Here is a 72,089-nt window from a genome sequence, read left to right on the forward strand (position 1 = left end):
CCGTCAGCCTAAGGCAGCAGGGCAGCAAGTCTACAATGCACACTGTGCGGCGAAGACCTTAGTTTATTGACCCTATCGGGAGCTGGGGGTGTGACAGGGGCGTTCTCCCTGTCAAACGTCTAGCTTCCAGTGGCATCAAGATAAACTAATACCTATGATCTGTATCTATAATATATGGGATAAGTTACACAGTCAATTACTTGATTCTGTAGGGTTATATTAACACAAGCATAACAATACTGTACATATTAAATTGGCCTGAACTTCATTTCTGTTATTTTATAGGAATACTTCTGTCCTTTCCCAGTTTTCCAATTAACTCCATCTGCATCCGTGCTGTGTGATCCTCTCAGATACTGTCCATTCAGATTGGAGTAATGACAGTCTCCATACCACCAGGCACCCTTATACGATGTTGCACAATTACCTGAAGAAGCATCGTTATCTCTGTCTTTGGTTGTGAAAGGTCGATTCTTGTGATAACCGAGAGAATCACCTGTAATAAAAGAAGGAACAATTACCAGAATTTACCTCTAAGGCTGCCTTCACATATGTAGGATCTGCTAGCAGAATTGCTGCTGTGAGAGAAGCCCTAATGTTCTGTTAATGTTCTCTTATATGCCATCTGGCCTTTGTATCTTTTTTCTACATTGCTTTCTCTAAGGGCTCATGCAGATGAGCGTAGTTGTCAATACTGCTAGCCTCGAGAAAAGCTCGCTGCTAACCGCGCTGTGAAGATAGCATGAACGGGCTACTTAAAGCTCCATGAAGCAGCCCGTTCACATACTACTATGGAAAGCACGCAGCAAAGATAGGACGTCTAAGAGCCAACATGGGAGTTTGCACACGCATGTCATCGTTGTTAGATACGTGGAGTTTTGCGCACCTAACAATCCTCCATGTGAACGCTTCTATAGGAACCTATTGGTTCCTATTAGAAGCGTGTTCTGTAGAAAACTACGCTCGGCTGCAAGAGCCCTAATATATATATATATATATATATATATATATATATATATATATATATACACATACATACATATTTATATAATTCCTGTGTGTATGTATTTATACGTTTATGTGTAGGTATACCTCTATTTGACGCATAGACGAATGTGTAAAGAACACACAAAATTTATATCTGTCATGTAGGTCTTAACTGACTGATTGCTAAACACTGCCAATTATAAGTTTGAAATTATATATATATAATAATTACTTCCAAGGAGAGAGAGTACGCACCCCGGCTGATCCCGCCTCTGTCACCGGTTTGTCATGGATTGACTATTTCGAGCAAACTTGGCACTATGACCACGTGTCATGGCAGAGCCTTAATCGATAACTCTAGTGGATTTGCAAATGCGGAGTCATTAGAATACAGGCGGATTTGTATCCAGCTTTCCTAGGCTTCTGCATGCATGCAAAACAAAAGCTCAAATCACCCCTGGGTCGGTCTAACATCTGTAGCGCTCTACAATTCCCGCATACACTCACTAGCTTTTATATTACAGGTGACTGGGGCCCCGACTATGAATTATGAACACTATTTTTGAAGTATGATTCATTTTAAAACAGACAAGGCTTGACTAATAAATTGCAGATTTATTCTAAAAAAGACTAATGGTACTAAATATCTATATGTATACAAAAATATACAGAAAAGGATGTTACAATGGAGATAAGGTTTACAGGCATACACAACAGGCAGTATTATAAAGTAAGGAGAAAATAAAGAAAGATACCAGATTTGGGATAAGCAGCCCAGGGTTCTGTTCGTACGGAGTCACTGAAGCAAATGGGAAAGCCTTACACAGTAGTGTATCTCTGAAATCTGACAACTTTGTCTCTCCAAAAAAATATATGATAACTAGGTCTCTGTGAGCCCCTGGTTTTTAAAGATTTCCCCAGAACATCCCTACCGCCCTCTCTGAGGTAATTCAGGGAGGGGTGACGGGCATAGGCGTAATTACCTGGAAAAACCATAATTCCCTATTTTGACAAAATCTCCACAGTAGGTACTCCAATCAGGAACATCTGCCTGGCATATTTTTGGTCATGATTTTATCTATTCCGCAATATAAACACGTATATTATAACCAGGTATGTGGATACTCTGTTTTGGGGTGATATGGGGCCTGTATCTCATTGTGTATAGATGTGTTTTAATTGGCTGGCCTGCTCGATTCCAAATATATAATTGATATTGGGCTAGGACTTTCACACGCCTAATAACCCTTGTTAAGAGATTTTCCCTTAATGAAAATATTTGAAGCCAGGGAGTCTGTAGAAACCATCTGAGGTGTCACACATCCCTGGCAGGGTGTAATTAACTTCCCCCTGTCACTGTCTTAACTTTATGGTCATTCGAACAAAGCACTTCTTAAGGCCACATGGTCATCAAAGGCCTGGCAGTTGTGAAGAAGGAGGGAGACAAGGGGGAGGATGCCAGTTCAACGTTCCCAGTGTCCTGAACAGCAGCTGGTCAATACGGCATCACCCCTTATACCACACACCCCATAATAGTAGATAAAAGCTCTGGCTTCCACTAAAAAAAACAAATCCTCACACAGTGCACCAAGGAAAAGAAAATTCTGTATGTCAGAATATGAAGAGAAAAAGCAACAAATTTTTTTTCTGAAAAAAGTTTTTTTTTTAAAGGGATAAAAATATTTTTAAAAAATACATATAGATTGGTTATTGCCGTAATTACACTTATTTGCAGAAGAACGTTAGCAACCCATTTTTACTCTACCATAAATGGAATTAACAAATGAGACAATTGTATTTTTTTGCATTTCACCTCACTTAAAATTTTGTAAAAGTGTTTCAATACATTACATGGTACATGAAATGACAACATTAAAAACTACACTTTGTTCTTCAAAAACTAAACTCTAGTATAGCTATGGATACACAAATATGTAAAAAAAATAAACTATGGCTCTTGCAAAACAAGGGTGAAAAAAAAATGGGGAAAAATTAAAAATAGCTGTGACTCCAAGGGGTTAACAGATGTAGTGCAATGCCTCATGTGTCCTGCCACTAGCAGTCACTGACAATAGCAGGTGATTGTGATGGGTCCTGCTGTTGGGGGACCAGTCCCATTGTCTAGAACATTGATCTCCAAACTGTGGTTCTCCAGTTGTAGCAAAGCTACAGGTCCCAGCATGCCCTGACAGCATCACTGCTCTAGAAGCTATAAGATATTGGGCCCCATAATAGAACATTACATGAAAAGCTCTATTACCAGAGTAGACATTACCTGCACTGCCTTCAGAGAATCCGCCAAGGTGCAGCTTATAATTGTCAGCTTCTGTTGATAGGGAAAATGAAGCATAAGCAGCAAAACTGTGTTGATTTTCAAAATCCATCAGATCAACTCGAAGTTTATGGGTTCCTAGAAGGTTAAATATATACACACTCATTGCATGAAGGAAGATTCCAGAATCCAAGCTGTAGAGTTCCACAATTTCATTCATACTCTAATGGGGGGGAGGGGGGGGGGGCAATAGGAACAATTTTATCTCTCATTGGCCCCAGTAGCAATTGCACCTTCTTTCAATAGCCCCAATAATCATAGTAGGACCCTTTATTGGTCCCAATAGAACACATTTGGAAATCACATAACCATGTTTTATTCACAGTAGAACATAGAACACATGTCAGAAGGTGAAAGTGAGACATTTTTCCATTTCATTAAAAAAAAACACATTTAGAAATTAATTGCAATAATAGATCTTTAAAAAGTTGAGCCAGGGCCATGTCGACTATTGTGTAACATCCCCTCTTCTCTTTTTGCAAAGTAAAAGTCTGGGATGTGAGGAGACCAATTGCTTGAGTTTAGGGAGAGGAATGTTTTCCCTTTCTTGTCTAATGTAGGATTCTAGCTGCTCAGCAGTCCTGGGTCTTCTTTACCAGATTTTTAATTTCATAATGTGCCTGATGTTTTCTATTTGTAAAAGGTCTGGACTGCAGGTAGGCCAGATCGGCACCCGACTCTTCTTCTGCATACAGCTGTGATGGATGTAGTATGTAACTTAGCATTGTCTTGCTGAAACAGGTGAGGCCTAACCTGAAAAACATTTTCTGGATGGAAGCATGATCTTTGGATAATATTATGTACTGTACATGGTGGGATATTCAAAGTATTTGCAATTTTACATTCAGGAACATTTTTCTAAAATTGTTGCAGACCTTTTACACACAGTTTTTCCCAGATTGGTAAAACCTCTGACCATCTTCGCTTCTGAGAGACTCTGCCTCTCTAACGTGCTCTTTTTATACACAGTCATGCGACTCAGTAGAAAATTGACCCTCCAGGTATTTTTCATTAGTAACTTCTACTTTTTTAGCCTTTTGCTATCCTTGTCCCAACTTTTTTGAAATGTGTTGCTGACATCAATTTCTAAATTAGTTAAGTTTTTAAATGGTCAGACCAGAGCTGCTTTGGGGAGTAAACTACTTGCGGCCATGGTTGCTGGTAAAAATAATTATAATACCGGCACCGCTATTGGAACCCAATTTAATGGATATCTATTAAGAGAAGGGAGTGCAGTGATCTGCAGTTCCACAATAACAACCAGTAGTACGTCATAATATGAACAAACTTCAGTAATGACAGAGGATTCTGGTAGATGCCATAGTTACCTGAAGATGTGAGGTGGTGAATATTATCGTTTCCCAGCCAGAACTCACTTAGTTGGTTACCAAACCCTCGCTTGTAATCATTCCAGTCTCTGAAAAAGTTGACACTGCCATCATATCGTCGCTGGAAAACCTACAGATAAGGACAAGGTAAGTATAAATTTGGGGGTGGAGGGGGAGTTTTTGTTTAGAGAGTCACTTTAAGGAAAAGCAAAATTTATTTTATTACTTACAATCCATCCTCCTCCATCAGTATCCATGTCACACAAGACTGTAAGTGGATTCTCTCCATCTGGGTATATTTTGTACCATCCAGTGAGAATTGTCCCTTGGCCCTGCAGTTCCTTGCAATTTTGGGGTGCTGGAAGAAATAGAAGGTTTGTTGGTTTATGCTAGTGGAGATATAGTAAGTAAAATGATATTAGTAGATTTTTACTGCCAAGAACTGGGTTCTGTGGCCAAGGAAATAAAATGACATGTTAACTATATAGTGAACCAGTATGTAGAGTAACCACCAAAGTACAATCATATAACAGCCAACACAAGTTAAGCAATGACCATGAAACAGAAAAAAAAATCCTAAAAACATAAAGATATAAAGGCATATCAAGATGTCACACACATATACATTCACATATATATATATAAAATCCATTTTCTCTTTGCTTGGTGTGGATTACTCTCGCCCTCCATCCCAATAATATGTGAAGCTGTTGGGCATGATCAATATCTGCGCTAAGGGATGGGGTTTGAGAGTTACCCCTTTATAAATGTCTGTTTTTTAGTAAGTTATATCCAACCAACTCTCTAGTATAAGAATACATATGTGTTTTAATTTCAGCAATGATAATTTATCCATTGATCGGTTGATATCTCTTCTCTTATCCTATAGATACATTTCAGCTGTTGGTAGTGTTTGCATTTTTTTAGAGCTTATTTGCACATTCGTAATTGCAGTGGACATCTTCTTGTGTCCTGCTGTCAACTTGAACAAGTTGATATATCCCTTAAAGATGGTGGCAATTTTTTTTAAGTCCACTAATTAGAGCTTGTGGGGACACAGTTAGTCATGTGACTACTTGTCAGTCAACAGAGCAGTCATTTTGTTGTAGTTCGTTAGCAATTGAAAATTATGGGTATATGACTAATAGAGATGAGCGAACGTACTCGGTAAAGCACTACTCGTCTGAGTAATGTGCTTTATCCGAGTATGTCTCCGCTCGTCCTGAAAGATTCGGGGCGCGCCGTGGAGCGGGGAGCTGCAGGGGAGAGCGGGGAAGAACGGAGGGGAGATCTTTCTCTCCCTCTCTCCCGCCTGCTCTCCCCTGCTCCTCGCCGCAACTCCCCTGTCAGCAGCGGCGCGCCCCGAATCTTTCAGGACGAGCAGAGACATACTCGGATAAAGCACATTACTCGGATGAGTAGTGCTTATCCGAGTACGTTCGCTCATCTCTAATGACTAACCATCTGACTGCTTGTCAGTACACATGGCAGCCATTTTTATGAAACTCCATATAGTATGCATGTTGTTAATGGCAGTGGCCATGCTTTTGTTGCCCACTCTTGACTTGAGCATGCCTGTATATGTTTTTTTGGTAGCGGCCATTTTCTTGTAGTCTGCTGATAATTAGCGCTCGTAGGGACATGGCTAGTCATGTGACTGTTTGTCAACTAATACAGGAGCCATTTTTTTTGTGGTTCCACATATTATTTCCATGCTGGAGCATACACTGATGTAAGCATGACATAGCTTTCACATGATAAATAGGAACACAGGCTCTCTTGGGGGAGGGAGGGGGATATTGACAGTATGATAGGACTGAACTCCATGATATGGTCATTAACTACTCCAATGGAAATGCTCCCTTCCCCCTGCCCATCTGTCACAGACAGTGATGCAATCAGTGATGTTTCTCCATTTTGTTTGTGGGCTGTTGTATTGACACATGATAAGATCAGACCACCCAAAGGAGTGTTTTGTCACTTTCATGATGTAATACTGGGGGGGTGTCTGTATACCATGTGATCTAATTAGCTGCTTAATCTGGGTACTATTTAAGAGGAAGTATTCCAATTGAGAACTGTACCCCCTGAGGAATCTTGAGCGAAATGCACGTTGGAGTGCAGGTGATAAGGCTGGCATTATTGATATGTTCATGCTCGTACTAGTGTTCTGTGCATGTGAATATGTAGTATTTAATATGTTTGTTTTCTAAATGTCATTACTATAAACATGATTGTGATAGCATTGGATTAGAGATGAGCGAGCACCAAAATGCTGGGGTGCTCGTTGCTCGAGTTGAGCTTTTTTGAATGCTTGAGAGCTCGTTTTGAGTAACGCACCCTATTGAAGTCAATGGGAGACTCAAACATTTTTCAAGCTGACCCATGCTCCGCACAGGGGAGGTTGTGTGAATCACCTGAAAACATCAGAAAGTGATGGAAACACCACAGAAACGGATAGGGAACATCAGGGGCAGCATGCATTGGGTGCATCTGAGGCTCCCAGGTCACACTATTAAGCCAAATTGTGGGCAAGAGCCTGGCGGTTACCCCCCTAACAATTTAGTTGGGACAGACCATAATCAGCAAGGCACACGTGCTGGCACATTCTAGCTAAGCACCACACTAGGTGGAACGAAGGCCAATCACAGCCTGCAAGTGACACCACTGCCTCTTCTCCTGTGTTACATGCTGGTATTGCTGTAAATTCCCCCCAGGACGCAGGCACGAGCCTGCATCCACAGCATACTCAAATTTTTCCCAGCACAGCGTTCAGCTGTCCTCATGCCACATGGTCGCTTGATAGCCACACCACCCTCATGTCTATTTATAAGTGCGTATTGGATGAGGAGGCAAGTTGTTATTTGGAAGGCAGCACTGGACCAGTGCTGCCTTCCAAATAACAACTTGCTTCCAGTTTACTTTGGCTCCTCAGTGTCCGGGACCTGGCAGGCGTGCACGGCGAGTATCTATTATCTTCCTCCACACCTATTTTATGGTGCATATTGCTTTGGTGCTGCTGTTTGGTTACTATTCATATTGGATGAGGAGGAACAGGAGACACACACTGCAGAGAGTTGGCAGGGCCTGGCAGTTACCCTCTTTGAAATTGGGGGCGACAGCCCACAATTCTGATGAGAATTGCTGATAAATTAACGTATGATCATAATTCCAATCCCATGCCACCTCTGTCACAAAATTTTATGGGCATAAAGGGAACTCAGATGCCAGTACTTCTACCGATCTCCACAATTCAGCAGCGCATTCTAAAACCAAAGATTGGTTCGAAACAGGAGGTGTTGCAAAAGCAGCCACCACAGCTACACAGTGAACCTGTGAAAGTCTCATTAAATCAGTTACGCTTCCTGTGAACACCCCAATCCACTATCTTGGATAACTGTGGTAAAACGAGAGCTAATACATGCTGACCAGCGCTGACCCCCAGGGATGCGTGAGTTTATCAGACCCAAACCAAATCGGCTGTTTACCTCTCAGGGTATTTTATGTCTGCTTAAATCCAAAAATAGACAGTATACAATGAGTTCTGTCTTGCTATACAGTGCTGATAAGAATTCCAATGCCCATGCCACCTCTGTCACAAAATTGTCAGGAGCCACAAACGTGGCCATAAAAGGGACTCAGATGCCAGTACTTCTAACCATCTGCACAATTCAACAATGCATTCTAAAACAAAAGATTTGTTTTAAGCAGGAGATGTCACAAAAGTTGCCACCACAGGTATACAGTGAAACTGTCAATGTCTCATGAAATCAGTTACGCTTCTTTTGATCGCTACAAGGACAGTGGGTCACATGAAGAAATTTGAGTGACCAAAGCAGGACAATTCATTCTGTCTAGGTGTCAGATAGCTGGACACTGCACTGAGATACATCTGAGGACTCTGTGGGCATATGATACTGCAACCAGTATGTTTGCTGAACTGTAGTGGTGAACCTCTTCGAAATTGGTGGCAAGAACCTGGAAGCAGCCCTCTGAAAAAAATATTTTGACAGAGGCTGGGGACAGCCCCGATAAAAAAAAAATGTTTTTAAAGAGCCTATGGGGCCCTCTGGAGAATTGGCTGTTCAGCATGCTGACATGCTGGTTTAGGAGGAGGAGGAAGATCAGAGAAGAATAGACCAAGCTACTTCTATCAACAGGACACACACTTGGGCCTATTATGCAGATGCTTTCAGCAAAAAACAAATAAAAGAATGAAAAATTAGAGGAGTTTTGTTAGTTCCTATATAGTCTGTGTACACCAGTAGCAGTATACTGTATAGAACTGGTAACAGTATGCAGTATACAGCTGGGATGGTTGTGAATGCTTTGTGCGCACTACTGGTCCCAGGCAGCCAAACTGATGATGCACAAAAGTGGAGTTGTAGTCCTAAAAAGGACTGTTGGGTTCCAATAATTCCAATCCCATGCTACCTCCGTCACAAAATTTCATGAGCCACAAACGTGGGCATAAAGGGGACTCAGATGCTAGTACTTCTACACATCTGCACTATTCAACAACCCATTCTACAACCAAAGATTTTTGTACCCAGAGTGCAGGTGAACCTGTGAAACATTTGTTTACCAAGAGTATACGTGAACCCTTGAAAGATTTGTGTACCAAGAGTGTAGGCGAACCCCTGACACATTTGTGTACCAAGTCTATATAGGCGAACCCCTGAAACATTTGTTGACCAAGAGTATAGGCGAACCCCTGAAACATTTGTTGACCAATAGTATAGGCGAACCCATGATAGATTTGTTGACCAAGAGTATAGGCAAACCCCTGAAAAATTTGTATACCAAGATTATAGGTGAACCCCTAAAGATTTGTGCATCAAGAGTATAGGTGAACCCCTGAAAAATCAGTTTACTAAGAGTATAGGCGAACCCCGGAAAAATTTCTGTGTACCAAGAGTATAGGTGTACCCCTGAAAAATTTGTTTACCCAGAGTGCAGGTGAAACTCTGACATTTTTTTTTAACATAGAGCTCGTACTTGCTTAATTTGTAACAGAGCCTGGAGGCAGCCCTCCGAAAAAAATCGTTTTTTGGCCCTCTGAAGAATTGGCTGTTCTGCGTGCTGACATGCTGGTTTAGGAGGAGGAAGATCAGAGAAGTATAGACCAAGCTACTTCTCCCCTTTTTTGGGGTGATCTTTATGTTACGTTTCTTTCCACCGGTGGAGAAGAGAAGTCAGGGGAAATCCAGGCTTTGTTCATCTTAATGAGTGTAAGCCTGTCGGCACTGTCAGTTGACAGGCGGGTACGCTTATCCGTGATAATCCCCACAGCAGCACTTAACACCCTCTCTGATAAGACACTAGCGGCAGAGCAGGCCAGCACCTCCAAGGCATACAGTGCAAGTTCGTGCCACGTGTCCATGAAGTCAGCCATGTGTGCCAGAGTCCCAACACGCAACACATCGCTTTCCTCACTAGAAGGATGACTCTCAGTCTCCTCCTCCTCTTCTTCAGCCCATACATGCTGAACAGATGTAAAGGAAGTAGCATGGGTACCCTCTGAAGGGGGGGGGGGGCAGCAGTCTCTTCCTCCCCCTCTTCCTCCTCTAATATGCGCTGAGAAACAGACGTGAGGGTGGTCTGGCTATCAAACAACGTATTGTCACCCCTCATCTCCTTTTCTATCCGCAATGTGTCGGCCTTAAAGGGGTTGTCCCGCGCCGAAACGGTTTTTTTTTTTTTTAAACCCCCCCCCCGTTCGGCGCGAGACAACCCCGATGCAGGGACCTAAAGAAAAATCCGCACAGCGCTTACCTGAATCCCCGCGCTCCGGTGACTTCTTACTTACCGGCTGAAGATGGCCGCCGGGATCTTCTCTCTCGGTCGACCGCAGGGCTTCTGTGCGGTCCATTGCCGATTCCAGCCTCCTGATTGGCTGGAATCGCCACGTGACGGGGCGGAGCTACACGGAGCTACACGGAGCCCCATTGAGAAAAGAAGAAGACCGGACTGCGCAAGCGCGGCTAATTTGGCCATTAGACGCCGAAAATTAGTCGGCTCCATGGAAACGAGGACGCTAGCAACGGAGCAGGTAAGTGAAAAACTTCTTATAACTTCTGTATGGCTCATAATTAATGCACAATGTACATTACAAAGTGCATTAATATGGCCATACAGAAGTGTATAGACCCACTTGCTGCCGCGGGACAACCCCTTTAATGCTTAGCAGCAACCTTTTCAGCAGGCAAAGCAGCGGGATGGTTACGCTGATAATGGCCGCATCGCCGCTCACCATTTTTGTTGACTCCTCAAAGTTTCCTAGGACCTGACAGATGTCAGACATCCATGCCCACTCCTCTGTGAAGAACTCCAGAGGCTGACTACCACTCTGATAGCCATGTTGCAGAAGATATTCTACAATGGCTCTACGCTGCTAATAAGCCCTGTCCAACATGTGTAACGTTGAATTCCAGCGTGTGAGCATGTCGCACAACAGTCGGTGTACTGGTATCTGGAAGCAATGTTGCAGCGTCCTGAGGGTGGCAGCATCTGTGGTGGTGGACTTGAAAAGTGCGCACACGTGACGCACCTTGCTTAGCAGGTCAGACAAATTGCGGTAGTTTTTAAGAAAATGTTGAACCACCAGATTGAAAACGTGGGCCAGGCATGGCACGTGTGTTAGTCTGGCAAGCTGCAGAGCCGTCACCAGGTTACGCCCATTGTCACACACAACCATGCCTGGTTGGAGGTTCATTGGTGAAAGCCACAGATCTGTCTGCTCTGTCAAACCCTGTAACAGCTCTTGGACAGTGTGCCTCTTGTCACCTAAGCTCAGGAGTTTCAGCACGGCCTGTTGACGCTTCCCCACAGCAGTGCTGCAGCGCCTCGAGCTACTGACTGAAGGCAACGTGCTCACACATGGTAATTGAGAGGTGGAGGAGGAGGAGGAGGAGGTGGTCTGTGGAGCAGGTGGCAAAATAAGTCGGAGAAACCATGACCGAGGTAGGACCCGCAATTCTCGGTGTGGGTAGCTTATGAGCGGACCCAGGGTCAGACTCGGTCCCAGCCTCTGCTAGGTTAACCCAATGTGCCATCAGGGAGATGTACTGTCCCTGCCCGCCAGCACTTGTCCATGTGTCAGTGGTTAAGTGGACCTTCCCAGTAATCGCGTTGGTGAGGGCACGGTTTATATTCTGTGACACGTGCTGGTACTGGGCGGGGACGTCGCAGCATGAAAAATAGTGGCGACTGGGGACTGAGTACTGAGGGATGGCCGCCACCATAAGGTTGCAGAAAGCCTCCATTTCTACTAGCCTATATGGCAGCATCTCCAGGCTCAGTTGTTTGGAGATATGCACATTTAGCGATTGTGCATGCGGGTGGGTGGCTGCATATTTCCGCTTGCGTTCCAAAGCTTGGCTTATTGACAGCTGAACGCTGCGCTGGGACACATTGCTGGAGGCAGTAGAGGACTGTGGAGGTGAAGGTGTGGGTGCAAGGCGGGAGACGCTAGTGTCTGCGTCCTGTGAGGAGGATTGCATCTCACTGCCAGCAGGTGACACAGGGGTAGAGGCAGTGGTGTTACCCACAGGCGGTGAGTGGCTTTCATTCCACCTCATCGGGTGCTTGGCCATCAAATGCCTTCGTATGCTGGTGGTGGTCAGGCTGGTAGTGGTGGCTTCCCTGCTGATCTTGGTGCGGCACAGGTTGCACACCACTGTTCGTCGATCATCCGCACTCTCAATAAAAGACCTCCAGACCTTCGAACACCTAGCCCTCTGTATAGAGGTTTGCCGCAAGGAGGTGCTGTGGGGAACAGTTGGGGGATTATTTGCTGTGGCCCTGCTTCTCCCTCTGGCCACCCCACTGCCTCTTCCAACCTGTTCTGCTTCTCCACTTGCCTCCCCCTCTGAAGCCCTGTCTTCAGTAGGCTTACCAACCCAGGTTGGGTCAGTCACTTCATCATCCACCAGCTCTTCCTCTGAATCCTCAGTCTGCTCCTCCCTCAGACTTACTGCCCTAACAACAACCTCACTGACAGACAACTGTGTCTTATCATCATAATCCACAAATAGCTCTTGAGACACTACTTGGAAGTCGCCACCCTCATCACCCTGAGTCTGTTAAAGATCCAAATTTTGGGCATTTGTCACGACAAACTCCTCATGTGGCTGATGAACCATTTTTTCCAACTCAGGGCAGGGACCCGAGAACAGTTCCTGGAAGTATGCCTGTTCTGAAACTCTCCTTTTCCTGGAGTGACCAGGCTGGGAGGAAGGAGAAACAGCCTGAGAATTCAGAGGTGCAGTCCCTTGGCTAGCGTGAGTGGACTGCGTGGAAGACTGGGTGTTGGATAAATTACTGAACGCGTTATTAGCTATCCACGTCAGCACCTGATCGCACTGTTGTGCTTTTAATAATGGTCTACCACGTAGACCTGCAAAATGTGAGCTGAAGCTAGGAAGCGTAGATACGCAGCGCACTACTAATCCTTCAGCAGCAGGCACTGTATCGCTCCGCCCAGGACCGCGACCCATACCCCTAGTCTTCATCATGTTGTAGAATGCACTTGGTCAAAATGCGAGGTATTTTGCATAAGCTTATAACCCAAAATAGACACAGTAAACAGTGTATACTGTTGTTAGCGTGGATTGACAGCACCCACACACAGTTATATAGCGTACGCTTTGAACCCCACAAAATACAAATTTAAACTGTGTATACTGTTGTTATATAGCATAGATTGACAGCACCCACACACGGGTATATAGCGTGTGCTTTGAACCCCAAAAATACAAATTTAAACTGTGTATACTGTTGTTAGATAGCGTAGATTGACAACACCCACACACGGGTATATAGCGTACACTTTGAACCCCAAAAATACAAATTTAAACTGTGTATACTGTTGTTAGATAACGTGGATTGACAGCACCCACATACGGGTATGTGTTGAACCCCCTCCAAAAATTTAAACTGTGTATACTGTTGCTAGATAGCGTAGATTGACAACACCCACACACGGTTATATATTGTACGCTTTGAACCCCAAAAATATACATTTAAACAGTGTATACTCTTGTTAGAAAGCGTAGACTGACAGCGCCCACACACGAGTATATAGCGTACGCTTTGAATCTTAAAAAAAACCTAAACCTTGTATACTGTTGTTAGATAACGAAGATTGACAGCACCCACACGGGTACATAGCTTATGCTTTGAACCTCAAAAATACTAATTTAAACACTGTATACTGTTGTTAGATAGAGTAGATTGACAGCACCCACACACGGGTACATAGCGTATTCTTTAAAGAGCAAAAATCCAAATTTAAACTGTGTATACTGTTGTTAGATAACGTGGATTGACAGCACCCACACACGAGTATATAGCATATGCTTTGAACCCCAATAATACAAATTTAAACTGTGTATTATGTTGTTATATAGTGTAGATTGACAGCACCCACACACAGGTATATATCGTATGCTTTGAACACCAAAAATACAAATTTAAACTTTGTATTATGTTGTTAGATAGCGTGGATTGACAGCACCCACACACAGGTATATATCGTATGCTTTGAACACCAAAAATACAAATTTAAACTTTGTATTATGTTGTTAGATAGCGTGGATTGACAGCACCCACACACAGGTATATATCGTATGCTTTGAACACCAAAAATACAAATTTAAACTTTGTATTATGTTGTTAGATAGCGTGGATTGACAGCACCCACACACAGGTATATATCGTATGCTTTGAACACCAAAAATACAAATTTAAACTTTGTATTATGTTGTTAGATAGCGTGGATTGACAGCACCCACACACAGGTATATATCGTATGCTTTGAACACCAAAAATACAAATTTAAACTTTGTATTATGTTGTTAGATAGCGTGGATTGACAGCACCCACACACAGGTATATATCGTATGCTTTGAACACCAAAAATACAAATTTAAACTTTGTATTATGTTGTTAGATAGCGTGGATTGACAGCACCCACACACAGGTATATATCGTATGCTTTGAACACCAAAAATACAAATTTAAACTTTGTATTATGTTGTTAGATAGCGTGGATTGACAGCACCCACACACAGGTATATAGCGTATGCTTTGAACCCCAAAAATATAAATTTAAACTGTGTATACTGTTGTTAGATAGCATAGATTGACAGCACCCACACACGGGTATATAGCGTATGTTTTCAACCTCAGAAATACAAATGTAGGTGGCCTAGCCAACAGCGGGAGCGGGCGCCATTTTGGAGGCTCCTGGGTGTGCAGCGCTTCTTAGGGACATCCCGCCGACACGAGGCCCCATCCGGGGATAAAAATAGCACCGCTGGCATCGCGCTCTTAAGAGCTTTAAAAAGAGACCCCTCTGGGCCTCCTAGCGGCATTTTCACCGCCGCGGCCTACATCACAAGGCGGATCCCCGGGCTAAATTTGCCGGCCCCGGCCGACCGGAAGTTGCGGCGGCGGCCGGATCGCGGCAGAAACCGGCCACTGAGTCACTCACCAGCCTGTGGCTCTACCCGGCCAGGCGACAGAGGCAGCTAGATCGCTCCTGCAGGGGAGGGAGAGGCAGGAGGGGAGGCAGCAGCACCAGAGGGGAGAGACCCCGGACCTGGACGAAACGGAGACCGCAGGGGCGAGTGGCAGCCCAGAGCCTGGAGAGGGGCTGAGGTGGAGGAACCGGCAGTGAGTACGAGAGATCGCTGTGAACTCAATCACACAGCTCATCAAGACAAGCAGAACCCCTGAAAGCCTCCTGAAGGCCCTACTGTTGCGGTTCCTCTTTCATGCGTAACCTCCCCCCCCCCACCCGCCATTCTGCTTTCTCTCTCCCACCTCAAGCTCCTCAGCATGATAGGGAGAAGAAGAGGGAGTAAGAGACCCATATAATAAGCCCCCCAGAGCAGAGACGGAGAACACCACTGCAAAATTCTCTAACCCACCAAGCAAGTAAGGGGGCGGAGCCTGACCTCCGAGCGCGATGGCTGCCTGAGTCAAGCGCTCTGTCTGCAAGGTAGTCCTGCGGGGTCCCTCCAGCAGCTATACACAACTAAGATGCCGAAACCGATGAAGGAGAGGAGCGGGGATTAACTGAGCACCCCTAGGGCGCAGAAGAACCAAGTAGGGATGCAGCGGTTCCTGAAGGAACGGGACTCGCGGTCCCCGCGCCAGCCGGCCAAGTTGGCGCCGTCCCACGAGGGTGCAGCGCCAGGAATCAGTAAGGAGACGGGAGGGGAGTCCTCTTCTGATGAAGAAGAGGACAACGAAGTCATATCCAAAGGCTTTATGAAGCAGCTCCTCGCTAACGCCCTGAAGCCTCTAATTTCTGATCTTGCCGAAATTAAAGAGGATGTGAAGCATCTGGGGCGCAGGGTGGAAGATTTAGAGGCCTCTTCCTCCGCCATTACAGCTCATGCCCATGCGGTGACGCAGGTGTTGAAAGACCAACATGAGCACCTAAACCGCGCCATGATAGCCCAAGAAGACCTGGAGAACCGTAGCAGGAGGTGCAATGTGAGAATAAAGGGGCTCCCCGAGTCATTTGAGGCAGACTCCCTCCTTAAGGTAGGAGCTGAAATCTTTGAGCTTTTACTGGGTCCTGGGAAATCGCTTCAAATGGGGATTGAGCGCATTCACAGGGCTCTCAGACCCCCGCCTCCTGTAAACGAGCGACCTAGAGACATTATTTGTAAAATGGTCTCCCATCAAGACACCCTTGCCATTTTAAACTCGGCGAGAAGGCACAATGGGATAAAGTATGGTGAGCACGCACTGCAATTTTTTCAGGACTTGGCTCCCTCCACCCTGTACAAGAGGAGACTCCTGCGCCCGCTGCTTGATGCCCTCAGGGCAAAAGAACTGCGTTATGCCTGGCTGTTTCCTTTTGGGCTCGGAATTACCGTGGGAGGGCGCAGACTTATCATCCGTACCCCAGAAGATCTGCATAAAGCCTGGCCCCTGTTGGATATCCCCCCGTTGGATCTGCCGTGTTGGCTCCCACTTCCAGGGTTCCCAGACCTACCAATACTCCCGCCGCCGGATGCTTGGCAACCTGCTTCCAGCGCTAAATCTCCGAGGGGGAAGCGCAAGAAAGCAAAAGACCCCTGCAATAACGAGGACACTTGAATCTTCGGTTGATAATGTTAATATGTACCTTTTTTACAGGCTGGGCCCATACGGACTGTTACGCATGGTTTTGAATGGGCCTGTGCGAAGCCGAGCCGACATTCGGGTTTTGGCTCCCGCTTGACCCCGTCGTCGATGATACGGTGTTGTATTATCAAATTATGATGATGCTTTTTGTTTAGTTGTGACAATTGTTTATTAGCCCCTTTTGCTTGGTTTGTACCTAATCTTTAGCTTTCCCGGGAGGGGATACGGGTCTTCCCAACCCTCCCTCGGGGCTGTTTGTTTTCAAAAGACCCCGCTGGACCCTTGTGGTTCAGGCTATCTATAGTTGATCGGTCTTTATACCCATAAGGGCCGGCCAACCCGCCTCACATCTTCCTTCCCCCCTCCCTTCCCCCATTTTCTCACATTTAGGCGGACAAGTAGCCGTGAGAGCCTGTAGCTCCCTTCACGGAAAGAGTGGAACTTAACTTGTCCGTCCATTCGTTCTCTGTTTGGTCTATTCAAAAGTTTTCACCCATTTTGTTTCTGTCAAGTGTGTTCCCCCTCACCCGCCCAGTCTCTCCCCAGTGTTGTCTTCTGTCCCAGACCTCTCTCCCTTGACCAACCAGTCTCATTTATCCGAGTGAGCGCCCCTACATATTGAAGGGGCTTCTGATTCCTCCCATCTGAGATTAACGTCTCCTTTTCTCCCGCGTATTCCGAAGCTAGGCCTGCCAGCGACCGTCTTGACATGAGCGACCCACTGAAATGGACCTCGTGGAATGTGAAGGGACTGAACTCCCCATCCAAGAGGCATCACATAGCGCTGCTGCTGAGAAGGTATGGAACTAAAATTGCTTTTCTGCAGGAAACCCACTTCAGGGGAAATAGGCGGCTATCACTCCCTGGGAAACAGTTTGGGCAGGCATACCACAGCACGCATCCAACATCCACTGTTAGGGGAGTCTCTGTTCTGTTCCACCACTCGGTAGCTTTTATGTGTGAGGCTCAACATTCGGACGAGGAGGGAAGAGTCCTCTTTTTAAGAGGTAAACTTCAAAATCAAAAAGTGACAATCGCCAATCTGTACGCTCCCAATGTGGGGCAGGTGCCGTGGTTGCTAGGACAGCTCGAGACCCTGAAGTATTTCGCAGAGGGCCCTATTCTCCTGGGAGGTGATCTGAACTTGACTCTAAGCCCTATCCTAGACGCGTCGACTGGAAAGTCCCACGTGTCTCAAACTAAGCTGAGGCGCCTATACCGCAGTCTCTCGGAGTTGGGTTTGGTGGATGCATGGAGACATTTCAACCCAGCTACGAAAGACTTTACCTTTTATTCCCATGTCCACCATTCCTTCCAACGCCTTGACTATTTTCTTATCCATTCATCCCTGTTGGGCTCACTCAGGGGGGCTAAAATAGATTCCATCCTGGTCTCCGACCACGCCCCACTCCACATCTGCATTGACTTTACCCATACCCCCCCCCCCCCCCCCCCCGCGAATGGATCTGGAGATTGAACCCAGCGCTCCTGGACGCTGAAGAGGATAGGCAATACCTCAGGACCCGCTTGGGGGAATTCTTCCATTTGAATAAATCCTCTGAGGTCTCAGTGCCTATGACATGGGAGGCTCACAAGGCCTATATGAGAGGCTTGTTAATCGCGTTGAGCGCTAGAATTAAGAAAAAACTCCAAAAAGAGACAGATGAAAAGCTACAGCAAATTACCAAACTAGAACAAGCTGCGAAAAGCTCCCAATGCAAGGCCTCTTTAGATAAGCTTACCAGTCTCAGGAGGGAGCTGAAAAAAGACTTTGATGAAAAATACAACAAAAAATACCTGCATTTACAAAAAACTGTATACATACAGGGTAATAGAGGGAGTAAGTGGACCTCAGTCCTTATCAAGAAAGCCCAAAAAAGGAACTTCATTAGCTCCTTAAAAACTGGTACGGGTAGGACCGTTACTTCCTCAAAGGATATAGCGGAGGAGTTTCAAGCGTTTTACTCCCAATTGTATAACATTAGACCCCCCTACACTCCGGAAGAGAGACAGACAGCTCTCACCCGGATACAGGCTTTTTTGGACGAGTTAGATCTCCCCTGCTTGAGCGAGGAGGCGATTGAGACTCTGACGAAGCCAGTCTCCGCTCGGGAGGTGGAAGACATCCTGACCTCGTCCCCCTCGGGCAAAAGCCCTGGCCCTGATGGCCTTCCTGCCGCCTATTATAAAGTCTTTAAATCATGCCTAACTCCGCATTTAACAGAATTATTTAACTCCCTGATGCAAGGAGGCGCTCTGCCTAAACAGGCGCAGGAAGCGCACATTACGTTAATTCACAAAGAGAATAAAGACCCTGAAGCCTGCGGGAGCTACAGGCCCATCTCTCTAATTAACTTTGACGTGAAGATGTGGGCCAAACTTCTCGCAAAAAGACTAGATAGCTACATCCCATCCCTTATAAAGGAGGAGCAGGCTGGCTTCGTCAGAGGAAGAGAGGGCAGAGATAACTCAATCAGACTCTTATACGCTATAAATCACGCACAAATCTCTAACACCCCTCTGGCTTTAGTAGGCTCTGACGCGGAAAAAGCCTTTGACCGGGTCGACTGGCTCTACATACAAACAGTGCTCTCCCAATTTAAAATACCGCCCACTTTCATTGCCGCCATTTTCTCTCTCTACGCCTCACCATATGCCAAAATAAAAATTAACGAGATCCTATCACCTTCCTTTAACATCAGTAATGGCACGCGTCAGGGATGTCCCCTATCTCCCTCCCTATTTATTCTCGCCCTTGAGCCGTTCTTGCAGAAAGTGCGGCTGGATACGAACATCCGAGGGCTAAAAATAGGACAGAAAACCCTCTCCCTGGCCGCGTACGCAGACGACATTGTCTTCTTGGTTTCTAATCCAGAGGAAGGCCTGCCTCGTCTCACTACGCTGTTGGAGGAGTTTGGTTCCTTATCTAATTTTAAAGTAAACTATTCAAAATCACAGGTCCTGGGCATTTCGATCTCAGCTAGCCGGAGACGGGCATTGCAGTCAAACTCACCCTTCACTTGGGCTACAGCAGACATTGAATTCCTGGGCATTAGATTAACTAAGAAAGTAGAGGATTTATTCTCGGCTAATTTCGCTCCCCTCCTGCCTAGGATAAAGAATCTGTTGCGCTCATACGACTTTCCTTTTCTGTCATGGCTAGGGAGAAGGAATATTCTTCATTCCTACGTCATGCCAATTCTCTTATATAGGATACGTCTCCTCCCGATCCATATACCTAACTCTTTCTTTAAGTCATTACGCTCAATAATCCTGAACTATGTCTGGAGGGGCAAAAGGGCGAGACTGGCTTACAGTTTGCTAGAGAAGAGAAGGACGGACGGGGGAATAGATCTGCCTAATCCCAGGGACTTATACTTGTCTACCCAGCTTGGTCTCTGGATGGAGCTGGTGTACCCAATCAAGGATCATATGGTACAGGATCTTGCTCTACTATCTCATGGACCCACTCTTCTGGGAGATTTATGGTTTCCGAAGCAGATTCTACGGGGACGAGGGAGAGGTGGCCCCCTCTTAAGAGGGGTCATGGAGACCTGGCTTAGGCTGGGAGATGAACTAGCACCTCTGCCCTCGCCTCTCATTCCTTTAAATGCTCTACATTTGGTAATGGGACTTCAACTAGACCTTTGCTCCGTAAGTGGTTGGCGGACCCTCTCTGATAGAATACTAGCAGACTTACAAACGCGGGCTCACCTGCCCCCCTCGGAGATACTGGAGGCCCTGGTGCCCGGGCATAAGCTTCCTTTTCTCGTGTCAATGCATATAGAGCATATCTTCAGGAAGTTTCTAACTATGCATAGGTCAACCAGACCCCTGACTAATTTTGAGAACTCTCTTAAAGATCAAAACAAAGTTAAGAGGAAACTCGCTGTCATCCGTAAGCAATTTGTATCTCCCCCACGAAACTATAAACCCGCGTTCATCACATCCTGGGAGAAGGAGCTCAAGATTTCTCTGTCAGAGGGTGATAAGAGGGTTATCCTCAGCAATTCATTTGGCGCCTCCCCATGTGTCACTTCGCAGGAATCACACTATAAGCTGTTGTCTAGATGGTACAGAACTCCCCAGTGGCTGTTGGACCACAAACTTACATCTAAGGGAACTTGCTGGAGGTGTGACTCTGGGCCCGGCTCCTATCTACATCTATGGTGAGACTGTCCGGTGTTGGCTCCCTTCTGGAAGGAGGTTGGGTGCGTGCTGTGTAGGCTAGCACCGGGGCTGGTCCTTTCCCCTGAGGTGGTTTTTCTGTGGAGACCGTCCACTACCTTCCACCCGCAGAGGAACAAACTGATAGCACTCTTGATAGATGTTGCTAAGTCCTTCATCCCTCTTCTCTGGCTCAGGAAGGATCCTCCCTCCTTGACCAAATGGAAAGAGAGGGTTGACCTCCTGGCCAGCTTAGAGGAGCTGAGCAGTTATGCCAATAGTTCCCACGAGAAATTCTTGGAGACGTGGAGCCCTTGGCGAGCCATCAGGAGGGATATAGGCCAAGCCCGGGAGGCCCCCGGGACCTCGTGAGACGGCACCAGTTCCCCCACCCTTCCGCATGTCGTTCTGGTATCTGGACTTTTGATCCCACTTATCAAGATTTTTATCAAGATTTTTATTATCTTTTATTATTTTTAACATTATTATTATTATTAATATCTTTACTATTATCTTAGCAACACTGTCACTATCACATCATTTTATTACATCACCCCCCCAAAGCTCGGCCCTCACGATTGGAGGAGGACCCCCGGGTCTTACCGGGTCTCTTCAGTATGTTTATGCTCTGTCTCGCTGGAAACGGACTGCGTGAGAGACGGCGACCGGGGTGGCACGAGACGACCCCCCTACTGTTCCCCCCCCCACCCCCCCACCCTAACTCTCCCCTCCCGACCCTATCCTTCGTAGTGAGCTCCCTATTGTATCTGTCCCCCCCCCCCTTTTTGTTTATGTTCTTGGATATTGGATTGGACCCGGAGATATCCCGTCTGGGGCCGACCCCGGATGTGGATCTCCCTTTCCAATGGTTATTAATATCGTTGACCTTTTTGTCTCTGCACTAAAATTGAGCATTTGGTATCTCAAGGAACTATTTTTTTTTGCTTATTCATGATTTCTATTTACTACTGGAGACGTTGTCTTTTACTCTTATAGCATGTCGTTATTTGTTATAAAATTCAAAATGTCAATAAAAAAGTTGTTTTAAAAAAAAAAAAAAGAAATACAAATGTAAACAGTGTATACGGTTGTTAGTTAGCAGAGATTAACAGCACCCACACACTGATATATAGCGTATGCTTTGAACCCCAAAAATACAAATTTAAACGGTGTATACTGTTGTTAGATAATGTGGATTGACAGCACCCACACATGGGTATATAGCGTATGTTTTAAACCTCAGAAATACAAATTTAAACAGTGTATACGGTTGTTAGATAGCAAGGATTGACAGTGCCCACACACGAGTATATGGCGTACGCTTTTGAACCCCTCCCAAAAAAATGTAAACAGTATATACTGTTTTTAAATAGCGTAGATTGATAGCACCCACACACGGGTATATAGCGTGCACTTTCAGCGGGCAAAACAATTTTTTTCAACAGTGTATACGATTGTTAGATAGGGTAGATTGACAGCACCCACACACAGGTACATAGCGTACGCTGTCAGCGGGCAAAAAAAAAATTAAAACAGTGTATACTGTTGTTAGATAATGTTGATTGACAGCACCAACACACAGGTATATACAGTATGCTTTCAGCAGGGCCAAAAAAATGAAAAATAATAGGAGTTTTGTTACTTCCTATCTACGCTCTGTACACCATTAGCAGTATACTACATAAAACCGTTAACAGTATGCAGTATACAGCCGGGATGCTTGAGAATACTTTGTGCGCACTACTCCTCCCAGCCAGCCAAACTGCTGATACACACAATAAGAGAAGTTGTAGTCCTAGAAAGGACTGTTGAGTTCTTGGAGCAAGGATCCCTGCCTAACCGCAACCTCTACCCTACGCTATCGCTTTCCCTGAATAGAAGCGCTATCCCTCAGCTCATGCAGCGTGCCTGTGAGCCGAGCCTCAGGTGACCTGAGTTTTTATACTCGTAGGTCACCTGATCAGCCCAGCCAGTCACTGCTATAGACGTGCACAGGGTTGGCATGTCACAGCAGGAAGTGGTAAAGCCTTCTCTGCATGTTTATTGGATTAAAAAAATGGCAATAAACATGCGGGGAGGAGAGGATGAAACTTTCTGGAGCACCACGTGGTGCTCGCTCGAGTAGCAAGCACCTTCGAGTATGCTACTGCTTATTTTTACTTTATTTTTTTCTACCATATTTAGTAAATTAATAATATTTAACTTTTTGTGTTTACATATTTCATTCACTACAATCTCTGAATCCACTTATACATAATACTGTAAATTTACTAAACTTTATCGAAGCGTAATCTCTTTGGAGACTCACTGTGTGCTGGGGCGGAGATGCCAGGGTCTCCCTTCTCGCCTGGAAAAAAATTTATTAATGAATAAACAATGAATGGATGTGACAAATGAATTATCATTTTCTCCACATTTCTCATCTTTCCATTAAAAAAGTAAGAAAAAGAAAAGGGCAGAAGACAGTGGAGATGTATCAAAACTGGGAAAAAAGAAGTGATGCAGTTATAACAACTAATCAGATTCATGCTATCACTTTTCGGAGGCCTTTTATTCAACAATAGCTACAACTGGACTGGTTTCTCCCCCTATTTCTATGCTGTGTTCCAAATTATTAAGCATACACCACTTTTGTTTGTTTTTCCAGAACAGAAATTATGTGCAAGGATGTTTCTTTTACTCTCAACAGTTATATTAAATGTGGATGTTATTACAAGTGGTAGTTCTGAAAATGGTAATCCAAAATAAGGGAAGGGGAAGCAAAACCTGTTACGGATGTAATCCAAATCATGAAAGTAATTTTTGTGAAATTGTTAGTAGGGTGCTGCCAGTCCAATTACCATCACCCGAGGGTAACAGTGAATGCAAATGCATAATGGGGTAACGAGGAATGCAAATAAAAATACTACACTAATTTAAAGATAGATAGAAAATTAAATATTAATGTCAACCTCAATAGGTATTGTTAATATTTAGTGATGAGCGAGCATATTCGCTAAGGGCAATTGCTCGAGCGAGCATTGCCCTTAGCGAGTACCTGCCCGCTCGAGAGAAAAGGTTCGGCTGCCGGCGGCGGAGAGCGGGGAGGAACGGAGGGGAGATCTCTCTCTCCCCCTCCCCCCCCCCCCCCCAGCTCCCCCTGCTCGCAGCCGCAACTCACCTGTCACCCTCGCCGACAGCCGAGCCTTTTCTCTCGAGCGGGCAGGTACTCGCTAAGGGCAATGCTCGCTCGAGCAATTGCCCTTAGCGAGTATGCTCACTCATCTCTATTAATATTACTATGGTGAGTGCTTGTTGTAGAATGCTGGTGTCTCGTCCAACCAACTGGATTTGTCACTTGCAGATAAAAGCAAACAAACAATGACAAAACAAAAACAGAACCAAAATACCGGAAGCACTGTCCCTATATAACCAAACGCAGCGAAGGGACCTGCTTTGGCCTCTAGTTGACCCTACGTAGGAAAAGGAAATGACACAAGAAAACCAAAACTGGAAATGCAAACAAGCGCAGTACTTGAGATTCAGCAGGTAACTGAGCAATCCAGTACCAAGCTCTGACTGGTACTAGAGAGAGAGGCTGAAAATCAACAGCAATTCAGCTCTGTCTCAGGCCAAGCTAAATAGCCCTGATAATTACCCACAGGTGCGACTAAGCATGTCACACCTAATACCACACGTACTGAGCCAGAACATGTAGAAATATCTCCAAAACAACCACCAGACTATCAGCAAGGCAGCAATCCCAGAACCACCACAACAGCTTGGCAATGTATGAAGTGGAAATGCTAGGCATGGCTGCTTACAGGTATGAGTTTTGTTTATATAAAGGGGATTTCTTGCAATTAATTCTACTTCAATAAATAACACTGGCGAACCTGTATTTTGGTGCAGAGCGTTTGATAGCTGATATATTTTGTGTGCTGATTCCAAATATTTCATCCATTTTCCCCTATCAGCTCTAGTTTCTGTGATATAGGCACTAAGTGAATTTCATTACCCTATTCCATGTTACACATATGATCGATATAATTAAACAAATACCATACAAATTAGTGTTATTTTCTACAATATTGTGATGCAAGGAACAAAACAAAGTGGGCTATGTAACAAATCATAAATGAAATGGACATTAGTTTAGGAAGCTTCTTTTATGGGACATTCGTGAATGAACTTTGATAGGAGAGTCTCTTTGCAAATTCCAGCAGTAATTAGCCATCATACGTTTATCCCTTCGTCCCTGTAACAATCCTCCATGGTCCTAATGTCTTGGTGAAATCTTTCACCTTGTTCTTCACTGGTCACCCAAATTATCTGGAAAATTGTCCAACTGACTGTGAAGGTAGTGAACCTTAATGCTCATATTACATCCAAGATCTCTGTAATTATTAAGCATGTTGTTTACTAGATCAGCATAATTTGGTGCTTTGTGGTTGCCCAAAAAGTTTTTAACCACCTGAACGAATGACATCCATGCACTGCGCTGAACATTACTCATGGAGTCAACAAAGCAACTATCATTTGTAAATTGTCTGATTTGTGGACCATCGAAAATGCCAGCTTTTAATTTTTCTGTACTTAGGTCAGGCATTTTCCTACATATATATTTAAAACATTGTCCATCATAATCGAGAGCCTTCACAAACTGCTTCATCAGGCCTAGCTTTATGTGAAGTGGGGGCAGGATTATTTTGTGTCTTCCAACCAATGCTTCTCAAATCAAATTCTTTTCACCAACACATGTTCTCCCTCACAAGCCACTGTCGTTTCACCCAGTGGTCTTTTTTGGCCCTAAAGTCCAAGAGGCACATAAAACACGGATATTTTGTGTACCCACTTTGTTGGCCTAATAGGAAATTGGCCATTTTTATATGAGCACATATATTCCATTGATGTTCATGATAGTGTATCTTCTCCAAGACCAAAGCTATGGTTTCATATTCTTCTTTCATTTTGGTGGTGTGGGCAAATGGTATTGACCCATATATGTTTCTATTGTTCAAAACATTTCAAACTGAGCTTAGAACTGTCAATAAATAGACGCCAATCGTCAGGAACATATTTAGGATGTCTCATGTTTATCATGAGTCTTTTAATATCTTTACAAAATACTAGATTGTTTTCTTCGCAGATAAATGGTAGCAAATCTTTTTCCCTCATACAGTAGAATGTTATTTTTGGTCCATGTTCAAGTACATTCTTGTCGTTCAATTGAGAAGCAAGTAATTCAGCAGCTTCTTTTGAAAGGCTAAGGTTTTTTAGATTAAGTCACTCAACTCACTCTGATTAAAACGTTTGGGACATGCTGAAAGTTTGACATAGTCACTGTCCCTGCCTTGTTCTGTATCGTAATGAACATCTAAAGTAGTCAGTTCATTCTCTGAAAGATCTGGTAACTCATGAATAGTAGGAATTGGTACATCATCTGAATGTGGGAGAGGGCGTCTTGCAAAGAGTAAATCAGGATATGTCCACTTGCTACAATTCCTTCGATTCAGTCCAGTAATACTCACTTTACAAAAATAATAGTCATCAATGTGGTTTGCTTGTTCCCTCCACACCATCCGCACACCGAATTTTAAGCTTCTTCTTTTGCCATTACTCCACTGTCTTAACTGTTCAACACACAGTTTGCATACAACATGTGGAGCCCAACGTTTGTCTTGATCACCAAGCTTTACGCCAAAGTATGCATGGTAGACCTGTTTCACGAAGTCTGATATAGGTTTTCTATTTTCTTGTAGGGTATTTTCTCCACAGATGTAGCAAAATGCATTTGGGTGATTTAAACAACTTCTCCGACTGGAGGAGGCCATCCTGTGTATAAACGTTCAAACAACACAACCACAGGTGTACCGCTAGGGGTCAGCGATCACATAGTACCCTAGTGTGTGTGTACTATAGTGTGTGTGGGAGAGTGGCCTAAGGAACTACAAACAAATTTTCTTGTAGCACAGGAAATGCGTCAGATTTGGAAAGATTACACCAAGGGGCTGGATCATGTATAGAAATTTGTTTTGAAGCTGTATGCAGCATGATTTAGGAAGGGATGGGCTCAAGCTGAACTTTTGCACCCAGGGCCCCTGAGCCTTTAGGTACGCCCATGAAAACAACAATTGTATAGCTACAACTACCCACAACACCTCGGGCGACAAATGTACACAACCGTTCCTCACTACCGGTCGGGACAAACTAAATATACGAATAAGATTGGTGATGTGACGCGGCGTGGCTGGCCATGCGCATGAGCCGAAACTATAGCTGATGGAGAGAAAATGTTTGCATATTTATAAATAATAGGCCAAATATACACTTAGGGTGCATTCAGATGATCGCATATCAGCTGGGTTTTCACGCCCAGCAAATATACGGCATCTCTCTCTGCAGGAGAAGGAGGCTGGAAGAGCCAGGAGCAGTGCTCTGAGCTCCCGCCCCCTCTCTGCCTCCTCTCCACCCCCCTGCACTATTTTCATTGAGAAGAGGCGGGACAGGGGTGGAGGTAATTCCCGGAACTTAGCCCCACCCCGCCCCGCCTCCTCTCATTGCAAATAGTGCAGAGTGGCGGAGAGGGGGTGGAGAGGAGGCAGAGAGGAGGTGGGAGCTCAGAGCACTGCTCCTGGCTCTTCCAGCCTCCTCCCCCTGCAGAGAGAGACGCCGTATATCGGCCGGCGTGAATATCTGGCCGATATACGGTCGTCTCAATGCACCCTAAAGCAGTTGTAACATTACTGGAACCAGAAAATGTTTTCAATTTTGTTGGCCAGTGTAATATGAAATAATATTGGCTTTAATTTGGTATACTAAAGGAGCACTACAGTGCATAGAGCAGTACTAGAGCTTGCTGATATTATTAACCTTGTTATAGTGGGCATTAATGTGGATCACTGGGCAGTGCATGTTAAATGCTGTGTAGGACGAGTTGCTGGTGAAATGACAGCACTTACTAGTTGTGTTCCTGCAGCTTCATGCACAACTGGTGGATCCTGTATATAGAGGTTTGTGATACTCCAGAGACAGCAGCACCTTTAACCCTTTCCAATCCACTGTCTGACATCTAAAGACATTATGATTTAAGGCTGTACAACTCTGATGCTGGAAGATGTCCATCGGGGTTCTCTTACTGTATATTTCCAGCCTCTCTGCTTTCGGAGTCTGTCCAACGTGTCACCTCATACAGTACTGGCTTTAGTCAGCAGATAGCGCCCTTGTATAATGGCAGAAAAAGAGTAAGTTCCCTTAGTAAAACCAGGATACAAATTAGATTAGAAAGGGTTAAATACCTGTTTGCTGCTCATCAGTGGCCTTTTTCCATCTGCCCTTTTAATAAGATTAAAGCGGTTGTCCCGCGCCGAAACGTTTTTTTTTTTATTCAATAGGCGCGAGACAAACCCAAGGGATGGGTTAAAAAAAAAAAAGGTTTAGTACTTACCCGAATCCCTGCGCTGCGGCGACTTCTTACTTACCTTACCAAGATGGCCACCGGGATCTTCACCCACGATGCACCGCGGGTCTTCTCCCATGGTGCACCGTGGGCTCTGTGCGGTCCATTGCCGATTCCAGCCTCCTGATTGGCTGGAATCAGCACACGTGACAGGGCGGAGCTACGAGGACCAGCTCTCCGGCACGAGCGGCCCCATTCACCAGGGAGAAGACCGGACTGCGCAAGCGCGTCTAATCGGGCGATTAGACGCTGAAATTAGATGGCACCATGGCGACGGGGATGCTAGCAACGGAGCAGGTAAATGAATAACTTCTGTATGGCTCATAATTAATGCACGATGTACATTACAAAGTGCATTAATATGGCCATACAGAAGTGCTGAACCCCACTTTCTTTCGCGGGACAACTCCTTTAATTTGTCAAGCAGTAACTTTCCTAAGAGTGCATTTACACGTGCAGTTTTTATTCAGGTGTTCTTTTAATTTTTTCTATTTATTATGTCACAAAAAGTAAATATGAGGGTGACATAATCAAAATATATAGAAAAAAAACAAAAATGTGTTACCGTTATAACAAAGTGACAAATAATTCTAAACAACAAAATTAGAGCGGATGCAAAATAAAGAAGCTATATCCGACCTCTATGCTTTTTACCTGATTTTGGCTTCAAAAACTGCATCAAAAAGCCTGAACAGAACTTGCATATGTGAACACATCATTATTAAGCCTTTATCAGATCAGATTTGCCTGTGCTGTGAATCACTTACATATCTTTTCACAGTTCAATGATTCCTCTTCAGTTTCTGTGAAAAATCAATTGTTTTCAAGCATTTTGCAAGACATTGGACTATTTCACACTTTTCATCTTCAGAAAGGTCTTTCTTCCTCTCCATACTGCATGATAAGGTTACATTCCGACGACTGTATATCGGCTGGGTTTTCACGCCCAGCCGATATACGGCGTCTCTCTCTGTAGGGGGAGGAGGCTGGAAGAGTCGGGAGCAGTGCTGTGAGCTCCCGCCCCCTCTCTGCCTCCTCTCCACCCCCTCTCCGCCCCTCTGCACCATTTGCAATGAGAGAAGGCAGGATGGGGGCGAGGCTAAGTTTCCGGAATTACCTCCGCCCCGTCCCGCCTCTCCCCATTGAAAATAGTGCAGGGGGGTGGAGAGGAGGCAGAGAGGGGGCGGGAGCTCAGAGCACTGCTCCCGGCTCTTCCAGCCTCCTTCCCCTGCAGAGAGAGACGCCGTATATCGGCTGGCCGTGAAAACCTGGCTGATATATGGTCGTCTGAATGTACCCTAACTCTGACTTGCTTAACCCATTCCCGCTGCAGGGCGTAAGTTTACGTCCTGGGAGCGGGGTACTTCCCGCAACAGGGCGTAAACTTACGTCCTGGAGATAGCGCTGGATCACATATGATCCAGCGCTATCCCGCAGCGGGAGCCGGCTGTCAGTCACAGCCGGCGTCTCGCTGCAGCAGCGGGGGGACATCGGAGATGCGCCCGCCACTTTTAACCCCTTCCCTGCCGCGATCTAAGTAGATTGCGGCAGGGAAAGAGTTCACAGAGGGAGCGCGGCTCCCTCTGTGTCTCCGGCCGGAACTCGCGATGTCATCGCGAGAGCCCGGCCTGTCACCATGGCAACAGGACGCCAGACACTGGCGTCCTGTATTGCCTATGCCTGAGATCGCTGTATGAGCGATAAGGCATGGGAGAGCAGTAGCTCTGCCATGCCTTATGACAGCGATCATCAGGGCAGTGATTAAAGTCCCTCAGAGGGACACAAACAGTGTAAAAAAAAAAAAGATTTAAAAAATGAATTAAAATAAATGTAAAAAAAAAGAGTAAAAAACCCATTTTTTATGCTTTTTCTCAGATTAGCATAAAAAAAGGTAAAAAAAAAATAAAACCCCACATATTTGGTATTGTCGCATCCGTAACGATGCGTACAATAAGTTGCACATGCTTTTGACTGTGCACCGAAAAAACCGCTAAAAGAAAAGCTTAAAAAACTGAGGCAAAATGCTCATTTTTAGCATTTTGCCTCACTAAAAACGCAATAAAAGTGATCAAAAAAGTCGTATGTATGCCAAAATGGTACCAATAAAATCTACAGCTCGTCTCGCAAAAAATAAGCCCTCATAGAGCTCTGTACATCAAAAAATAAAAAAGTTACATGACTTTGAATGCAGCAATTTAGAATAGAAAAAAGATTTCCAAAAAAAAGGGTTTTTATTGCAGAAAAGTGGGAAAACCTAAAAAAAATGTTAGAATTTTGGTATCGTTGTAACCGTACCGGTCTGCAGAAAAAATGGAAAGTCTCATTTATGCTGCATGATTAACGGTGTAAAAAAAAAATAAAAAAATCTATGGCAGAATTGATGCGTTTTCTCTCTCTGCTATCATTAAAAAAAAATAAAAAATTTTACAATATAGTCTATGTACCCAAAATTGGCATCGATAAAAACTACAGTTCGCCACGCAAAAAACAAGCCCTTATACGGCCGCGTCCACGGAAAAATAAAAAAGTTATGGCTTTTGAAAAATGGAGATGGAAAAATACCAAAAAATCGCTTGGTCCTCAACGCCAAAATAGGCCATGTCATGAAGGGGTTAAAATGGAACATTCTCTTTTAGCAGCTTTCTCTTTAACCAATATCACCTGGCAATCTAAATAACAAACCCATCTGAGATTGATAGCACACATATAAAAGGAGATGAGAAATAAATAAACACTTTATTAAAAAAAACCTAAAACATATTAGGACCTTTCACATGGGATGGAATTAGTTTGCACAGAGATTTTTTATGTCACAAGGTTATTCCGATGGGCGTTGAATTCCGCATCTGTTAAAATCAATGTGTCTCTACTTCAAAACCGCAAGATTAAATTCCACAGCGAAAAAGCTCACTGCTGCAGAATCCAGGATGTCTTGCAGAATTATTTTTGCAGATCTTTAAGATTTAAATGTAATTCTGCAAGTCTGTGGAAAAAAATACAAGACGTTCTGTAGATTGCATTCTACAGTAAAAAATGCAGCAAAAGCCACACTAATTGCCAACATTTGTGTCTGTGCTGCGTCCTGCGGACAATTCTGCCCTGAGTGAGAGGTTCCAAATGCTAATTTTACTACAATCCTATTAATATTGAACTTGCATAATATTTGGAACACAGGGTAGTGAGAATATTTCGACTTTAAATTATGTCAAATTTATTAGTAGAGATGAGCGAACACATTAGTCCGAGCTTGATGCTCGTTCGAGTATTAGGGTGCTGGAGATGCTTGTTACTTGAGACGAACACCACGCGGTACTCGAGTCAATTGCATTTCCCTTCCCCGCATGTTAAGTGCCATTTTCTAGCCAAAAAAACATGCGGGAAAGGCATTAACACTTCCTGCTGTGATGTGCCACCCACTTCCTCCCCCAGTAGTGAGTGGCTGGCGAGATCAGGTGACCACCGAGTACTTCAACTGGTCCCGCCTGCGGCTCGCCTCAGACACATGCTGGCAGTGGTTAGGGAAAGTGCTGAGGCTTATACAGGGAAAGTGTTTGAGTAGGATCCCGCTTCAAGAACCCCAACGGTCCTTCTTAGGGCTACTCCTCATCGTGTGAATTACTGTTGGGGCTGGCGGGGAGCAGTAGTGCACCATTTTTTTAAGCATCTAGGCCTGTGCAGGCCATTATAGCTATATTGTTTTGTGTGTGCAGTGCATTAGTCAGAGTTGAGGGAAAGAGCTGCTTACATATGGAAAGTGTTTGAGTAGGATCCTGTCTTCAACAACTTCAATTTTTAAAAACCTCTATACATCTGCAGAGCATTACAGATGTAGCAGCTCACTCTCATTGCTAAATAGTACGCAAATATTTCTTGGCCCACTGCAGAACACCATTTCACAGATACCATTCTATGTGTTGGGTGAAGTAGCCGCAGTTATCAGTACAATCCACTGGCTGTATAGCTTTCTGCCCCTGTACAGACCATCGCACAATACCCTTTCCTTGGGTGCGGTGAAGTTGCCGCAGTTTTTTTTTTTTTTTAAATATATATATCCCTCTGCAGAGCATTACAGCTCTTAGACTGCAGTGCATTAGGAAGAGTTGAGGGAAAGAGCTGCTTATATAGGGAAAGTGTTTGAGTAGGATCCTGTCTTCAAGAACCCCAACGGTCCTTCTAAGGGCCAATCCTCATAGTGTGCATTACAGTTGTGGCTAGCTGGGAGCAGTGGTGCACCATTTTTATTTTTTAAAACCTCAATACCTCTGCAGAGCATTACAGATGTAGCAGCTCACTCTCATTGCTAAATAGTACGCAAATATTTCCTGGCCCACTGCAGAACAGCATTTCACAGATACCATTCTATGTGTTGGGTGAAGTTGCCGTACTGTTCACTGGCTGTATAGCTTTCTGCCCCTGTGCAGACTGTCGCACAATACCCTTTCCTTGGGTGTGGTGAAGTTGCTGCAATTATTAGCACTGTCCACTGGTTGTATAGTTTTATGCCCCTGTGCAGACCGTTGCACAATACTTTTTCCTTGGGTGCGGTGAGGTTGCCCCTGTAATGTTCACTGGCTGTATTGCTTTCTGCCCCAGTGCAGACCATCGCACAATACCCTTTACTTGGGTGCAGTGAAGTTGCCGAAATTGTTTTTTTAAAAAATATATATCTCTCTGCAGAGCATTACAGCTCTCAGTCTGCAGTGCATTAGACTGAACTGAGGGAAAGAGCTGCTTATATATGGAAAGTGTTTGAGTAGGATCCTGTCTTCAAGAACCCCAACGGTTCTTCTTAGGGCTACTCCCCATCGTGTGCATTAGAGTTGTGGCTGGCTGGGAGCAGTAGTGCACCAGTTTTTTTTATTTAAATATATATCTCCCGGCCCACTGCAGATCATTGCAGTTATACCGTTCAATGTGTACAGTGCCTTAGGCAGAGGGCTGACTCTCATTGCTAAACAGAACTCTAATATTTCCTGGGACACTGCAGATCATTTCAGCTATACGTTATATGTGTGCAGTGCCTTAGGCAGAGGTCTCACTCTCATTGCTAAATAGTATGCAAATATTTCCAGGCCCACTGCAGAACAGCATTTCACAGATACCATTCTCTGTGTTGGGTGAAGTATCCACGTTTATCAGCACTATCCACTGGCTGTATAGCTTTCTGCCCCTGGGCAGAAAGCTTTGCACAATACCCTTTCCTTGGGTGTAGTAAAGTCGCCGCAGTTATTAGCACTGTTCACTGGCTGTATAGCTTTCTGCCCCTGGACAGAGCGTCGCACAACACCCTTTCCTTGGGTGCGGTGAAGTTGACCCTGTTATTAGCACTGTTCACTGGCTGTATAGCTTTCTGCCCCTGGATAGAGCATCATACAGTACCCTTTCCTTGGGTGTGGTGAAGTTACTGCAGTTACCAGCACTTTCCACTGGCTTTCTATTTTTCTCCCACTCCATACAGCCTCTCTATTATATACAAGTCTCTGTGAGCTGTAAATGACCCCTCAGTATTAGCGCAAGAGAGCGGTTTAATTTTTTCCGGTCACAGCATAGAGCCTCCGATATCTACAAGTCTCTGTGTGCGGTAAATTAGCCACTGTTCTCAGTGCTATACAGTGGGGTAAATTATTTTGGCTCTGCTCTACCCTTAATCCGACATGATGAGAAGTAGGGGTAAGGGTCGAGGACGTGAACGCGGCTGCGGCCGTCCAAGTGAGGGTGTGGGCGCAGGCTGAGGTCATGGGTGGGGTGCATCACAACCGGCTGCTGAGGCATTAGGAAAGTGCCAAGTTCCTACGCTCCCCAGCTTCCTATCACAATTTGCGAGTCTGCATGGTAGACCTTTATTACAAGAAGAGCAGTGCAAGCAGGTCCTGTCGTGGATGGCAGATAACCCGTCCAGCAATGTATCAAACCCCCAGTCTTCTACGCAGTCCACTACTCCCGGCCTAGGGACTGCACCTCTGAATCCTCTGGCTGCTCCTCCTTCCTCCCAGCCTCGTCACTCCAGGAAAATGACAGATTCTGAGCAGGCAGACTCCCAGGAACTGTTCTCAAGTCCCTGCCCAGAGTGGGAAAAACTGGTTCCTCTCTCACCTGAGGAGTTTGTCGTGACCGATGCCCAACCTTTGGAAAGTTCCCGGAGTCCAGGTGATGAGGCTGGGGACTTCTGGCAAATGTCTCAAGAGCTTTTTGTGGATGAGGATGATGAGACACAGTTGTCTGTCAGTGAGGTAGTAGTAAGGGCTGTAAGTCTGAGGGAGGATCGCGCAGAGGATTTGGAGGAAGAGCAGCTGGACGATGAGGTGATTGACCCTACCTGGCTTGCTAAGCCTACTGAAGACAGGGCTTCAGAGGGTGAGGCAAGTGCAGCAGCAGAACAGGTTGGAAGAGGCAGTTGGGTGGCCAGAGGAAGAAGCAGGGCCAGAGCAAAGAACCCCCCAACTGTTTCCCACAGCACCCCCCGCGGCAAGCCTCCATCCAGAGGGCTAGATGTTGGGGTGATATTTTTCAGTGAGAGCGCGGACGACCGACGAACAGTGGTGTGCCACCTGTGCCGCACCAAGATCAGCCGGGAAGCCACCACTACCAGCCTCATCGCCACCAGCATGCACAGGCATATGATAGCCAAGCACCCCACAAGGTGGGACGAAGGCCATTCACCGCCTCCGGGTCACACCACTGCCTCTTCCCCCGTGCCACAACCTGTGCCACAGATCCAATCCCCCTCCCAGGACGCAGGCATGAGCATCTCCCGGCCTGCACCCACACCCTTACCTCCACGGTCCTCCACGACCTCTAGCAATGTCCCCTAGCGCAGCGTTCAGCTGTCGCTAGCAAAAGCATTGGAGCAAAAATACGCCACCACCCACCCACATGCATAAGCTTTAAACATGCACATTGCCAAATTAATCAGCCTAGAGATGCTGCCGTACAGGCTTGTGGAAACGGAGGCTTTCAAAAACATGGTGGCGGCGGTCCTACGCTACTCGGTCCCCAGTAGCCACTATTTTTCCGTCCCCGCCCTACACCAGCATGTCTCCTACAACATTACCCGTGCCCTCAACAATGCAGTTACTGGGAAGGTCCACTTAACCACGGACACGTGGACAAGTACTGGCAGGCAGAGCCACTAAATCTCCCTGACGGCACATTGGGTGAACTTGGTGGAGGCTGGAACCGAGTCAGAGCCTGGGACCGCTCACGTCCTACCCACACCAAGAATTGCGGGTCCTACCTCGGTGCTGGTATCTGCGGTGAATTATGCCACCTCCTCCAAACCCCCCCTCCTCCCCTGCCACCTCCACCTCTCAATTACGAAGTGTGAGCACGTCGCCAGCAGTCGGTATCGCGCGGCACGGCAGCACAGCGGTGGGCAAGCGTCAGCAAGCCGTGCTGAAACTAATCAGCTTAGGTGACAAGAGGCACTCGGCCCCTGAGCTGTTACATGATCTCTGGCTTTCGCTGCTGAGCCTCCAACTGGGCATGGTCGTGTGTGACAACGGCCGTAACCTGGTGGTGGCTCTGCAGCTTAGCAGCCTCACACACGTACCATGCCTGGCGCACATCTTCAATCTGGTGGTTCAGTGGTTTCTGAAAAACTACCCCCACTTGTCTGACCTGCTCAGAAAGGTGTGCCGCGTGTGCGCACATTTCCGCAAGTCCACCACGGATGCTACCTCCCTGAAGTCACTGCAACTTTGGTATCAGCTGCTAGAGCACCAACTGCTGTGTGATGTGGCCACGCGCTGGTTCTCTACGTTGCACATGCTGGCCTGGTTGTACGAGCAGCGTAGAACAATTGTGGAATACCAGCTGCAACATGGGCGGCGGAGTGGTAGTCAGCCTCCGCAATTCTTTACTGAGGAGTGGGCATGGATGGCGGACATCTGCCAGGTCCTCGGAAACTTTGAGAAGTCTACCCAAATGGTGAGCGGCAATGCGGCCATTATTAGCATTACCATCCCGCTGCTTTGCCTGATGAGAACTTCGCTGCTTAGCTTAAAGGCCGACACTTTGCGGTTAGAACAGGAGACGGGGGATGACAGTATGTCGCTTGATAGCCATACCACCCTCACGTATATATCTCAGCGGGTTTTGGAAAAGGAGGAGGAGGGGGTGGGCGAGGAGAAGGAGGGGCAAAAGACAGCTGGCCACACTGCAGAGCGTACCCATGCTGCTTGCCTGTCATCTGTTCAGCATGTATGGGCTGAAGAGGAGGAGGAGGAGCATCCTCTTAGTGAGGACATCGATGTGTTGTGTACTGGGATTCAGGCACACATGGCTGACTTCATTACTGGGTGTACACCCTTCTCGACCCACAGTATAAGAAGAACCTTTCCAGTCTCATTCCCGAAGAGGAAAGAGGTACGAGAGTGATGCAATACCACAGGGCCCTGGTGGAAAAAGTGATGCTAAAGTTCCCATCTGACAGCGCTAGCGGTAGAAGATGCAGTTCCGAGGGCCAACTAGCAGGGGAGGCACGGGGATCAGGCAGCATGTCCATCGCAGGCAGGGGAACACTCTCCAAGGCCTTTGCCAGTTTTATGGCTTCCCAGCAAGACTTTGTCACCACCCCCCAGTCAAGACTGAGTCGGAGGGAGTACTGTAAAAAGATGGGAGGGAGTACACAGCCGACCCTAACACCATCCCCCGTGATGCCTCTGCTCCTTACAGCTATTGGGTGTCAAAGCTGGACACGTGGCACGAACTTGTGCTGTACACCGTGGAGGTGCTGGCCTGCCCTGCCACTAGCGTCTTGTCAGAGAGAGTGTTTAGTGCTGCTGGGGGGATCATCACCGATAAGCGTACCCGCCTGTCAACTGACAGCGCCGACATGCTTACCCTCATAAAGAGGAACAAAGGCTGGATTTCCCCAGACTTCCCTTCTCCACCGGTGGAAAGCAGTGGATCCTAAAGAATCTTTTCGCTGCAACAGGAGAAAAATGCATCCTCTATCACTACAAAAAAGGGGAGAATTAGCTTTGTGTATCCCTCTCGGATATTATTACTCCTCCTCCTCCTCTTAAAACAGCATATCATCACGCTGAACTGCCAATTTCTATGCGGCCCTGTTTAAAAGTTTTAAAAATTAAACTTAAGCGAATTTTTGCAGAGGGCTGCCTCCAGGCTCTGATACAAATTAACCAATAACGAGCTGTATCTTTAAAAAAATGTTTGTGGGTTTCACCTGTTCTCGGCGTTCAGCAATTTTTAACGAGTACACATGTTCTCTTGGTACACAAATTTTTCAGGCCATTGCCAATACTGTTAGCAAACTAATTTTTCCAGGCTTCGCCTATACTCTTGGTAAACAAATTTTTACAGGTGTTCGCCTATACTATTCGTACGCCAATGTTTCAGGGGTTCGCCTATACTCTTGCTACAGAAATGTCACTGGGGTCCGCCTATACTCTTGCTACAGAAATGTTACTGGGGTCCGCCTATACTCGTGCTACAGAAATGTTACTGGGGTCCGCCTATACAGTTGCTACTGAAAGGTTTGAGGGGTTCGCCTATACTCTTGCTGCTGAAATGTTACAGGGGTTCACCTATACTTTTGCTACAGAAATGTTACTGGGGTCCACCTATACTCTTGCTACATAAATATTACTGGGGTTCACCTATACAGTTACTACTGAAAGGTTTGAGGGGTTCGCCTACACTCTTGCTACTGAAATGTTACAGGGGTTCTCCTATACTTTTGCTACAGAAATGTTACTGGGGTTTGCCTTAACTCTTGCTACAGAAATGTTATTGGGGCCCGCCTATACAGTTGCTACAGAAAGGTTTGAGGGGTTCGCCTATACTCTTGCTGCTGAAATGTTACAGGGGTTCACCTATACTTTTGCTACAGAAATGTTACAGTGGTCCGCCTATACTCTTGCTACAGAAATGTTGCTGAGGCCCGCTGTTACGATCGTGTGGGCAGGCAAAGCACGGGAGCCCACACGATCGTACCCAAAATGGGCTAGAATGGATGGGATGGACGCACACAGGTAGCACCAGGGTCACACAAGATTCACACAGGTTTCAGGCAACTGACCCTGTTCTACACGGGAGGATAGCATGGCCCTACCTAAGCGGGGAACATTGCCCCAATATGGGCAGGCCAGCGGTCTTCGGATCTGGGCCCTAGCTGATCCTAGGAACCACGCCACAGAACAGGAGACATACACATGCTACATGACAGAGACAGAACCACAGAATACACAGCATACAGCAGCCACAATGCAACCACTAGAACAGACGATAAGCTGAATCTAAATACCAGGTATTGGTTGACATTTTGTACAAAACATGGAAGCTAGCGGGCCACTTCACGGCTCCTGGTTATACCGCTAGTCCCTACACTAACCAGGAGTCCAGCAGAATCGGACAGAGTTCACACAGAAAGCTGCAACAGGACAGGACACAGATAGCAGGTCACGCAGCAAACTGACACGAAGCTGACAGAATTTAAACGTACAAACGGACATGAACGAGCAAGACAGAATTACTCAGCAAAGCTTGCAACAGGACAGAACAGAGCACTGGACACACAGCCAGCTGCATCAAGAACAGGACAGAGTACAGGGCACACAGCCAGACAGACTCCACTCAGAGATCACATGCACACAGATGAAACTCACAGCAAGTCTATGTGCCCTCATACCAGGGAAAACAGACAGTCAACTACACAAGCTGACATAGGGAACAGTGTGGAGTTACACCAACTGACACCCAGAATAAGACATAAGACCTTTGGAGGCTGCACATGTACAGGGGGAAGGAAAAGGGGGCTGCATGTACTGCAGACTAGGACTACAGGTGTCCAAACAATCTTGGGGAAGCAGAGAGACAATAGACCTACTTGCAAACACAGATCAGAGTGGGAACAAGCTGAACATGACTGATAACAAGTTACAGGACACAGAAGTAACATGAGTGCTCACCCTAGGGTCCAGCCAGAGACTGACCAGGAGCTGGGTTTATATGTGAGCACAGATCCAGGAGATTAGCTACAGGAAGTACCACACCCAGCCAGCTCAATTAACCCTCAACCACCTGACTGTGCTGCTAGGAGTACATAGTACAACAAATCCCAGGAGCACACGTAACAGTACCTCCCCTTTAAAAAAGGGGCCTCCGGACCCTTTAAGCATAACATGAAAAATGATGCAACTCCAAAAAGACAGACGCAGTACAGGACTTATCACTATGGCCTAGTACTGCCGAACATGTCACCCAGGATAGGCATAGCACAGGACTTATCCATACGGGCCTAGTGCGGACACACAAACACCTGTGAAGGAGGGGGCAAACATAACACATACCATGCACGTAGCCGGAGGGGAAGACATGACAAGCCACCCTGCTGACATAGCGCGCACAGGACTTATCCATATGGGCCTAGTGCGAACGCCAGCCAGTCAGCAGGAGGAGGGGAAAAGCTCAGGTACATACAATACAGGGGTCTACAGCAAATTATGTCCGCTGGGCGCACCTCGCCACAGGACGGACACCGGGACAGGAATACAGACTGCATAACGCAGGACGGGTAACAGACAGAGCTGGAACTCAGACACAGACAGAAAAAAAAACAGACCAGAGAGGCCCTAACATCCGCCTACCAACGGGCTAGGTGACAGAATACGAATCAGGAGGTCCGCCCACCAACGGACGGGTAGAAATACAGGAACAGGAATCAGGCGTCCACAGCCAATGGACGGGTGGCTCAGATAGACAAGGCCCTACTGCAATAGACAATAGACCTACTTGCAAACACAGATCAGAGTGGGAACAAGCTGAATATGACTGATAACAAGTTACAGGACACAGAAGTACCATGAGTGCTCACCCTAGGCTCCAGCTAGAGACTGACCAGGAGCTCGGTTTATATGTGAGAACAGATCCAGGAGATTGGCTAGCAGGAAGTACCACACCCAGCCAGCTCAATTAACTCTCAACCACCTGACTGTGCTGCTAGGAGTACATAGTACAACAAATCCCAGCAGCACACTTAAAACCCGCCTATACAGTTGCTACTGAAAGGTTTGAGGGGTTCGCCTATACTCTTGCTACAGAAATGTTACTGGGGTCCACCTATAATCTTGCTACATAAATGTTACTGGCATTCGCCTATACTCTTGCTACAGAAATGTTACTGGGGTCCGTCTATTCAGTTACTACTGAAAGGTTTGAGCGGTTCGCCTATACTCTTGCTACTGAAATGTTACAGGGGTTCTCCTATATTTTTGCTACAGAAATGTTACTGGGGTTTGCCTATACTCTTGCTACAGAAATGTTACTGAGGCCCGCCTATACAGTTGCTACTGAAAGGTTTGAGGGGTTCGCCTATACTCTTGCTACAGAAATGTCACTGGGGTCTGCCTATACTCTTGCTACAGAAATGTCACTGGGGTCCGCCTATACTCTTGCTACAGAAATGTTACTGGGGTCCGCCTATACTCTTGTTACAGAAATGTTACCAGGGGACGCCTATACTCTTGCTACAGAAATGTTACTGGGGTTCGGCTATACTTTTGCTACAGAAATGTTACTGGATTCCGCCTATACTCTTGCTACAGAAATATTACTGGGGTCCGCCTATACAGTTGCTACTGAAAGGCTTGAGGGGTACGCCTATATTGTTGCTACTGAAATGTAACAGTGGTTCGCCTATACTTTTGCTACAGAAATGTTACTGGGGTCCGCCTATACTCTTGCTACTGAAATGTTACTGGGGTCTGCCTATACAATTGCGACTGAAAAGTTTGAGGGGTCCGCCTATACTTTTGCTACAGAAATGTTACTGGGGTCCGCCTATACTCTTGCTACCGAAATGTTACTGGGGTCCGCCTATACAGTTGCTACTGAAAGTTTTAAGGGGTTCGCCTATACTCTTGCTACAGAAATGTTACCGGGGTCCGGCTATACTTTTGCTACAGAAATGTTACTGAGGTCCGCCTATACAGTTGCTACATAAATGTTACTGGGGTCTGCTTATGCTGTGGGTGCAAAAAGATTTCACATTGCGTTGTTTTACCTGTCTGGCACAAATACATTGACTGACTAGGGCAGAAATGTGGGCCGAGGCCCTTGGTGAGATGAAACTCTGCCATGTTGGGGCACTCTGTTTTCCCCATGTGTAATACCATCTTTGAGTTCCTTGGGCTCACCTATGCTGTGGGTGCACAAAGGCTTCCCAGCGCGGTGTTTTACCTGTCTGGCACAAATACACTGGCTCACTAGGGCAGAAATGTGAGCCAAGGCTGGGGTCCTTGGTGAGGTAAAACTCTGCCATGTTTGGGCACTCTGATTTTTTCCTGTGTAATAACATCTTGGTGCACCCACAGCATAGGCGAGCCCAAGGAACTCAAAGACTTTCCCTTGCGGTGTTAAGCTATCTGACACCTACACAGAATGAATTGTGTGGGGACACATGGATTTCCCATTGCTATGTAACTCACGGTACCTTGGGTCACACAAGGTGGAGGCTGGGACCGAGCCTGACCCAGGGCCCGCTCACGTGCTTCCCACACAGAGTATTGCTGCATTGTGGAGATGTGTAGAAGTCCCCTTTATGTCCACGTTTGCGGCTCCTGACAATTTTGTGATGGAGGTGGCACGGGATTGGAATGATGATTGTACGTCAATTTATCTTCAATTCTCAACAGCATTGTGGGCTATCGCCCACACTTTCAAGGAGGGTCACTGCCTGGCCCTGCCAACCCTCTGCAGTATGTGTCTCTGGTTCCTCCTCATCACCGATGCACTTATAAATCGAAATGAGGGTGGTGTGGCTATGAAGGGAGTGTGTGGCATGAGGGCAGCTGAACGCTGCGCAGGGAAAATTTTGTGTGTGCTGCGGACGCAGGGTCGTGCGGGGGGTTGGACAGCAATGCCAGCATGTAACCCAGGAGAAGAGGCAGCGGTGTCACCTGCAAGCAGTGATTGTGCTTGGTTGCAGGTAGTGTGGTGCTTAGCTAAGATGTGCCAGCGCGTGTGCCTTGCTAACGAGGGTTTGTCCCAAGAAAATTGTTAGGGGGGTGACCGCCAGGCTCTTGCCCCCATTGTGGCTTAATAGTGGGACCTGGGAGCCTCAGATGCAGTCATGCATGCTGTCCCTGCCGTTCCCTATCCGTTTCGGTGGTGTTTCGATGACTTTCTGATGTTTTCAGGTGTTTCACAAGTCATCACCTATGCAGAGCATTGGTCCCATACAAAAATGCTCGAGTCCCCCATTGACTTCAATGTGGTTCGTTACTCGAAACGAGCTCTTGAGCATTACGAAAAGTTTGACTCAAGCAATGAGCACCTGAGCATTTTTGTGCTCGCTCATCTGTATTTATTAGCTTTCATTTTCTAATTAGATTTCTTGAACCACCAAATTAACGTGAAGACGTTCTGTACAATTCGGTGTATTCTGATCCTCTCACCTTTATGTCCTGTTGATCCCGGAGATCCTGTAGTAAAAAATATTACAGCAATAAATACAAGTGTATAGTAAAATCACAATGTGGATTGTTCACGTTTTAAATGATGTTGCTATAAGAAACATCATATATTTTGGATTGTATAGTACTTTTGTGAAGGTAAAGGGCGCTCACACCAAATCCTGATAGGTGATTGGAACAGCACCTCTATAGATGGAGCCAAATTGATTGCAACTGGCTTTTCATGGAGGAAAAAGGCCTGCAGTAGTTGTTTTTGTGGTGTCTAAGAATATGCTGATATAATCAGGGTTTTGAGATGTCCCTTTTCCTCAAAACGGCTGAAAAGATTTTTGATTGTTCTTTATAATCTTCTACTGTGGTGCAATTCCTTCTTATTCTTCTAAATTGACCATAATTAATGCTCGAGAAATCTATTTTGCATATAACGCAACCCGCCCATCCAGTTTCTTTTTACTATTCTTTTTATTTTCCATTCCTAAACTTCCATTCAGTATCTCTGAGAAAGTATTTGCGGTATAATTTTGCCCAATATTAGTTTTAGCAGTAATTTGCCCTGTTTTTTTTAGGCTTTAATACAGAAATCTCCTTCTAAACCTATCATATTACATTTCCTTATTGTATTTGGCCACTTCCTGCCTGTGGAACGCACCACCATTAAAGGTGAAACGCAATAAAATGTCATTGCCGGTTGTTCCGGTGACACTACACTGCATCCTTGCCGTGAGAACACAGGATTCCCTGGCAACTCAGTTCCATTTTTAAGTATAAATATTAATCCAGAGAACCCTTATCCTTAGGGTTCTTTCACACGAGCGTATATCGGCCACTGATTTCACGACTGGTCGATAGACGCTACAATGTGAGGTGTTAAAACTCGTGAACGGGCGCACAAATCTAAAGTTTGTGCGCCCGTTCAGACGGTAAGAGCCCCAGCGCATATGGCGAGGCCGCCATGCTGTCGCCCCTTCCCTCCCCCTCGCTGGCACATCTCCTCTCTCTGCTGATTCCAATGGGAGGGGATGGGGCAGGGCCGAGCTAAGCATCACCCCGTCCCGCCTCCTCCCATTGCTGGCTGTGGACAAGGGGCAGGGAGGGGGCAGGAGCTTAGCTCCCCCATCTCGTCCCTTATCTGAAGCAGGCAATGGGAGGAAGCGGGACAGGGCAGCGCTTAGCTCCGCCACTGCCCCACACGCTCCCATTGCAATCAGCTGGAAGGGAGGAGAGAAGAGGGAGGGAGTTTAGCAGTCACGCTAAACTCTGGCAGATGTCATTGGCTCCCATAGGAGCACATGCAGCAGCTGATGTATTCCGGCCAAAAAGATAGTTCTAGGACTATCTTTTGGGCTCAATGTAAAAACACCCGGCGCTATATTGGCCAGCCGGGCGCTTTTACGTCATGGGAATACGGCCATGTGATCTGCTGCATTGGAATCCAATGCATAAGATCGTAGCATATATCGGCCGAACCGTGAAAATAGCGACCGATATATGCTTGTGTGAAAGAGCCCTTGCACTGAAATAGAGCTAGCCTTGGGTGAGTACATGCAGTGCTGTTTTTTGGGGAACATCTTGCAGATGAAAAACCCTGTTCTGCAACCATTCAGTTAAATTATGTCTGTGGTTAATTCCCTGTGGAAAACCCCCCTGTGCACCTATGTGATTAGGATCTATTTGAGTCATGTTTTTTATTGTTTAAGCTGTTTTTATTTAGAAATATATTGATTTTCCCTACTGATATGTACGCTCAGTTTGAGATTTGACTCCTCTTTTGACACTTATACTATGAGAGTTTATAAACTTACTCAGATTTTATATGCTGCTTATCAATTGATCTATGTATTTATTTTGCATCGGTTTCTATATTCTATGTTGTTGCATCACGTTTCCTCCTATTTTTATTAGCTTCTTACCCAGAATATTAATTCCTCATATTAAATTTTCTAAATATATATATATATATATATATATATATATATATATATATATATATATATATTCCCCTACTTGCGAACGTTCAAGTTACGAACTTCGCAAGATGCAAACAATCTGTCCTGCACAGTATGATGTAATGCTATGGCATTACATCATTCTGTGCAGGGACCGGACAGGCTTTTATCAAGCCTGTCCAGTCAGATTGCGGGACACTGTGCAGTTGCTAGGCAGCTGGGGGCCTTCTGAAAGGTCCTAGGGCTGCCGATGCAGAGCGCCTATTAAGCCGTGCGCTTGATAGGCACTCTGCATAGGCAGCCCTGGGGCCTTTCAGAAGGCCCCCAGCTGCCTAGCAAGCACCAGCGCCCCGCGATCTTTAGCAGGACACTGTACGGGCCCCCTGAACATTGGGAGCAGGCTGTTTCTTATAGCGGATACCCGTCGGCAGCAATTCCGACAAGCCGCGACGCTCGTCAGAACTGTTAACACTTTAAATACTGCTGTCTATTCTGTCGGAACTGGTGCTGCAGTGTTCCGGCTGTAAGTACACCCTGCACCCGACGTTGTATGGAGCGGGATCCAGCAGCGTTCCTGCTCCATACAAGCATTTGTTACATACGAACAAATGTACTTGCGAACAGGCTCCTGAAACAGAACCTGTTCGCAAGTAGGAGACTGTGTATAGATGAATTGTTTTTACTCTGACATGATACTTTTTAATGTATTTTTCAGTTAATAACCATAATATTTCATAATGCTATAAATATGTGAAATAATTTTTAATTTATACATTTCTCTTTTTATTTCTTTCCCATGTGATATTTGTGACATTTTGCACTTTATATAATATATATATTTGAACACTGCTATACAAATAGATTTGTGCTTGAAAAAGGAGCAGATTTTTTAGCTCCGAAACGCGTTGCACCCTGTATTGTTTGCCAATAAATATTCACTTTCTCTAGTACTAAGGATTTGTCATCTTTTCATTATCTTCGTTTATTGACTACACATAGAGGTTGTTAAGCTTTCATCTTCTCTTTTATATTGTGCTTTGGTGTTTTTGGGGTTCCCTGAGCGCAGGAGTCTTTTTTTCCACTGTCACAACAAATACTGATGTGATTTACATTTCTCTGTTATTCAGTCACTTTGCGCTTTGTTAATTGACAAAAACTATTATAACTTCTATTTTTTAAAACATCCTACCTGTGCAGCATTTTTTCACACCTGCCTAAAACCTTTGCACAAGTACTGTATACAGTATGTTGGGCATACAGAGGAATTCTCCAGTCTTGGGTAATACAGTGGAAGATACTCCTACTGGTAACAGTTATGTGCTGAAGGACACTATAATAACTGATCAAGCAGTGTATTAGCATATTATATAACCTGCTGGAAATAGTGCCAGTATTCTACCGATGACAATTGCGGGGCAATAGCAGACAGTATGGCATTTTCTGGTAGCCATGGAGGATTATCATGGGCTCACGGCCACTTGTGTAGTAATTCTGGTAATAAGCACATTATATTAGAGGACTGCTAATTATGTAACACCCTAATATAATCTTCACAAAACAAATCACAAGCTATATAGGACCATGTAAAGTGTATAAAGCCCAGTTAGTGTTAGTGCATGTCAGTGCATGGAAGTGTCTTTGTGGATGCACATAACTTAGTGGTACAGTATCCATCATACAGCTTTTCATTTACTACAGAAAACCCTGTTATGTGAATACAAACCTGGTGGCCCTGCAGGTCCGGCCTTCCCAGGGTCTCCTTTAGATCCTGAAACAAGAACAGCAATTTAGCCATCATCTCAATAATAACCCCGCATACAGGGTAGCGAAATTAAACTTCTCCAACTCAAAGGCCTCTGAAGGGTGTTCTTCTGCTCTAAATGAAATAACATTTGGACAATAGCTACTTCAGAAGAAGCGCTCACCATTTCTAAAACAAATTTTTTATTTAGTCACCAATAGTTGGCGATGTAGCGGACTAGGTCTACCGGATCTGCATCAGTGTCAAATCTGAAGGATAGCATTCGTTAGTATGTTGTAGAGATTAAAGCTGAATCAGTATTTTCAGTGGTGGACAACATGGCTTTGTTAATGGAGAATGAATCTCATTTGAAGCAGCACAACACCCTCCAGAAACTTCTGAGTTGGGGAAGTTGAATTTTGCTACCCTGTGTGTCCTGACTCCAGTTGTTTCCACCCAATACATCATTGTTTGCCAAAACCCATCATCTGTGCAATGCTGAGGAAATCCTAAAAACATGACCTGTTTGGGAGTTTGGGAACATTGTAGTAGGTAATACAACAACTTACATGTAGAAGTGACTGTTAAACTGCCATAAATATTTACCTTTCTGTCCTGAGAGACCGGCTTCACCTGTTTGTCCAGGAGGGCCAGGCAGACCCGGACATCCTCGGAGGATAGTCAATTTATCACTTTCTCCAAGTGCCACATATTTCACTTCTGTAATCAAGATGATGAAGAATGAGGATGATGTACCGTGCAGCTCATATGAAGCATAGAAAATTACCACTAAATCTCTGCTTTTTAGATGGCTTTCCTATAGCTGCTTACTACTAAAGGTATCTTCACAGTATACACACCTGCTATTGGCTTTCCACAGCAAAAACCTGCTGTAAATACGCCTTAAATTCGCAGTAGCCAAATGTGCACTTAAATAAGGAGTTGGCAGCATTTTTAATTGTAAACCCTTGTATGCACATATTGCGGATTTTAAAAACATAGCACATTCATTATTGAAATTTTTCACAACTTGTGAAGATGGTTTTTGAAATCTCTTCCACATGTCTTGCACTGTAAATGTTACAGAATTGCCACTGCAATTCCGGCATCGGAAATTCCGAACATTTCTGCTGAGTGTGAAGATGGCCTCAATCTTTCTACTTGGCTTTCTTACAGCTACTTGACAATTTTAAGATGGCCTCAATCTTTCTACTTGGCTTTCTTACAGCTACTTGACAATTTTAAGAAATATGTCTTTTACATTTGATGGAATCATACAATGGTAGAGTTGGAAGAGACCTCCCCCATGCTCAATGTAGGATTCATTAAATTATGCTAGACAGATGTCTATCCAGTCTCTATTTCAAAATTTCCAATGAAGGAGAAGTCACCACCTCCCATGGTAACCTGTTCCACTCATTGATCACCCTCACTGTCAGAAAGTTCTCTCTAATATCTAATCTGTGTCTCCTCTAGAGATGAGTGAACGTACTCGTCCGAGCTTGATACTCGTTCGAGTATTAGCGTGTTCGAGATGCTCGTTACTCGTAATGAGTACCACGCGATGTTCGAGTTACTTTCAGTTTCATCTCTGAGACGTTAGCGCGCTTTTCTGGCCAATTGAAAGACAGGGAAGGCATTACAACTTCCCCCTGCGTCGTTCAAGCCCTATACCACCCCCCTGCTGTGAGTGGCTGGGGAGATCAGGTGTCACCCGAGTATAAAAATCGGCCCCTCGCGCGGATCGCCTCAGATGCGTTGTGAGATAGCTGAGGGACAGTGCTATAGTGTTGGAGCTGCTGTAGGGAGAGCGTTAGGAGTTAGTGTAGGCTACAAGAACCCCAACGGTCCTTCTTAGGGCCACATCTAACAGTGTGCAGTAGTGTGGAGGCTGCTTTTAGCAGTGTTGCACTTTTTTTTTTTTTTGCTATATCGGCCGTGCAGAGCATTGCGCCCTGCAGTAATACTACAGGGATAGAATTGTGTAGGCAGGGCCAGAAGTCATATATAGATTGAATATACGCAGTGGTCCTTTAGAAAAAAATATTTGAAAAAAAACTATTTTTCAGTGTTCTGGGTCTGTGTCTGCTGCGGGTTGTAGTTCTCAAAATAAATACGCAGCCAGCTAAGTGTTACAGCAGGCTTGCGCAAAATTCTTTCCTGCCTCTGAAATCACCGCTCTGTTGCACTTAATAACAGTGCAACGCTACAGTTCCGTGACACACACATCAGGGACAGAATTGTGCAGGCAGGGCCAGAAGACATATATAGATTGAATATACGCAGTGGTCCTTTAGAAAAAAATATTTGAAAAAAAACTATTTGGCCTGCCTGTCACTCTGCTCAGTGTTCTGGGTCTGTGTCTGCTGCGGGTTGTAGTTCTCAAAATAAATACGCAGCCAGCTAAGTGTTACAGCAGGCTTGCGCAAAATTCTTTCCTGGCATTCCGTAAGCGAACTCAGCCTACAACCACAGGGCAATAAGCGGCACATTAAATTACAGTGTTGTGTTTCTGCATTCCTGGTAATACAGCATGCTGAGGGGTAGGGGTAGGCCTAGAGGACGTGGGCGCGGCCGAGGACGCGGAGGCCCTAGTCCGGGTGTGGGCACAGGCCGAGCTCCTGATCCAGGTGTATCGCAGCCGACTGCTGCGGGATTAGGAGAGAGGCATGTTTCTGGCGTCCCCACATTCATAGCACATTTAATGGGTCCATGCGATAGACCCTTATTAGAAAATGAGCAGTTTGAGCAGGTCCTGTCGTGGATGGCAGAAAGTGCTTCCAGCAACCTATCGTCCACCCAGAGTTCTGCGCCGTCCACTGCTGCAACTCAGAATCCTCTGGCTGCTGCTCCTCCTTCCTCCCAGCCTCCTCACTCCATGAAAATGAGACATTCTGAGGAGCGGGCAGACTCCCAGGAATTGTTCTCGGGCCCCTGCTCAGATTGGGCAGCAATGGTTCCTCTCCCACCAGAGGAGTTTATCGTGACTGATGCCCAACCATTGCAAAGTTCCAAGGGTCCGGGGGATGAGGCTGGGGACTTCCGGCAACTGTCTCAAGACCTTTCAGTGGGTGAGGAGGCCGATGACGATGAGACACAGTTGTCTATCAGTGAGGTAGTAGTAAGGGCATTAAGTCCGAGGGAGAAGCGCACCGAGGATTCTGAGGAAGAGCAGCAGGACGATGAGGTGACTGACCCCACCAGGTTTGCTAAGCCTACTGAGGACAAGTCTTCAGAGGGGGAGGCAAGGGCAGCAGCAGGGCAGGTTGCAAGAGGCAATGCGGTGGCCAGGGGTAGAGGCAGGGCCAGACCGAATAATCCACCAACTGTTTCCCAAAGCGCCCCCTCGCGCCATGCCACCCTGCAGAGGCCGAGGTGCTCAAAGGTCTGGCAGTTTTTCACTGAGAGTGCAGACGACCGACGAACAGTGGTGTGCAACCTTTGTTGCGCCAAGATCAGCCGGGGAGCCACCACCAGCAGCCTCACCACCACCAGCATGCGCAGACATATGATGGCCAAGCACCCCACAAGGTGGGACGAAGGCCGTTCACCGCCTCCGGTTTGCACCGCTGCCTCTCCCCCTGTGCCCCAACCTGCCACTGAGATCCAACCCCGCTCTGAGGACACAGGCACTACCGTCTCCTGGCCTGCACCCACACCCTCACCTCCACTATCCTCGGCCCCATCCACCAATGTCTCTCAGCGCACCGTCCAGCCGTCGCTAGTGCAAGTGTTCGAGCGCAAGCGCAAGTACGCCGCCACGCACCCGCACGCTCAAGCGTTAAACGTGCACATAGCAAAATTTATCAGCCTGGAGATGCTGCCGTATAGGGTTGTGGAAACGGAGTCCTTCAAAAGTATGATGGCGGCGGCGGCCCCGCGCTACTCAGTTCCCAGTCGCCACTACTTTTCCCGATGTGCCGTCCCAGCCCTGCACGACCACGTCTCCCGCAACATTGTACGCGCCCTCACCAACGCGGTTACTGCCAAGGTCCACTTAACAACGGCCACGTGGGCAAGCACAAGTGGGCAGGGCCACTATATCTCCCTGACGGCACATTGGGTGAATTTAGTGGAGGCTGGGACAGAGTCAGAGCCTGGGACCGCTCACGTCCTACCCACCCCCCGAATTGCGTGCCCCAGCTCGGTGGTGGTATCTGCGGCGGTGTATGCTTCCTTCACTAAACCACCCTCCTCCTCCTCCTCCTCCTCCTCCACAACCTCTGTCTCGCAATCAAGATGTGTCAGCAGCAGCACGTCGCCAGCAGTCGGTGTCGCGCGGCGTGGCAGCACAGCGGTGGGCAAGCGTCAGCAGGCCGTGCTGAAACTACTCAGCTTAGGAGATAAGAGGCACACGGCCCACGAACTGCTGCAGGGTCTGACAGAGCAGACCGACCGCTGGCTTGCGCCGCTGAGCCTCCAACCGGGCATGGTCGTGTGTGACAACGGCCGTAACCTGGTGGCGGCTCTGCAGCTCGGCAGCCTCACGCACGTGCCATGCCTGGCCCACGTCTTTAATTTGGTGGTTCAGCGCTTTCTGAAAAGCTACCCTCGCTTGTCAGACCTGCTCGGAAAGGTGCGCCGGCTCTGCGCACATTTCCGCAAGTCCCACACGGACGCTGCCACCCTGCGCACCCTGCAACATCGGTTTAATCTGCCAGTGCACCGACTGCTGTGTGACGTGCCCACACGGTGGAACTCTACGCTCCACATGTTGGCCAGGCTCTATGAGCAGCGTAGAGCTATAGTGGAATACCAACTCCAACATGGGCGGTGCAGTGGGAGTCAGCCTCCTCAATTATTTTCAGAAGAGTGGGCCTGGTTGGCAGACATCTGCCAGGTCCTTGGAAACTTTGAGGAGTCTACCCAGGTGGTGAGTGGCGATGCTGCAATCATTAGCGTCACCATTCCTCTGCTATGCCTCTTGAGAAGTTCCCTGCAAAGCATAAAGGCAGACGCTTTGCGCTCGGAAACAGAGCTGGGGGAAGACAGTATGTCACTGGATAGTAAGAGCACCCTCCTGTCTATATCTCAGTGCGGTGAGGAGGAGGAGGAGGAGGAGGAAGATGAGGAGGAGGGGGAAGACACAGCTTGGCCCACTGGTGAGGGTAGACATGCTGCTTGCCTGTCATCCTTTCAGCGTGTATGGCCTGAGGAGGAGGAGGATCCTGAAAGTGATCTTCCTAGTGAGGACAGCCATGTGTTGCGTACAGGTACCCTGGCACACATGGCTGACTTCATGTTAGGATGCCTTTCTCGTGACCCTCGCGTTACACGCATTCTGGCCACTACGGATTACTGGGTGTACACACTGCTCGACCCACGGTATAAGGAGAACCTTTCCACTCTCATACCCGAAGAGGAAAGGGGTTCGAGAGTGTTGCTATACCACAGGACCCTGGCGGACAAACTGATGGTAAAATTCCCATACGACAGCGGTAGTGGCCGAAGGCGCAGTTCCGAGGGCCAGGTAGCAGGGGAGGCGCGGAGATCAGGCAGGATGTACAGCACAGGCAGGCCAACACTCTTTAAGGCCCTTGACAGCTTTATGGCTCCCCAGCAAGACTGTGTCACCGCTCCCCAGTCACGTCTGAGTCGGCGGGAGCACTGTTAAAGGATGGTGAGGGAGTACGTAGCCGATCGCACGACCGTCCTCCGTGACGCCTCTGCCCCCTACAACTACTGGGTGTCGAAGCTGGACACGTGGCCTGAACTCGCGCTGTATGCCCTGGAGGTGCTTGCTTGTCCTGCGGCTAGCGTCTTGTCAGAGAGGGTGTTTAGTGCGGCTGGGGGAATCATCACAGATAATCGTACCCGCCTGTCAACCGACAGTGCCGACAGGCTAACACTCATCAAGATGAACAAAGCCTGGATTTCCCCAGACTTCTCTTCTCCACCAGCGGACAGCAGCGATACCTAAGCAATAGGTAGGCTGCACCCGCGGATGGAAGCATCGTTCTGTATCCCCATCAAAAACGGGGACCGTTTCGCTTCATCAATCTGTGTATAATATTCCGCCTCCTGCTCCTCCTCCTGAAACCTCACATAATCACGCCGAACGGGCAATTTTTCTTAGGCCCACAAGGCTCAGTCATATAATTTTTCTAAACAATTTTTATACGTTTTAATGCTCATTAAAGCGTTGAAACTTTCACCTCCAACAATTTTTATTTTAACTGGGCTGCCTCCTGGCCTAGTTACCAATTAAGCCACATTAACCAAAGCGATTAATGGGTTTCACCTGCCCTCTTGGTTGGCCATGGCCAATTTTTCTGATGTACATTAGTACTGTTGATACAGCAATTTTTGTGGGCCCTCGCCTACAGTGTAATCAAATGAATTTTTAGCCCACCTGCATTACAGCTGACGTTACATCCGCTGTGTTGGGCAATGCAATGGGATATTTTTATGTACCGCCGGTGGCTTCCTGGCACCCATCCATGCTGTGGGTCCACAGGGAGTTGTAAATGCATCTGTTTCCACTTCTAAAGAACCCCAGTCTGACTGGGGCATGCAGTGTGGGCCGAAGCCCACCTGCATTAAACACGACATTACTACCTCAGCTGTGATGGGCACTGCAATGGGATATATTTATGTACCGCCGGTGGCTTCTTGGCACCCACCCATGCTGTCGGTCCACAGGGAGTTGTAAATGCATGTGTTTCCACTTCTAAAGAACCCCAGTCTGACTGGGGCATGCAGTGTGGGCCGAAGCCCACCTGCATTAAGCACGACATTACTACCTCAGCTGTGTTGGGCAATGCAATGGGATATTTTTATGTACCGCCGGTTGGTTCCAGGGAGCCACCCATGCTGTCGGTCCACAGGGAGTTGTAAATGCATGTGTTTCCACTTCTAAAGAACCCCAGTCTGACTGGGGCATGCAGTGTGGGCCGAAGCCCACCTGCATTAAACACGACATTACTACCTCAGCTGTGATGGGCACTGCAATGGGATATTTTTATGTACCGCCGGTGGCTTCCTGGCACCCACCCATGCTGTGGGTCCACAGGGAGTTGTAAATGCATCTGTTTCCACTTCTAAAGAACCCCAGTCTGACTGGGGCATGCAGTGTGGGCCGAAGCCCACCTGCATTAAAGGGGTTGTCCCGCGAAAGCAAGTGGGTCTATACACTTCTGTATGGCCATATTAATGCACTTTGTAATGTACATTGTGCATTAATTATGAGCCATACAGAAGTTATCAAAAGTTATTCACTTACCTGTTCCGTTGCTGGCGTCCTCGTCTCCATGGTTGCCGTCTAATTTTCGCCGTCTAATGGCCAAATTAGACGCGCTTGCGCAGTCCGGGTCTACTTCTCTTCTCAATGGGGCTCCGTGTAGCTCCGTGTAGCTCCGCCCCGTCACGTGCCGATTCCAGCCAATCAGGAGGCTGGAATCGGCAATGGACCGCACAGAAGCCCTGCGGTCCACCGAGGGAGAAGATCCCGGCGGCCATCTTCAGCCGGTAAGTAAGAAGTCACCGGAGCGCGGGGATTCAGGTAAGCGCTGTCCGGTGTTCTTTTTTAACCCCTGCATCGGGGTTGTCTCGCGCCGAACGGAGGGGGGGGGGGGGGGTTGGAAAAAAAAAAAAACTGTTTCGGCGCGGGACAACCCCTTTAAGCACGACATTACTACCTCAGCTGTGTTGGGCAATGCAATGGGATATTTTTATGTACCGCCGGTGGGTTCCAGGGAGCCACCCATGCTGTCGGTCCACAGGGAGTTGTAAATGCATCTGTTTCCACTTCTAAAGAACCCCAGTCTGACTGGGGCATGCAGTGTGGGCCGAAGCCCACCTGCATTAAACACGACATTACTACCTCAGCTGTGATGGGCACTGCAATGGGATACATTTATGTACAGCGGGTGGGTTCCAGGGAGCCACCCATGCTGTGGGTGCACACGGAATTCCCATTGCGGAGTTGTACCTGCCTGTGACTATTTATAAAAAACCGCGGTCTGACTGGGGTGCGCAGACACCTTGACAGAATGAATAGTGTGTGGCACATAGGTTCCCCATTGCTATGCCCATGTGTGCAGCTCCAGATGGAGGTGGCACAGGATTGGATTTCTCATTGCTTCTGTACAGCATTGTGGGCTATCGTCCCGCCCCTTTTAAAGAGGGTCGCTGCCTAGCCGTGCCAACCCTCTGCAGTGTGTGCCTGCTTTTCCTGTGGCAGACGCCCTTATAAATGGACATGAGGGTGGCGTGGCATGAGGGCAGCTGAAGACTGGGCAGGGACAGTTTGGTGTGCGCTGTGGACACTGGGTCGTGGGGGGGGGGGGAATTGGCAGCATGTAACCCAGGAGAAGTGGCAGCGGAGTGTCATGCAGGCAGTGATTGTGCTTTGTTGGAGGTAGTGTGGTGCTTAGCTAAGGTATGCATTGCTAATGAGGGCTTTTCAGAAGTAAAAATTGTTGGGAGGGGGGGGGGCACTCTTGCCGCTATTGTGGCTTAATAGTGGAACCTGGGAACTTGAGATGCAGCCCAACATGTAGCCCCTCGCCTGCCCTATCCGTTGCTGTGTCGTTCCCATCACTTTCTTGAATTGCCCCGATTTTCACAAATGAAAACCTTAGCGAGCATCGGCGATATACAAAAATGCTCGAGTCACCCATTGACTTCAATGGGGTTCGTTACTCTAAACGAACCCTCGAGCATCGCGAAAAATTCGTCTCGAGTAACGAGCACCCGAGCATTTTGGTGCTCGCTCATCTCTAGTCTCCTCCCTTTCAGTTTTATCACATTGTTTCTAGTCTTTCCTTATGTAAATGAGAATAGGGCTGATTCCTCTGCACTGAGCCGGCCCTTCAGATATTTGTAGACAGCTATTAAGTCTCCTCTCAGCCTTCAACAGAATATATTTTCTATCTCTCTGCAGCTCCCTTATAAGTAACTACATCATGGAGTACACTACGTAAGAGTATTTAGCAGTGTAGATGTGAGTTCAGTATCTTTGTCACATCTGTCTCCTGAGATCTGTTGTTCTACAGGAACTCTGGAGTTCTCCTCCTCAGGTGTGGGGGGATTGTGATGGCTGGGTGTATGTGTGTCTCTAGTTAACCAATCACTCTAGGTCAGTACACATAAAGCTGTCTACCCAGGTGTGTGTAGTCAGCTTTCTCTGCTCTCATCTCTCTTTCTGTGTTGTGTAAGCAGGTTCTATGTGTGAAGGCTGCAAGAAAAGTTTATGTCTTGTGGTTTTGTTTGGTTATGTCACTGGACTCCTGGTTAGTGTGGGGACTAGTGGTATTGCTGGGAGCCATGACATGGCCCACTAACTTCCATATTCTGGCCTAAATGTCAACAAATACCTGGCATTTATAAAATTTAACATCTGCTACTAGTGTTTGCGTATTGGCTGCTGTATGGTGTGATTATGGCTCTTTGTGTCTTCATATCCTGTCCATTTGTCCCTATCTATGGTAGCATATGTATGCATCGTAGCCTGGGTGTGTAGATTCCTGGGGACAGCAAAAGCCCAGATCTGTTGATCGTAGGACAACTCTTATTGGGCCGATGCCACCGATCTGATAGGTCCTTGGTCATCTTCCTTTGTAAAAGATAGGGAGAGGTATTAATCGGTAGTTGTTTCACCTGGTGTTCCCCTATCCTTGGTAACGTTTGTGTGGGCCTGGTGCTCACCCACACAAATGTAACATAATGCCCCCAGTTTTAAAAGACGGGCATTATGTTAGTGACACAACTGTTTTACAGGCGGTCAGGTGTGTCTGTTAGTCTTGTGACTTTTGCATCTGTTTCTGGTGTTTGTTCAGAATGTTATAGCTCTATAAGCCTTTGGTTGTATTGGTGTCTCGCATGACTTCAGAGTAGTGTTCATATGTTATGTTATGCACTGTTGTCTTTATGTTGTACTGACTTTCTCCTGAGTATGGCACTATCTGTATTAGTATTCCCTTCTCTTGCCGACTGCCTGGCATCTGCACTAGTTCCATATGGATAAGTCCTATGTGACGTTGTGTCAGTGAGAGTGGTTGTCATCTCTTTCCCCTCTGAGCTGTGCACACTTTTTGCAAACTTCTGTGACTGAGCCTGGTTGTGTAAGGCACGGTGGCTCTGCTTATAGGTGTAGAATTTGCTACTGCTTCCTATATGTCATTTTTTCCTTGGTGTCAGTGCATTTTTAGATAAATCCTGTACGTGTGTGTGTGGTTTGGAGGAGTTGCTAAAAAATGTTTTTTATGCCTTATAGGTCCAGAGACCCCATTTTTAAAGGGGGAGGGGTAGTGTCACGTCTTTCTCCTGAGATCTGTTGTACTATAGGTTCTCTGGAGTCTCCTGCTCAGGTGTGGGGGATTGTGTTGGCTGGAAGTGTGTGTCACCAGTCAACCAATCACTCTAGGTCAGTACACGTAAAAGCTGTCCTACCCCAAGCTGTGGGTGTGTTCAGCTTTCTCTGTTCTCATGTCTCTCTCTGTTTTGTGTGAGCAGGTTCTATGTGTGGTGGCTGCAAGAAAGGTTTGGATTTTGTGGTTTTAATTGGTTATGTCGCTGGACTCCTGGTTAGTGTGGGAAATAGTGGTATTCCGGGAGTCATAATGTGGCCCGCTAGCTTCCATATTTTGGCTAAAATGTCAACAAATACCTGGCATTTATAGCATTAACATCTGCTACTAGTGTTTGCGTATTGGCTGCTGTATGGTATGATCATGGCTCTGTGTGTCTTCTTATCCTGCCCAGCTGTCCCTGTCAGTGGTGGCATGTGTATGTATCCCAGCCTGGATGCGTGGGTTCCGAGGGGCAGCAAGAGCCCAGATCCGAAGACCACTGGGCCGCCCGTTATTGGGGCAATGTTCTTGGTCATCTTTCTTTGTAGAAGATAGGAAGAGGTGTTAATCAGTGGTTCTTTCACCCTATCCTTGGTAGCATTCGTGTGGGCCCTTACTCACATGAGCGTAAAACTGTTACACAATAAAGACTTACTGTTAACTACAGCAGCATATCTGTCTCTCGGTACTATTGTATCTTGTCGCCACTGGAAGTATGGGTGTATACAAGATACAGGCTGCTTCACAGACCCCTCCAGGAGGTGATTGCCTGATGCCGTTGCAGATTGTCCCCCAACGTGTTCCACAGTGGCCCTGCATCATAGCCCAACTGTCACTGTACTAGGAGCCCTGGGATCTCTACCGTCACCCCTACAATCACACGGGGCACAAGTGGCTATTGGGGTATGCGGTGCCTGCTCACACCCGACACACAGTGGACAGAGCCGACCCCAACACACACTGAGCAGGGTAAGAGCCACCTGCTGGGATGGACCAGTGAGGCGGCACAGTGCTACAGACATGGCGGCCGAGAGACCTGACCCAACAGTGACGCGGCACAGTGCCAGACAGTCGCAGGGGGATGGAGCTGTGAGGAGCCATCGCTGAAGCACTGTGCCAGACAGCAGCTGGAAGATGGAGCTGGGAGGTAACAGCACGCCGCAGACCCAGCAGCTGAGATGCAAATGCAGCAGCGGTGACAGACTGTGAACGGAGCTGCAAGCATTTCACCTTGGAAAATGCTGGCCACCTTGGTAAAGTGACAGCGATGGGGGAGATGGGAGGCCACAGGTTGAGAGCACGGGAATTGGTCGTGACTGGGATGGAGCGGTTCACATGAGAAAATGCTGCCTGCCTTGCTAAGGGACAGCAGCTGGGGAAATGGTGGGCCAGAGGTTAAGAGCATAGGAATTGGGAGTGTGGCGCCAGTAGCAGACTGCGGGGCAATGAAACTGCTGCATCAGCCAATCTGCTCCTGGGAGCGTCGCCAGCCTGTCCAGCTGCTAAAATCCTATCTCCACTCATACTTCGGGTGGCGTCAAGATACAATAGTACCCTGTCTCTCTTCTTTTGTGTACCTCTAGCAGCTCCATCTTACCCCTCCTCTTCCATAGTTTTCTGTGGGTAGCATGGGACAACATCCCCTCCCACTTCCTGTATTCCATTTTACTATCTCTGTTACTAGAGATAGACTTCACATGGCAACAGGTAGTGGTTAGAAAATTAGAAGGATGGCGGATCCCTAGCGGACAGCACTTTAGAGTTATTTTTCAGCACTCTAAATGTCATTTTAGGTTAAAAAGAAAGTGATCTGCACTTTTGCTAGTTATACACATTGGCTTTTGCATAAGAAGAAATTTGTGCAGTGCCCATTTAAAAAGCTATTATTCCTAAAAATTGAAGCTAACCTATACACAATCATGTTTAGAAATAATAAAAAATATCCTATTTTTAAAAATTATTTTAGGGAGACCTTAAAAATGTATTTCCTATGTGTAACCCACCCACTAGTACAGGACACTCCCCATAATGACAATCAGCCTGATAGTTTCTGTTAACACACCATCAGACTGACCCAACTAACAGTGCCATCAGATGTCTCCTATAAACAGTAACGCCAAAAAAGTGAAACCTCCCCTTTAAACTGGGCCAGCAGATTGTCCTAATAAACAATAGTTCTTGGAAAGTTCCCCAGATAAAAAATGCCAACAGATTGCCCCCTGAGGATCAGTCAGCAACTGCCATCAGTGTGTCCCCAGTAAACAATACTGCCTACAGTGCTCCATAAAAGCAGTGCCAACATAGGGCTCTGCTCTACACAGACAAGAAAGAAGTAATGAAACTCTGCATTTATAGAGTCAATTAAATATGTTGCCATCTCCTCCTAGTGATGGCTGTCAGCAGGTTTGGTGGGATCTTGTCTCCTCTATTGAGAGTCTGTGAGATCTCTCTGCATTAGGCGAGTACAGAAGTACAGTTTCATATATCACCACATACTGCTAGCTTATGCAAACTAAATATAATTGCACATAAGTTGGGGACAATTAAAATGTTTATTAATTAAACTTGTCATTGTAGAGGAACACAGTCCACCTTTTTTGTTTCTCGTGAGCCGTCACTACTACGAAGGTGTAATCAATATTAGTTGAATAATATGCTTATACCCGTTATAATAATGTTAGTTTTTAAGCTTTTGACCAGCAAAACTCTGCTTTAATACTGCAATAGAAACTTTATGTAGGATCTGCCTAGTATGTATTGATTAGATATTACTCACCTGGGCATGAGTCTTCAGCACTACCAATGCAGGTTACCAGGCAGAGCACAGCAGCCAGCGAAGTCCACATTGTGACTGTTCTCACCATCTGACCTTCAGCCGCCTGAGTGGGTTTTTAATTGAGCCTTCTAAGAAAAACAACTGTGTGTTTCGTCATAAATATAAGCGCGCCATAAAGATCTTTATCCCATAATTTTAATCTAAGCTCCTGTTTTCTTGATCTTATCCACATCCTTCTCTAGCTGAGTAGATATTTTAGTAAGAAAAACTTTTTTGTTTTTCAATAAATACTGGATCATATGTAATGAATTCTCTGTGAGTAAACTTTCCCATCCGTCAATAAATCCAGTGTCCTCCTAATGTGGAGTTGGGGTTATATTACTTCTTAAACCTCATATACTAACTTATGCTGCATGTAAGTTCCCAGACTCGCCACTTCCTATCACTATGGATATCTCTATGCCAGGTATATTTTCATTAGTAGAAAATACCTGTGCCACTTTGAGGCTAAATTATTGAAGATTAATGCCATGTGAAAGAAATTCTGCCATAACACAGTTATCAAAATATCAAATGTTAGTGGAACAACACTATTACTCCATTTTAATTCCTGCACAAAATCCAAAAAGTATACAAAAAGTTCCTTAGGGAGTACACCGGGCTTATTAACAATAATTAACATCAAAATTGCCCAAAGGGCGAGAAACCTCCCAATGAATACCCTCACTAATGTCTAACTTTTATTTAACTAAATTAAAATACTAAAAGGCATAGGAATTAAAAAAGCAAACATCTGCCTAGCAAACCTGGGAGCGCTGAGCCACATATAATATATATCATTCAATGCTGCTGCAATATACTGTATACTGGGTTTTATAGAGCTCTCCTAAATATCTAGTAGCTACCGTGTTTCTCCCCAAATAAGACACTGTCTATATTTATTTTTGCCGCAAAAGAGGCACAGTGTCTTATTTTCAGGGGTGGGGGGGTGTCTTAATACTTACCTAGCAGGCGGCATCCCCATCCCTCTCACTGCTTTGCAGGCGCTGCAGCAATCTTCCATGTGGTCCTCAGCACTGAAAGAGCATTCTCTTCCTGGTAATGTGGGTTGAAAACCCTCCCACAAGCAAGAGAATGCTGTGATTGGCTCAGGAGCTCAGCCTGAGTCAATCACAGCCATTCAGTGAATGACATCATTGAATGGCTGTGATGGGCTCAGGCTGTGGTTAGACGTCCATGACTCTATTCCCATTGAAGAGCATAGGGAAGGACTCTTGTGAAGAGAGTCTTACCTCCTTATCCTCACTGTCCTGGTGGTCCGCTGCTGGCTCCAAACAGTCAAAGTCCGACTGCTGCTGTGATGAACACAGTTCTGAAGGCCGTTTAATGTCATTATCACAAGACACCTGTGGTGCCAAACTCTGAAAGTGTCATAGCGTTGCCTGGTCTCCTCTGCTGCTTGCAGGCAATTAAGAGTCCATCCCAGAGGGAGTTCAGCAGGAACAAATTAGGGTGGTGGTGGAACAGGGATCCTCCTATCATCCTTAAATATAAAATTAAAGTTCTGGTCTCCATATTTGCGCACGAAAGGCTGTTGCTGTGGAGGCAATAAGTCCCGAACCTCTTTATTGTCCCTGTGGATAAGTATCCAGGGTGGATACCGGCTCTCTACATAACTGTCTTTAGAGTCTCCACAGGAGGAGCAAAGGTGGAGGCAGCAGCAGGGAACTTTCTCTGCAGATGAAGGGACTATTGCTGGCCTAACAAGTCCTCGTATTTCCGGCTCATCGCCCACATAATAGCGGGGTCTAGATGGCAGGTATCCAGCAGGTACTCAACACAAAACTTTAGTGGACATTTTGCCCGGGGAAGTGTTCTCACTGGTCTGAAAAGAAAAGTTCAGTGGCTCATTCACCAATGGTGATTATTCCTTCCCTGGGCGGCTCTCTGCCTCTAGCTGCTGCTCTGCGGTGGGGGCGACCCCCACTACTTTTTCCTCAGCCACAGCAGTAACTCTGTGGCGAGAATTTTTTGCAGACTCCAGAGCACAGGTTGAAGAAGAAGGCTGAGCACCATCTTGTGGGTCCATATCCATTTTTCCATTACAGTTAAACTGTATACAAAATCTGGATTGACAGCAGCACACACATGTACCTCATATAGGGTGGAGGATGCACCCTTAAAGCTTGGTTCTGGATCCTGAACCAGATACATACGAACAGTCCATATGTGTCAAAGCAGCATCGAGGGGTACTCCAACTATATTACAGCTGCCGCCCAGCCAGAAGGATGGTTGCAGACAGAGACAAATTAGACTTTTGGAAGCTAGATGGATTTTTGAACAAGACACGCTATGCCCCATGCGCAGTAGACAAGTGAGGACGCAACATCAGGAAGGCTTAGATCGGTCTAGGTCGATGTATGCGCAGTATCTATAGTGGTGATGTGATCGGGCCAGACAACACGAGATTGCAGGTGGACTCGCACATGCGCTTGTGGAACCGGGGATGCTGACAACAGGTGGAGTTATGTGCCGGTGAAATGAGGACAATTCCGAGATTAACGACACCTGCATCCGTTACCGGGTCTAACAACCAGGACGGCTGTTCTGGAGGTATGCTGATTTTAACATGCATTTGGGGTAGTGATTGGTTGTAATGTCCATGTTTTTTCTATATTAAATGTGGTTAATGTCTGTATGTGCAAAGACTTGACAAAGACTGCGGCCAAGCGGTTGAAACGTTGTCGCTACATATGGGCACAATAATGGTTGTTTTCATCAGATGATGTGAGTAAAGTTATATAGTTGGAGTACCCCTGGATGCTGCTTTGACACACATGGACCATTACAGTTAAACAGTGCAAACTGGGTCCAACAATTCCACATGTCCTTGTCTCAGGGCACAGCTCATCCTGGCGCTATACAAATGGGACTTGAGTTCTGATTTTTCTTCCCTACTCTGCATCTCTTTGCAGGAACTCAGCCTTGTCTCTCGAAAATTTTCAGAGGCTCAGAAGGCGTTAAACAACAGGGAGTCAATATAAACACAAACACGGGCAATACAACTTTTCTCTCCTGGTCGAGAAAAATGGTGGAGGTACTTTCTCTCTCATATCTCTGGAACTGGCACAGAGGAACATATCCTGTTTGTGACCACCAAGATAGATCTGCCCTGCAGCATCCGAGGAGTGAGCCCTAGGCTAGGAGACAGCGGGGTTGAGTTTAGGCCTTGTCACAGTGGCACTACCTTTTCCCAACCGGAGGGTAACCAGGGACATGTCCAAGGGATCAAAGGCAGGCTGTTAAATAGGGAACCCACTGGTGGTTTATATTAGTCCTTTTGTCACTTGTGATGCCACCATTCCATCCTCTGCGGTGAATCCACTTGTTAACAATAAAGAGTCCACACACAGGGATTTAACTTTCAGAGGCAAAACGGAAATGGTCAGTGAAGCTTGTTTACTGGAAGTAACTTGGTACAGTTCAGCAATACACACCAGCACGAAAGCAGTACAAAACACAAAGTGGTGTGACAGAGAAGATTCACAGGTCAACAGGTGAGTCCACAGTCTAGTTATCTGTGGGGTTCTGTTCTCGGCCACTCTCGTTCTCTCTCCAGCTATCTACCGGCCCTCACTCACATTTGAAAAGTGGATACGCTGCATGGCAGCTCCTCATTTCCTCTCAGTCCATCCCATCCATTAACACAAAGGTCTGGATACATTGGGCCCAGGGCATTTGCATCATTCAGGCTCGGATGTCCGCACGTCACTGCTAGCAAAATTTGGTGGGGATCGTCATCAATATCAAGGTTTCCCTAACCAATGCCAAATCAATTTTCAGATGCAGCCCACTTTGTTTACTAGTGACAGAAAGAAGGTTTTCTATATCATCAACCTCCTCAATGATGAGGCGCTTGCATGGGCCTCTCTGTATGTGCAGACGAACAGTAATCTCCTTGATAGCCTCTCTGCCTTCATGACTGCTATGGTTCAAATCTTTGAGGATCCCAATCACTGTGCCAGAGCCAGAGGTAGGTTTCACAACCTACAGTAAGGGTGCCGCTCTTTTGCGGAATATATGGCAGAACTTCGTTGCTGGGTGACTGATACCATGTGGAATGAAGCTGCACAACTGAGCCACTTTCTTTGAGGATTATCTGAGTGCATAAAGGATAAACTTGCCAGAGTGGAGACCCCAGGTAAAATTTTATTCAGATATGTATCTGAATTGACCAGAGAGTTTTTGAGAGGTGAATGGAGAGACTGCTGGGTGTGGGCAACACCTTTTACTCCTTCAGTTAATCCACATTGCATCCCGAGCGAAGGACTGGAACTGCACCAGAACCGATGCAGGTTGATGTCATCCGAAAACCGCTTTTGACTACTGAAAAGGAAAGACGCCATGCCAAAATCCTGTGCCTTTATTGTGGAAACACAGGACATTATGCCTTAAACTGCCCAAATAAGTTATAGAGGACTCTCACCATACCCAACATCAAGACCACGACTGATCCAGCCGTCATGAGACAGGAGGATACTGCCAAACAAGCCTTTTCACCTCTAAGTCAAGATGGCGTGTAGAGGCTTCCTCGATCCATCATTTTGTCCTCCCTGTAGAGATCTTAATGGGAAATCAGAAGATACAATGCTCGGTGATGTTGGATTCAAGAGCAGGAGGAAACTTCAAGGACTTAAGATTTGCTCTCGACAAAAAATTTCAAGCAGACCTAAGACCAAACCTGTTAATAGGAAGACTATAGATGGGTCACCCTTGTCCTCAGGACTAGTAACACAAGAGACAATCAAACTGAAGCTCCGCTGAAACGTGATCATCAAGGAATGATCAGTTTCCAGCTGTTCTAAATTTCTGGTGATTCTCAGGAGCCCCTGGTTCTCTACTCATAATTGCTCTATCAACTGAGAATCAATGACCATTGCCTTCCCTTCAGGGTACTGTAAAGAGAAGAGCAAGATGGCACCATTCATCCCTAAACCATTGCAAGACCCCGAGAATTGTCAGCAAGACTGTAAGAAGTTACCGGTTCAGTACCAAATGTTCAGAAATGTCTGTAGCAAGACGAACGCTAACTAACTACCACCTCATCGGCCCTATGACTGCCCAGGGGATTGCTCCCCAAAGCTGCTCTTCCATTCGGGCGGATCTACAACCTTTCGGAACCAGAGTTGAAGGTACTCTAAGAATAACTGAACGAAAATTTGAAAAAAGTGTTAATTCGACCTTAATCTTTCCTGGCCGGGACACCCATATTCTTTGTGGAAAAGAGTGACTCAGCCCTGCCACCATGTATCGATTACAGGGAGTTAAATAAAATTCTTATTTTAAAAAATCGCTAGCCCCTTCCCTTGATTCCAGAATTACTAGAAAGACTTCGGTCTGCTAAAATCTTCAGCAAACTAGATCTAAGAGAGGCTTATAACATTGTACAGATTTGTCCATGGGATGAATGGAAGACTGCATTTAAAACAAGGTATGGTAATTTCAAATATCTGGTAATGCCCTTCAGCTTCTGCAATACTCCTGCTACCTTCCAGCACAACATCAACAACATATTTCAAGAGATTTTGGACCAATTTCTGGTGGCATATTACGATGACATCCTTATCTTCTCTGATAATTTGGGAGAACATCGCAGGCATGTCCAGGTGGTCCTGGAACGACTCCAAAAGAATCAACTCTACATCAAAGTTGAGAAGAGTGAATTTGAACAAACAAGGATGCAATTCCTGGGATACGTTATCTCTCCAGATGATCTGAGAATGTAATCCAGCAAGATTAAAGCCATCACTTATTGACCCATTCCAAGAAATGTAAAGGAAGTACAGCGCCTTATCTTCTGCAGAAGATTTAAGGATTTTTCGAAGGTCATCTCTCCTATCACCTCACTCACAAAGAAAGCACAAGCATTTTCTGGATCCCTGGAGGCACAGACTGCTTTAGAGAAACTACAGTCTATTTTCACATCGGCATCAGTGCTGATCCACTCAAGACCAGGATTGCCTTTTGTTATTGAGGTAGATGCCTTCGACTCCGCAGTAGGGGCTATCCTGTCACAATGAGTCAGAGAGAGAATGCAACTACCTCTTTGCGCATTTCTGTCATATAACTTGTCACTCAGACAGTCAAAAACAAGGAGCTGCTGGTCATCAAGGTCACTTTCACCAAATAGAGACACTTCCAAGAGCTTATGGGCAAGACAAGCATGATGGACTCTGTTTTTCTCCAGGTTCAACTTTGTCATTTCCTACTAACTCTGTTCCAGAAGTGGCAAGGTGGACGTCTTGTCCAGGATTTTTTCGGAGCCTGAAGGAGGGGTAAAACATGGACTGCACTATTCTGTCCCCAAGGAGTTTTTGTGGCATTGTGCACTCAGGAAACATACTAGCTAAGTTTAACCCCTTAGTGACGGCCCCATTGCCTTTTTACGTCCTGTCCTGCTGGGCTTTATTCCTAGAGGACGTAAAAACATACCTCCTCTAGGAATGAAAGCCCTGCAGGCTCAGAACATGATAGCTCCATGCTGCCAGTTACCGGAGGTAGCCGACAGCATGGAGCTGTCATCCAGGGCCGCGTGACCCCACCCCCGGTCATGCGATCGCCAGTATCCAATGGATACCGGCGATCGCGTTAAAGTTAACAAGAAGTTGTAAAGATCGGATCCATAAGGGGAGCTGAGAGTACTCACCCGCCATCCTCCGTACCGTCCGGCGTCTTCTTGCTTCTCCCCGGCACTGCCGCCGGCGTCTGCACATGCATGCCAGATGCATTACATCATGCGCATGTGCAGAGAGCCAGGAGGCATGGGGAATTTAAAAACTCCCTGCTCCCGGCTAGTATGAGTAGCGGAGAGCAGGGAGCTGTCACTGGGAGCTGCTGTATGCGGTTCCCAGTCACATGATTGCTGCTATCCAATGGATAGCAGCGATCATGTAAAAGTTAAAAAAAAGTTTAAAAAGTGTAAAAAAGAAAAGAAAAAAAACTTTTGTTTCATCTCCGCGCATGGATCATATCCATGAGGGGAGATGAAATTAGGTACCTAAAGCCCCCGGATTTTTTCGGAGAATGCCCGGCTTCTGTACACGCGTCCGTCGCCAAAATGGCGGACGCAGGCGCAAAAGCCGCAGATTGGAGGGGTAATTTAAAATCTCCCTGCACCTGGCTACTAAATGTAGCCAAGAGCCTGGAGATTTCATGGGGTGCCATGGTACGCGTTTCCCAGTCACATGATCGCCGTTATCCAATGGATAACGGCGATCACGTAAAAGTAAAAAAAAGCTAAATTTTCATGTCCCGTCACGGATCAGATCCGTGAGGGGAGGTGAAATTACTTACATAAGGCCACCAGCGATGTCCCCTGATGGGATCCTTATCCGCGGACCATTCCCCAGTTGTGGCGCATGCGCCCTTTGCCAAAATGGCGGACGCAGGCGCAGAAGCTGGGGAGGGCAAGAGGAAATTTAAAATCTCCTTGTTCCTGGCTACTAAAGGTAGCTAAGAGCTTGGAGATGTCACGGGGGGCCACGGTGAGCAGTCTTCGGTCACGTGATCACCATTATCCCATGGATAATGGCGATCACGTAAAAGTTAAAAGACGGTTAAGGTTTGACGCTCCATTCAGTTTGAGCCCCGTTGTGCATCCAGACAGAAGATTAGGGCCACAATGGGTATGTTTCTGAACATGGGACAAATGGGGGTATACATTTTGGGGTGAAAGTCTTTATCCCTATGTATGCTGTACAAAAAAAACTATTTTTAAAATGACATAATTGCCAAAAAAACAAAAATCTTAATTTTTTCCTTCTGCTTTGCTTCCATTCATTTAAAAACAGTGGAGTCAAAATACGCAGTACACCGCTAGATGAATGCGTTAAGGATTCTAGTTTTTATTATGGGGTCATTTGTGGCGGTTCTCTATCGTTTTGGCCGCTCAAGGGGTCTACAAGTGGGCAATGGGACCTAAAACGCCTTCATACTAAATGTCTGTTCTGAAAACCACCCACTGCTCCTTTCAGTTTTGGCCCCGTTGTGCATACGGACAGAAGACTAGGGCCACAATGGGTATGTTTCTGAGGACGGGACAAATGGGGGTATCCATTGTTGGGTGAAAGCCTCCATTCTTATGTGTGCTGTCCAAAACAACCTGTTTTTAAAATCACATAATTAATTTTTTTTACTTCTTCTTTGCTTTGATTCATTCAAAAACTGTTGGGTCAAAATACGCAGTACACCCCTAGATTAATGCGCTAAGAGGTCTAGTTTCCAAAATGAGGTCATTTGTGGGGGTCCTCCGCATTTTGGCTGCTCAAGGGGTCTACAAGTCGGCAATGGGGCCTAAAACGCCTTCAAGCAAAATGTCTGATCTGAAAGCCACCCGCTGCTCCTTTCGGTTTTGGCCCCGTTGTACATACAGACAGAAGATTAGGGCCACAATGGGTATGTTTCTGAACACACGACAAACGGGGGTATGCATTTTCAGGTGTAAATCCTCATTTTCATGTGCACTATAGAAAAAATTCCTGTGTTTAAATGACGTATTTGCAAAAATATGAATTTTTATTTTTTCTACTCTAAATTGCATTAATTCCTGAAAAAAAACTGTGGGGTCAAAATACTCCTGACCCTCCTCAGTGAATACACTAAGGGGTGTAGTTTTTAAAATGAGGTCATTTGTCGTGATATCTATAATTCTGACACCCATGAGCCTTTGCAATCTTGGCTTGGTGCCGAAAAATAAAGTGTTCCTCAAAATGTTGATAATTAATGTTAAACTTGTACGTCTCCTAAATGGTTAAAAAAAAAGGAAAGTTTTTCAAACGTGTGTCCAGAATAAAGTGAACAGATGGAAATATATATCTTAGCAAAAATTTGTACAGTATGTTTGCACATATTTGAGATATTACAGTTGAAAATGTGAAAAAAATGACAATTTTTTCAAAATTTTCCCAATATTGGCACTTTTAATAAATAAACACAAATTCTATGGGTCTATTTTTACCACCTAAATGAAGTACAATATGTGGCGAAAAATCAATGTCAGAATCACTTGGATATGCAAAGCCTTTACAGAGTTATGGTATGTTAAGTGACACATGTCAGATTTCCAAAATTTGGCTCCGTCACTAAGGCGCAAACAGGCTTCGTCATTAATGGGTTAAAGAGTGAGACAAAAATGACCCTTTCCTGAGTCGTCCCTCTAAAGATGTGGAGCTTGTTTTTAAGAATGGACTGTGGATGCGAAAGGACCAACTATTTGTCCCCAAGGCTGGACAACTCGAAGTCCTTAGAGTGGTCCATTACTCCAAACCTGCCAGTCACCTTGGGATCAAAAAGACTTTGGAACTCTTGCTTCATTCCTTCTAGTGGCTCGGCTGAAGGAGGGATGTAAAGAGGTATGTCACCTCTTGCAACACATGTGTTCGAAACAAGACACCATGGGCTCATCCTCTCAGATTTTTGTTTCACTATTACATTTATCCCATGATGCATCAGCAAAACTATACCATTTCTTTCTGCAGAGGGGACAATTTAATTCTCATTAGCTCCTATAGTCTTCTAAATATTTGAATATTATTCTTCCACTATATAAGGCACTTGTCAGACCTCACATAGAGTACTGTGTTCAGTTCTGGACACCGGTGCTCAGGAAAGATGTTGCAGTGCTTGAGGGGGTTCAAAGAAGGGCAACAAAAGGGGGGCATGACCTGGATGGCTCTGATGGTGGACGCTTGTTCCTGAACTCCGTTCTCTATAACCACCCCAAGCAACTATCTACAGCATAGAAAAGACCTCACCTGCTTACAAAAAAGCATTGGAAGGTCTGTGGCTGCCAGCGAGATCCAGGAGAAGACTGCCGAAAGCAGGACCTAAGTGCCTGTCAGATTTCTTCTCGGCACGTGGCACAGCAGTAGAGCCGCTAATGGAGGACATGCCGGGCTGCGAGCGGAGCAGTGGGAGGATGAAGGCAGCGGGAGGGGGAGACCACGAGCCCAAAAGGAATGGTAAGCGGGCTTCTTCCTGTCCCCCACCTTCCCTACAATTCTCGCAAAATAAACCTCCATGATCCCCCCCACAAGAGACACCAGCTTCAGATCAGCAAGAGCAGAGCCCAGTCTCCACAGCCATAAGTAGCACAAGAAAGATGGGGGAGGGGTCAGATGAGGGAGCGCCAACTTTCTTCCCTCGTTCATTACAGGGAGAAAAAGAAACAAACCCAGCATCTCCCAATATAAACCCAGCATCTCCCAATATAAACCCAGCATCTCCCAGTATAAACCCAGAATCTCCCAGTACATACCCAGCATCTTCCAGTATAAGTCCAGAAAAGAGGAGACCTAGGAGAGATGAACCTTATCATAACATCACCACACACAACAACAGTGTAGAAGGAATTAATGAAGATCCCATATTAAATATAGAGTTTTCAGGGCAGGTTGTCTCAGAACTCTTCATAAGAAACATGGTGCTAGCTCTTAGAGGCTCACTGAAACAAGATATTGCAGATCTGAACACCAAATCGGATCTGCCATAGCAAACCTTGGTGACAGAGTAGACCACCTAGAAAGTAAAACAAGTGAAATTACAAGCTCACACAATGAGTTGATTGATGCCCACTAAAAATTAGAAGAAACTTTTGAAGCGCTCAAACAAGAAATGGCGGATCTAAAGGGTCGTAACAGGCGCAACAACATAAAATTCAGGGGGATCCCAGAGTCGGTGAAGTCAGAAGAGCTCAACAAATATGCTAAAAACTTAATAAAATTCCTTCTTCCAAACTCAAAACCAGAAGAACGTACCCTGGAGAGAATCCACAGATTATCCAAGCCTAGATGTATCCCTGAAAATGTTTCTAGAGATGTTATCGCTAGAGTTCATTTTTTTCCATGTTATGGATGAACTAATGCAAGTTTCCCGGAACCTAAAAGAACTACCTCAACCGTTTGAAAATATCAAATTGTTCTGCGATTTCTCACAAGTTACCATGCAAGCGAGGAGAAAACGTGCTGCAATAACAGCTTTGCTGTGGGAGCATAAAATCCCATACAGGTGGGGCTTCCCAACTAAGCTGCATGTCAATAAAGAAGGCATCCTCAATATCATTACATCTAGAGATGAGCGAGCACCAAAATGCTCGGGTGCTCGTTATTCGGGACGAACTTTTCGCGATGCTCGAGGGTTCGTTTCGAGTAACGAACCCCATTGAAGTCAATGGGCGACCCGAGCATTTTTGTATTTCGCCGATGCTCGCTAAGGTTTCCTTGTGTGAAAATCTGGGCAATTCAAGAAAGTGATGGGAACGACACAGCAACGGATAGGGCAGGCGAGGGGCTACATGTTGGGCTGCATCTCAAGTTCACAGGTCCCACTATTAAGCCACAATAGCGGCAAGAGTGCCCCCCCCCTCCCAAAAACTTTTACTTCTGAAAAGCCCTCATTAGCAATGCATACCTTAGCTAAGCACCACACTACCTCCAACAAAGCACAATCACTGCCTGCATGACACTCCACTGCCACTTCTCCTGGGTTACATGCTGCCCAACCGCCCCCCCTCCCCCCCACAGCGCACACCAAAGTGTCCCTGCGCAGCCTTCAGCTGCCCTAATGCCTCACCACCCTCATGTCTATTTAGAAGTGCGTCTGCCATGAGGAGGAACCGCAGGCACACACTGTAGAGGTTGGCACGGCTAGGCAGCGACCCTCTTTAAAAGTGGCGGGGCGATAGCCCACAATGCTGTACAGAAGCAATGAGAAATAGAATCCTGTGCCACCGCCATCAGGAGCTGCACACGTGGGCATAGCAATGGGGAACCTATGTGTCACACACTATTCATTCTGTCAAGGTGTCTCTGCATGCCCCAGTCAGACCGGGCTTTTTAATTCATAGACACAGGCAGGTACAACTCCCTATTGTGAAGTCCCTGTCGACCGACAGCATGGGTGGCTTCCTGGAACCCACCGGCGGTACATAAAAATATCCCATTGCAGTGCCCAACACAGCTGAGGTAGTAATGTCGTGCTTAATGCAGGTGGGCTTCGGCCCACACTGCATGCCCCAGTCTGACTGGGGTTCTTTACAAGTGGAAACAGATGCATTTATAATTCCCTGTGGACCCACAGCAGGGGTGGGTGCCAGGAAGCCACCGGCGGTACATAGAAATATCCCATTGCATTGCCCAACACAGCTGAGGTAGTAATGTCGTGCTTAATGCAGGTGGGCTTCGGCCCACACTGCATGCCCCAGTCAGACTGGGGTTCTTTACAAGTGGACACAGATGCATTTATAATTCCCTGCGGACCCACAGCAGGGGTGGGTGCCAGGAAGCCACCGGCGGTACATAGAAATATCCCATTGCATTGCCCAACACAGCTGAGGTAGTAATGTCGTGCTTAATGCAGGTGGGCTTCGGCCCACACTGCATGCCCCAGTCTGACTGGGGTTCTTTTCAAGTGTACAGATGTAGTAAAAACTCCGTGTGCACCTACA

The 72,089-nt window shown here is 46.3% G+C and overlaps 1 protein-coding gene across 1 annotated transcript; it reads right to left on the minus strand.

Annotated features, from left to right (window-relative positions):
* Positions 1-248: 248 nt before the first annotated feature.
* Positions 249-59,674, minus strand: LOC136619883 (ficolin-1-B-like). Its single transcript, XM_066594612.1, has 9 exons — positions 59,587-59,674; positions 47,125-47,238; positions 46,498-46,545; positions 42,814-42,846; positions 23,267-23,305; positions 4,878-5,005; positions 4,648-4,777; positions 3,263-3,397; positions 249-496 (listed from the first exon to the last, which is right to left on the minus strand). Exons 1-9 carry the CDS (start codon positions 59,672-59,674, stop codon positions 249-251), a joined length of 963 nt encoding a protein of 320 aa, XP_066450709.1.
* Positions 59,675-72,089: the final 12,415 nt, after the last annotated feature.

This window comes from Eleutherodactylus coqui, chromosome 3, assembly GCF_035609145.1.
Source record: "Eleutherodactylus coqui strain aEleCoq1 chromosome 3, aEleCoq1.hap1, whole genome shotgun sequence".
NCBI lineage: Eukaryota > Metazoa > Chordata > Amphibia > Anura > Eleutherodactylidae > Eleutherodactylus > Eleutherodactylus coqui.

Coding starts and splice junctions, on each gene's coding strand:
- LOC136619883 (XM_066594612.1), bottom strand. CDS start 59,674: ATGGTGAGAACAGTCACAATGTGGACTTCGCTGGCTGCTGTGCTCTGC. Junction 47,239..59,586: donor TGCTGAAGACTCATGCCCAG/GTGAGTAATATC, acceptor TCTTGATTACAG/AAGTGAAATATGTGGCACTT. Junction 42,847..46,497: donor ACCTGCAGGGCCACCAGGTT/TGTATTCACATA, acceptor TAATATTTTTTA/CTACAGGATCTCCGGGATCA.